Genomic DNA, 60,948 nt, shown 5'->3' on the forward strand with positions numbered 1-60,948 from the left:
CATAGTCCATGAAATAAGGCCTCATTTAATGAAACAGTTGAGATGCTTATCATAGTTTAATCAGAGTATTAACAGTTGGACAGAACAGGAACTGACTTGCATGAGACCCTGAGTACATCTTTCCATCATTCACAGCTTCACTTTCAGTGTGACTAAACCAACTAATTTCTGGCCTAGGTAACCTTTCCATTACTCAGTCTACCCTTTTTTCACTCTTCTTTTCACTTCACCTAAGCTTCTTTTATTGACCATCCCACTCTTCAAAAATTCTTCCAATATGCTACTCAAGTCTGAATCCTCTGAAAGCCACTGGGAAAATCCCTGTGGATTTAAGCAAGTTCAGAATTTTGCCTTATATATGTCTCTACACTTCTGTGTCTCTTTTGCACACTGTGTGGAATTCAGTGAAGCTATGACTGTTCAAAGCAAAAGCAAATTTGAGGCTTAGGGATGTTACCAGGTTAGGTCCTGTTCTACCACTCATGTTCTGGTTAAATAATGGAGAACACAAAAGTTATTCTGAGTGAGCAATGGAAAGACATGAAATGTTAAGTGTAACATACTCTCATGTCAGTTGTGAGCCTTAGTCCTACTTGTCTATAAGCTACTTTCAGAAACTAATTCCTGTCAGATGCAGATGTATTATGGCAATGCCCCAATTCCTCATTTGATGAACTTGGCATCCTTCTGTGCTAACTCTTCATGAACCACCAAGTACACCCCCATCCCATCAAGTTCTCACAGGATGCTATTCCAGTATTCGGCATTCCAGAACATAGGATAAACCCTTTCTGAACCCTAACCCAGGCTGTGACTCCAAGGATGAAGCAGTTACGGCTGAAATGTACTATGTAGGATCAGAAATACCAGGGATTACTATGATCAGAGAACATGATGGGAGAGGATAATCTAGCCAGCAATTCCAATGCCTTTATCTCAGGCAATAAAAGTGTGACAGAAGCAAAAGGGAGAAGACATTAATCATAATAAGGCTTCTGTAGCTTGTTGGCTGTTCACAAGCAAGACAAAAAGAGAAGGGGAAGGAGAAAGAGGGGCTTATCTGTTTACCAAAAGATCCAAACAGTGAAAGAAGAGAAGGAGAAAATAAGCCCCTACATTCCTTACCTCATTTAAGCCAGAAGGAATGACGTAGATGTAAAGTATGAGGTCTTGATTATCTATTTTTAGATAATTTGTTGGGCAAGGAAGAAACCTAAATAGGGTTTGAAATGCCTGCCATTTGTGCTGAGGCACAGTCCTGTAATATATAGACTTGATTACAATGTCTGCATGCCAAGACAAACAAAATAGTGTCCCTGGGAAGAAATACTATATTCCCAACCAGGAATGCTTGTGAAAAGCCGCTTGTAACCCTGGCAATGAAAGACTTCGAATGTCAGGCCATGTAAAGGGAAAAGAACTGCCTGTACTTTACTAAGCAAATCCTCTCTGTTTCATTTATTCCTCACACGCCTTTGTTTTCTTTTTCTTTTTGTTTGGTATCTCAGCAGTCACAGGGTGGCAATCAAACCTAGAAGTAAATAGGAACTGTAAAACCTTGCAAAAGGTAGTACTACAGGAACAAACCAACAAAGGGAAAAACTGTCCAAGTTTATGCCATGCCTGTTACCATCGTGAATTTGCAATAGAAGTTCCGTGATTTTTCTCACCTCTGTGGCTGTATGGAGGGAGGTGGCAGAAGTCTAGCAGGGTCAGGCCTAAATCAGTAGCAGCACTAGTGAGATGTAGCAACACGACTGGCTCCTCCCCAAAGCTTGGAGGGCCACTGTCATTTTCAGATTCCCTCCCTTTGCTGTTGTGTTCCTCCCACTGTCTGTAGTGCTACTTATAAGCCTCCAATTTTGGGTACCTCCAATAGAGTAACTGCCTCAATACCTCAGGGTATTTGAGAACCTCACATGACAGCATTGCTTTCCCATAGACTTGGTAGGATAGCAAGGTGTTGCTAATTCTGTTTGAGAGATGGAGGTGCTGAGACTTAGGGATGTTACAGGACTTGTTTCAGAGGAAGAGGAACCATCACAAAGCATTACAGCTAACAGCATGCAGGTTTTTGCATGATTTCAGAACTTCTGTGGTTTTATGCTAACAGCTGCTCCTGAGTAATGTAGCTGTAAATCTGTTTCATCAAGAAACTGGTAGCCTAATCTGCCTCTGTCCAGTAGTTCCTAGTATACAATGTGGGAGCAGAACTGCTAGACGAACAGTCTTTTTTATATTTTTGATAGTTTCAATTCAGTTTGACTGTAGGTAATACAAGAGAGTCTGGAGACTAACCTGAGGGCTCTACTCATGCTTTTAAGACCTTGCTAGAGGTTGCAGTGACATTAGACTATTAGCCTTGAGATACCTTGACCCAACATTAGCCATTCCAAACAGTGCCATACTATCAAAAGAGCTGATCAGAGGAGGACCTACCAGGTCAGAGAGCAGGAGAACTCCATAATAGTAAGACTTTATGGAAACATTTTCTGCAAAGGAAAAATGACAGTACAATTCAGGAGAGTTCTGCAGCTTTTCTAAGCCAGTAACTACTGTTTTGCAGAACACAGCCTAGACTTCGGGAAGTCTCATAAAGTGTTACTGTGAACTCATTAAATGTTAGACCACAATTCTTAAGACTGTACAAACTCACCTTTGGAATCCTGTGATTTCAAGCATAGCAGCAAGTGGGGTTAGAAAAAATTATACTTGCACTGATATCTTATCACTGAACATTGAACTCGTACGTGTGGTGGCTCAGGAGAAGTTTATAGTATTGAGCTGCCTTTGCTCCATTACAAACACCAGAGTCATTGCAGCAAGGCCAGGTGTGTCTAGTGACCCAAGTAAAAGTTTGAATGAGGTAATTCTCCTCAGTTGCACACACCTCCTGCTAGAAGCACCACTACTAGAATGATTGTGCCTACTGGCTGCCTTGGTCAACTTTAGAAACTGTAGAAGACAAGAAGCCTGTTGGTCTTCTCACAAAGAGCAAGAATGTAGTCCTCGGTCCACAGTCACAGTAATCATCAGCCAACCACAAGGTCCTGCTCTGCCACAAAAGTACAGCAGATGAGGATGTTCTCTTGGTATCTGGAAATAGCAAACAGCCTTGTGTCTCTGCGCATACAAAAGTAGAAAACCATGACTGCAGCATGGTTCCATGATGAGGGCTTCCTTCTCATCATATTGCTGTTATCAAAGATGTTAAGGGCATGGGAATGACTTCTGCATGCAACAGAGGTCACTCCGGGGCCTAGGTAAAGTCATTTTTGTGTTGCTATTTTATTTGAACTAGCTTATCACAGACATTTAAGTACTTAAATCCCATTCATACCAGCAGGAATTAGGAACCTGCCCATCTTCAAGATCTGGAGTTTTTCATTTTTAAAGCAACATAAGCATTTAAAAAGAACATGAACAGGTATATGCCTTAGCTGCAATGATTGTGGAGAACCCTTATCTTCTACTCTGTTTCTGGCTGCACTTTAGATAGAGACAAGTATCTGAACTTCAAGACATTAAAGTCCACGTACTTCTGTAGGAGCCCACATTCATTGACATTTGGAATTGTAAATGTGCAAGTCAGTTTCCAAGCATTTTCCAAGATGCTTTTTTTACATAGTATGTGCTCCCTGAGCATCCATAACAGCAGTGGACATTTACCTCTTACAACAGTGCGTCGACCCTTGAAAGATGCTTTATGATAGGTCTCCTGTAGTATTGATCAGACAGCCCTCCAGGATTGTACTAAAGAAGAATGTTTATGGCATGTATTCAGCAGTATTAAGTCAGGCTACTGCTGAGTAAAGCTGCATTTAGAGGTATTCCTTGCTGCCTGTAAATAGCTGCAGCTCTCAGTGTCAGTGAAGCTGGGTCATTTTATAGCATCTAAGAGTACAGCCATGGAATATTGCTGCCTGTTTATCACAGGCTGCTCTTGGCAGGTGTTCTTTTTCTTTTGCCTTTTGGTCTAGACATTACAGTAGTGGAAACTGTCTTAATTTTAAAGAGCTCATTTTTCCACAGCAGATTTGGACGTAGTTTGCGTTTGACAAGAAACAGGACTGCTAAAGCTATAGTTTGCAGTCCTAGAAACACAAGCACATAGCATGACAAAAGTTGTATATTTTTCTCTCTATAGGGATGAGGCCCATTCTCGCCTTTCTGGTTTTGTGTTTGTTTTAAAAGCACTTCATTCACAGTCGGAGTGGATTAGCGTGCCCGGAAAAGGAAGAGTAGTAAGAATAGTTTTACTCTACAGGAATGCAGTCAGTGCATCAGCAGCTCTTAAGCAGGCCCCATTCACAGCAAGGTTGAAATTATTAGCAGTAGGAATACTCTGAACCATTTGGTGATGACAAATCTTAGAAAATGCTGGAGGATCTTAAGAGTTAGTCTCAGTTTCTGCAGTGAATGTTCTGCGTAGTTGAGGTCAGCTGGAAGAAAATACAGGCCATGAAAATTCAAGTATTCTCTGTCAAAGGAATTTCTTGGTCCAAAGACTTAGGTACAAAACTACTGGAAGTACATGCTGTTTGACATACAGCTTGCAGTCGGTAGTGTCATGAATGGCCTTGTCCTATGGACTTTACAGGCAGTTAAAATGCTTGGGGTAATAAACCAAGTTTTACTGTTATAGAAGAACCTAGTTTACAAGCAGTTAGGGTTGGTTTTTTTTTCTCTCTCTCTGCTTATACTGCTTTATCTTGTTTGCAGTCCAGGAATTGCACAAACCAATCTTTCACGTGATCAAGAATACAGTTAATGTTGTATTTCATTTTGAGAGTAAGCATAGTAACTTGAACTGTTTGAAATGCACCCACACACTGTCCCTCTCCCTTCTCCAGGGGTATGCTTCCCTCGAAAATGTTAGCTTATCAAAATCAAGATGTCCTGGGAGGCTTGTTGACTTTTGGCCACTGCATTGCGGTATGGAGAAGAACCTCACCATGCCTGGCAAGCCCTCATCTGCCAGCCAGGCCTGGCTCCCCTGGAAGTGTGTCTGATTCTGCCTGTCCCCTCACCAGCCTGCTGAGGGCTAGCCCAGGACTGGAAACATGAGTTCCCGAGCTTGAGGGGCTTTTCAGTATCTGGATTCTCAGGGCATCCCAAGTTGCAGCTGCTGTGTGATATCCCAGATGGTGACACTAAAGTGACAGAGAAGGGTGGCTTTCCCTTCTATGGAGAGCTTTGGAGAGACGGAGGAAGAAGAGCATGTCTCAATTCAGCTAAGTTCTAGATTAAGAAAAAGAAAAGGAAAGGGGGAGGGGAAGAAAAAAATCATATTTCCCAAAGTTAAAAACATCACACAAAGAAGCTGGTGACGGTACTGATGTCCTAAGTCTGCATAGTCACTGTTTCTTGACAGTCGAGCTGGGATTGTTTCCCCAGAGCTGCACAGAGAAGGGTTAAGTTTAGGAAGGGTTTTTTTATTTTAAGGAAACTTTGTCTGGGAGAAGGCTTCTCGCAGATGCCAGAAAATGGAAAACTGAGAACTCGAAACACACGTTTCAGGATTCTTTCTTTCCATCTTTTTTCTTTTTTTCCCTTCTGCTCTGCTCCTTCAATTCTTAAGCATTTAACATCCGATCTCCTTTCATTAAGTTTTTAATTGCTTGCCTGAGGGAAGGAGGTTGGGTTTTCCATCTGCTTTTTGATTTTGATGTACTGTGGTTTAATCATAGTGAGATCATATTTACTCTAAGGCTATTGTTTGCATGCTTTGTTTTTCCCTTCCCCCCTCACTCCCCCGCTGATGTCACAGGAGGCACCCAGCTCTCAGACAGATTTGAAAAGGCCTTTTAGAGTCATGGAACTAGATTACACCCTTCCTTGGGTGGAGGGAAAGGAAACTGGTTATGAGGGTAAAACGTATACAGACAACTTTGTGAGTTAGGTGTGGTGGAATTTCCCTAAATATTAATAGGTCTTGAAGGTAAGTTGGGGGATGTGATCTGCATTCTCAGAGCGAGTGAAGAAAATGGTATTGCAGCACTCCTGAAAAACACTAGGAACTCAGAGGGCTGGGGAATAAGATCAGGCACATCATCAGTGGATCGCTGCTCTGCTTCACTGTAAGAGAGACTGTCACAAACTGTAACCGGTCTTCTGTGATAGCTCCAAAACAGGGTGGGTGGTCTGACTACAAGCAGTAGAGTGTATTCATCTCAGGGGTGTTCCCCAGGGCTGAGCAAAACAGCATTACCTCAGATATGCTCTTTGCTAGCGTGGCTATGACCTGTTGTGTCTCACTGCACAGGCTGCAAACAGAAGGTTGCTATGTAGTAAAAGGGAGTTGCCACTTCTGTTGAGCTCCCACTACACGCTCACTGAGCACCTCAGAGGTTTTGTGTTATTCAAATGGTGTTTGTGATACGATACATTCATCCTTCATTGCCTCAGAAACAGAACAGAAGGGGTAAATCAGCTCCTTATTTAACATCTCACCTCAAATTATACTTCTACGATTACCTTCGTAATGCCCAGGAAAGCAGAGCAGCACCATGACACTTCACATCCCCTCTAAAATCAAGTAACACCAGCCAAGCAAAAATCTGAAACTCAGTCAAGAGGTGAAAGAATGCCATCCAAACAAGCAAACAATGCCTGCCTTGCTATCCTTAGAGCAAATGTAGAGCTATCATTTTTTTGCACTTAATAGATACAGAACCAGAAAACTTTCTTTTCAACTCAATTTGTCCAGTTTGACATGTCAGGCACAGCAATAAGCTGTTGCACTCAGTGCAGAAGAATGAAGTATTTTATTCACATGGGCCAAAGCTTCAGTTAGGATCTCTTGCTCTGACCTTCATTTTCACAGTTTTCCTTTTCTATTTCCACCCCCTCTGCCCTCCTAATTCCTTCTTTTGGATTCATGCATTTGGATTCCCTTCCAAGTTTCAGTTCACTGCTGTGCCTCAGTTTTGCAAAGTACTTTGCCAACTGCCTACAAAGAAAAAAAACCAACAAACCAAACAGATATGCAAATATCTGCTATTTGCTTAAAATGGAACAGCTATGCTGGAACAAAAGAAGTTCTCAGACCAGAAAGCCTTCAGTCTTTCACATGTTTATGTTATATTCTAATGCCAGTCTCATGTGAACTGATGGACGACCTCAGCATCTTGATCAGGAGTGTGAAGTGCCTGGGCCTTTGCTGCCTGCCTGCCACTCCTGCTGGGTAGAGTATTGTGTCTGCAAAAAACTGGCAGTGAATATTTACAGAGCATGACATGCCTACTTTTGGCTTATCCCCTCTCTGAGGCCAGACTGAGGGGCTGGGGCAGCTCAGTGGAACACTGAAATAAGACACTTGCCTTCCTGCCCTGCAGACCTAAGGTTTTCCTCATCACAGCCTCCAGACAGCTTGGCGTGCTTTAGCATGACTGACAGCCTCTGTTCCAGGACCAGCGTGCAAGGATACTTCAGATGGATGGAGACCTGTTCTCCTCAGGGCTCTGATCAGGCTGTTACGTCATAGCTCTCTCATTAGCTTTTAAGTGAGCCTTCCAAATCCATGCATGGAAGACTGCCTTAATTTCAGTCCAGTAGGGCTTGTAATTATTTGGGCTAGCAACACTTGACCAGAAAAGTATCTGCACTAAAACAAAATTTGGAGTTTCTTGGTGGAAGAAAGCAAGAGAGTGCCTGAGAAGTGGAACTGTGGACTTTGCCTTTAAGAGTGAACTGAAATGTTATTATGCTGAGCATTTCCAACCAAGCTTTCTCATTAGCTGTGAGCCAAAGACGCTCAGTTCCCAGAGCCAGCAGTCAGACCTACCGTCTCAACTAGATACTAAAGGCCTTTCAGAGTCGTCCTGCTGAGGTTGTGGTAACTGCAACACCCTGGTAGTGCAGCACTCTTTCTTATGTGCTGTGGTAGCACTTCCTGCCTCAACTACATAGCTATCAGCTTCAGATAAAAAGTGACAGTGAGAAACAGAAAATGAGATGGGAGCTAAATCACCTGTTAAACCGTCCAGCGACTCTTGTACTGAAGCCCTTGTATCAAAAGGCCAAACAGAGCACAATCTTCCCTCTCTCTTACCAGTACTGCTTGTAGTCAAACTGCTTCTTTCACAAAAAAACTCTCTCTTTACTGGGTTTTCAGATTGGTTCTTCAGTCGCATGGGCAAACCATTACTATTAGGCCTACTGTAACCATAAAAGGGTATGTAAATGCTTAAGCTTACTTTGGAATGGCAGTGATTAATTTTTAAAGAAACCTAAAAGACAGGGGAATCTGTATTAAAAATCTGTGATGGATAAACCAAAATGAAGCTACTGGTTTGTGCGCAGACACTCCTTTGGGGTGTCTCTCCCCACCTTTCCTTCCTTTGTGCCTCTCTTCCTTCCTTGTCCTAAGCTAAACATAGAAGAGAAGCTGTTTGGCATTTTAAGAAACAGTTTGTCCAGTAACAGAAAAGAGGTGTCCCACCCTTTTTCAGTTAAGAGCAGAAGTGATTTCCCTGGTTCTATTTGCACATAAACTCTACACATAGGAAGCAATATTTAAAAACAAGACAAAGCTGAGCAAAACAACACGCCCCACCAGCCAACCACAGAGTAGGGATCAGTGTTCCCAAGCCTGTGCGCTCTGGAACGTCCTGATATTGCACCTCTGAGGGAAGCAAATGAAATTCTTCTAGTTTACGGTTGGTTGAACCTATTCCTCAAGTGTTCATTCACTGCAGAGCTGGCTGAGGAGTCATCGGCAGCCCTGCACCAGGAGCTTGGCACTGCAACACTCAGCCCTTAAAGAGTCCATTGTATTAAATCTCATAGTGTGTCATTTATTATTCCTGTGGTTGCTTCCATGGCTGTGGGCACCTCACACACTCTTGTTACCAACGTCACTGAATGCGTTTAACAGAAAAAGTAGGTGTTTCCACCAGTCTGTTTAACTCCTGCCTCTACCTTCTTGTGCCACTCAGCCTCATCAACAAACCATCTTTTCATTCTCCAGACCACAAATTACAGAATTCTGTCAGTTCCCTTCACTTCAGGAAAGGCCAACCAAAACAGATCAAATTCTTCAAAGTATTTTCATGTGTCTTTATTCAGCTGCAGGCATGCTAACAGTCAATTGCAGTAGGCTAAAGAGAGTAGACACCTTTGACTATAGTAGACCTCATTTATACATCTGAATTTGGCCCGTAATTCCTTCAACATCCAATAAGAAAAATAGTTTACAAAGTTCTGGAGGTTGGTTGGTTAGTTTGTTGTGGGCTTTTTTCCTCTAAAGGTTCTGGGGATTGAATAGCTGACAGCTTTCAGGGCAGCATCTTTTGCTCTCAGTCATGTTTTATTCGCACATGCATCCTGGATGGAAAAGAGAATAAAATCTAAGGCATGCAGAGAATATGAATTGCACCTTTCTGGGATTTATCCAATGGACTTGAAACTGGCATTAAAGGAAAATTCAGACAGAAGTTTCAAATCCTAGGTTCACTTTACCTAGAGAGAGCTTGAAAGCTTGACTTTTGTCTCAACCAATGTAGAAAGTTGAGACCACAGGCACTGTAATCTGAATTTAATCTAGAGAGTATCCATTTCAGTTTTAGTTCTTTTAGACAGAGCTTCTGACACAAGGCATCAGCAAAGTCTGCTCAGCCTTTTCCTGCAGCATGTTCCAGTTGGAATCCCCAGGCAGCAGTCATCAGGGCCAGGCTTCTTTTCACTTTTACCTGCTGATGACTGGGATAGCACCTTATTTAACATAAGACTGAAAAACTTCCTTTTTTCAGTGATTTTACAGTAGGTACTTTCTACTGCACTCAAGTCCGAGGTTAAGAGGAATTTAAGCTTCTTGAGAACAAATCATTTGTTTGGGCTTTTTATGATTTGCCTGCACACAGTATTAACACAGCGGGGACTTGACCCTGGCTTCAACTTCCAAACATCCAAGTATTGCTAGCAAGGCTTAAGGATACAAAAGCTGAACCTAATCTTTCCAGTCAACCGTTAGGTGTAGAGAAGCACTCATTAATTGAAGTATGGCTGCTGTAACAGAGCAGGCTTAAGGAGGATGGAGCTTTATATAGACTACAGGTACCTTCAGACTTTGAGAGCACCACTGCACCTGTCGTGTTAATATCATGTTAACTTAACTGGACCAAAGGAGAGCATAGAATCATAGAATGGTTACAGTTGAAAAGGACCTAAAGATCGCCAACAGAAATTTCCATCCTTAATGTTATTAAAAGGGGGTGGTAGTGCCAGTATGTTCATTTTATGAAGCACAGCTGATCTATATGACATACCAAAATTTTCTCCTTATCTAGGATCAGATCACTTCTCCCCTACCATTGCAGAACTTGTAGTCCTGAATCTGTTGCCCTTCTTTTTTCTCCTTGTGTTAGAAATATAAAGGGACTTCTGTGCAAGTTGCCAGTTGTAAAAACAAGCTCCTAGACAAGTTTTTCATCGACCACTTCTGTGTTGCAAATTTGTTTAGGAATTGGCCAAGGTTTTCTTAGCACTTAGTTGTAAAAAAAAAAGTCATTGCTGTGCCTTTGCCTTCTCATATCAGATGCCTGTTTCAGACAGATAAGTAACAGATCCATGTCTCCAAGAGCAAGTCCAGTTAATTTCAGGTAACCCTCCCCAGTCTCTGAGCCAATGAGACCAATGAGAAGCAATGTAGAGAGGTGTAGGCTATGATGCGCATAGCATCCTAAACTTGTTCAACTTTGGCCAGTCAATCCAAATAAAGCCCCAAAGTGTTGAGGGCTGTCTTTGATCAGGGCTTATTTCTGCCTGTGGAAAAGTAGAGACTGCTATCTTGATCAGCACAGCAGATTAAAGGTACCTCTGTGGTTTTCAAAAGGTTTCCTGATGACCTTCCGTGGTGACAATTTCCTTTTTCTCAAGACTGACTGCTGACTTGTGAAAGCAACTGTGACACTGTTTCTGAAGCTCACACTAAGAAATCCTGTGGAGGAAGAATGAAATCAGGGAAATGCTCAAAACAGGTCTGCTTAGCAGGAACAGTGCCTATGCTGCTGGCAGCAAGCAACAGGCCTGGTATTTCTGGTCCTAGTGCTGTTGGCTTATTTGGAAGGATATTTTGCCTGCTTCACTGTTCAATCAGTGACTGATGCTGATGGCATTGCTCTGAACTATTTAAAAGGCCTTGGGGAAATTGCTGTGAAACAAGTGGCAACCAATTAGTGTAATTCGCGTACTGGTGCCTGAGCTAACACTGACAATGAGAATCTGAAGCTGTTTGCAGCAAAGAAGTTCTTGAAGCACATCCAGAAACTATTAACATGCTGCATGCCAGGTGGTGAGAAGGTCACTGGGACACAGATACTGAGCAACTGGGAAAAAAAAAATCACATGGGAACTTTTGTCTGCTCTAATTTTACCACCAGTCCAGCTTTGTTCTGAGAATTGCTTTGCTGTAGAAGCTAATCAACCTTTTCAAATGCCTTCAGTTACTGAACTAGAGAAGAATAAGCATTTATCATTCATTTAGCCTTGCTTGTTTTGTGTGCACACACACCCGGCCACATAATCTTCTTCCTTTAAACAACATCCTCTGAGTAAGCCTCCTTTAAATAGTCAGTTGCACAGGCCGAGCTAATAACATTAGTCAGTTTCTCCTGCGGAAAACACACTAGAAAGAAATGTAGAAAGATAAGGGGTTATCTAGAATATTCAGACTGAACAGGAGCTTTTCTGTGCTCCTTGGACCCAGGTCAACACGTCAAGAGCATAGATACAGTGTTCAAGAAGAGACCACTGTTTTTGACCATGCTAAAGAACAGTTTTACAGTTCCACCAAGGCATGAACAAAATTGCTCCCTGCTTTATCTCTGTTTGCATTTCTTGGTGTTGTTCACTGATGAGCTCAATAGACAAGCATCAGAGAGAATCGGTGGGCCCCAGTGCTGCTGTTTACATGGGAGTTTAAAATGGCAGACCTGCTTTTCCAAGCCACAGCTTAATTTATACTGACCTCACTAATGATGCTGATGAAAGGCAAAGCCAGTGTTTCTCATACATTTGAAAGCTGATCTGCCATTCAGAGAAGAGAAAACTGATCTCATGCACCCCATTTCAACACTATATGTCCTGGGAAAAGCATATTCATCTACCTTTTATGTGACATCTGAGCTTACCCTTTCTACATCCACCAGTCATCCCTTCATACAACCCCCTGGCTGTGTTCTGCAGTTAAGACAAGTTGAACCAAGCAAGGTCAAATGGAAGTCTGCTGTCTCGATGAAGCACAGAGATGATGAGAAAATTATCAGTGTGGCGAAAGATATAGCAAGTGAGGGATTAAAAAAGGTTTTTATATGTCCAAGAAGGAGGATAACTATAACAGATAGAAACACTAAACTGTACTTGACACTAGTCCATTAAAAGAGGGAAAATAAAACTTCAAGACAGCTGCATATCCTATCATATGGTGGATTAGCACCCTTTCAGTTTGTGTACTGCATCCAAATACTTCAGCTAGAATGCTCCAGATCCAGGACTCCCTATATTTTTTCCAGTGCATACAATTAGTTTATAACCATCTCTCCTGACTGCCTTCACCAAAAAGCAGGCAGGTATGGAACAGTTGTTGCCAGCACATTTGGAAACATCACTAGAGCCAAGAAATTAAATGTTCATGACCTTTGTGAGGGGTCCAAGAATGTCAGTACAGACAGTCTGCCTACTTTCCACTGAATAGCTGAGCTTGGCCGATTATTCAGAACTAGATGTGCCATATAGGCCTGCAAAGAAAGAGGGAAGGAAGAGGGTTCAGTCCATGGAGAGAGATGACACATAACAGACAAGCTTATATCAACTCATAATTGGCTTAAAATGTCTTAGCAAAGGTACTACTGTTAGCAGAGCCATTTTTTTCCTTACCAGATGGTCTACACAGTCCTGACTTTAAGGAGCTGCAGGTTAGCAGCTAGGAAAAGCCAGCCCACTCTCTATATACTAATGGGATCTGTGCCTCTAATGGAAAGTCTTTTGGGAGTCTGCAAATGTAAAAATATTTGGAGACAACTGCTCTGGATTATGCCTACCAAGAGTGCGGTTCAAGCTTTATTTTAAATATCAGGTAGCTAGCTTTAGCAGTACACAAAGCACATTTATAGGGAAACCAATATCAAGAGGTGAAGGTACAAGCCTTCATTCACATGAAGAGCACCTCAATGTAAAAAGCAGAACTCTCCTGACTTCATGTCTGTTGGTTAATAGACCATATAAAGAGCTTCTATCTGATCTAGTATTACTGGAAAAGTTCTCACTAGCAGTGTTTCTAATTCATAAGCCTCTCATTTCTCCAACTGGGGGCACAGGAATCCTGTGTTGCGTTATTTTTCCATGTTATTTTGATTTACTGCACAGTCTTTTTCAAATTCAGTTCTTATTTCTCTCCACCTAGAACGTGCGTGAAGTTTTAGGAAAATTCTAGCTTGTTTGTTCACTTGTTTTTCTTGCCCTTCTTTCTCCACAGAATCTTATGGCAAGAGCCCTGTACGATAATGTCCCTGAATGTGCGGAAGAGTTGGCCTTCCGCAAGGGAGACATTTTGACGGTGATAGAACAGAACACTGAAGGTCTCGAAGGATGGTGGCTCTGCTCCTTACATGGCCGGCAAGGCATCGTTCCAGGCAACCGTGTGAAACTCCTGATAGGTCCAGTGGTACAGGACAGTCCTCCTGGTCAGGATATGTCCAATTCAGGACATATGACGCATCAATCCTTTAATCAGCAAAAGATCTACCAAGTGCCAAGCTCGCATGCCTCAGCACGGGACCCTGTCTATCAAGTGCCACCTTCTCATCAGGGGATTTACCAAATACCCACTGGTCATGGTCTAGCAGGACAAGATGTTTACCAGGTGCCACCCTCCATGCAGAGATGTATTGACGGTCCAGCTCTGACTAACAAGGTGTGTGCATTTGCTTTTGTTTCATAGCTCCAAAGCAGCTCACTTGTGCTGACCACCAATCAAAGTGATTAATGTCTAGTGGTAGCCTGTGGACTTAAGATACAGGAAGGATAAATATGTTAAGTTACTGCAGTAACTTTACTGCTGTGGGAGGAAGACAAAGGTCCAGTTGCTTGCTTAATTCACAACTGAGATGCATAGTAGAGCATTTTGGAGCTCTTCTACCACAGCTGCTAAAGGTGAAGAGAAGCATGTGGTCTTGTGCCCTTGGGCTCCCCAGGGAGGCTGAAGCACATATGGCCTATGGCACTCTTGCATTATATGCTCAAAAGAGGGCTGCTACAGTAAGATTTACTCACCCACAGATTAATGAACAATTACATCATCTGCCCAAGTAATTATTTTTTTTCTTTTTAATTAAAAATGATGTACTGCCTTGCTGGAGAAGTCACAGTGGGTCTGAACTACAGAAAGAAAACAGTGATTGATGAGACAAGGGCCATACTTGGAGGGCGAGGGAGCAAGAGAATGATGATAATGAGGGATGTTTTAATACCACACCTAAAGCTTATAAAGGTGTGCTTGATGTTTATCTACAGCTGAGTTTCTTGACTGAAAGTGAAAACTGCAACAGCTCCATCATGCAGCCATTACTGAGGCAGCTGAGAGCTCCCAAGGCTCTAGTGAAAGCACTGCATTACATGGGTCCTCCCGTATTCCTGCTGTCCCTCTCAGGCTCTCTCCGCCTCCTGTCACTCCCTCATTTTAGCTTCATGGGGTTCCTGCCAGGTACTCTGGTGACTGAAAAGGGTTAAGGAAGGTACCTGAGGGAGTAAGGAGCTTCTCCTGGGCTTCCATATCCCTTTTATTGGCAAGTCAAAAAGAAGTTCCTACACTCCCTCCATTCCCAGCTCAACAGTTCCAGCTATTAGCATCCTCCTTAACTTTAGAGCTAGAAGCATAGTATTTATATCAAAGTTACATGAGCAGATGATGTCTCTCTCAAGACGTTCCTGACTGGTTTAAACTAACTTCTCCTAATTTAGATTAACAAGACAGTCTTTTTTTTTTTTTTTCCCTGCCTCACCCTCAACTCTGCCTTTTTCATATTAGGCTTTTGGAAGACATCTTCTCATGCTTTTATTTCATTGGTATAATTTCATTTTCCTTGATAAGAATAAATGGATTTTTTCCTTCTGAGCAAGAGAAAAAGATCTGTGAAATCATTCCAAGTCCAGAGGTTTGTTTGTTCGGCTTTAGTTCTATGGTTATGTTTGTAGGGTGTGCAGGAAGATATAATGAGAGAGCTGCTCTTGTTGCACAAGTAGAGATAGGAACTTTGTTGGAGCAATTATGTGGGTTATCCTGAGAAATCTCACATCTTTTCTTTCCTTTTCTCCTTTCCCTATACAGTAGATGTAGTGAAATCTTTTTCAGGAGCAGTATAGTTTACCTACCCACAGTAGAATTTAGATAACCTCCAAGGTAGTGAGTGAACACCTGGTAAACAGTCTATTGATGGAACAGCACAGAAGGGATCACATTTTAGTGTATGTCTGTATGAAACGTTACAGCGCTTTGCATAGATGCCTCAGCTAGCCAGCTTGGCCTGCAGGAGATGTACCATACTCCAGAGCTGCACTGAAGTCTTTTGGGAAGCCCAAGATATTACCTTAGAATAAGTGCTATGTACTTTAACTTTAGGGGTTGACCTGCCTAAATGATCATTAGCAGAGGTCACTTAGCATAATGCAAATGTGTGTGTATATTGTGCACAGAAAGAATTATCTCACTGCATGCGAAATCTCTTCTCCCTCCTTCCACCCCCTCCAGCTCCTCTGACACTAGTAGGACATTCTGCATAAAGCTGATTGCTACAGGGACTGCATTAAAATCCTATACACAGAGTAACTGAAATCTTTTGTTCTAATTTAAGTGCAAACATCTCGCTGAGATACAAAAATCAGAGGCACTAAAGCATCTGTGTGCTCCAGGGTTTTGCCTGGAATTTTTTCACCAAGCTTGAATATGCATTTTTCTGAATTCAAGTCGCTTTCTTTAGGAAGTTAAGACCATTTACTTGGCTGACTTGTAACTTGTTTCGTTTGATTCCTAGCAACCTATGAAAGGTCAGCTTATGCGGCATAAAAACAAATGGCTACAATGCCAACTGTAGACAAAACTAAATACACACATTTATAAAGCATTTTACTCTCAAAAAATAGCTACCAACCTGCTTAGCATTGGCCAATTCTTGTAATTTAGGATAGGCTCACTTTAATCCTGACTTTAAATTTATTTAGCTGAAAAGCCTCAGATCTCAGTATGCACTGTGTTTTAGTAGCAGGCTTGCTTGATGGCAAACCTCATAGCAGTGTCCTGCTTTGATCAGACAGACATGTGTCAAGTACTTTGGAATTACTCAGTTCTACACTAAAAGGAGCCCACTGGGACTGAAACCATGGTAGACAAGAGAACTGTAGGGTTATTAGTAAGGGTGGAGTCAGAGGTAAAACATACTCCATTCTTTATCATCCTAACTTTGCAAAACTGATTCTTACTGCTACAGCTGCAACAATCTGCTAAGGCCTTTGTTAAAGAAAAGCCTAATTGAGAGAAAGCACTTCAGCACTTTTATCCTTTGAGTAAGCAGTCTGTCCTCCAGATCCTCCTCCTCTTGGGATAAGTAAAAACAACTCCTGGTATTAAGGAAAGATGGAAATCTTGAAGATTTGTTGTTGAGGATCTTTGCTTTGACTTCCAAAATGATGACTCGCTTTTCTCAAACTTGTGGCACCTGCCTTGTGAGCCACTCTGCCGTCTTATATCAGCAGAAACAGCTGGTTAGCGAGCTGTGCATTTTGGCAGTTTTAAGGATGTTGAAGAATTTTGCTATGAGGTCTCCCTATATGTAAGCCTTCTTCCTTCCCGTAGCAGTAGCTAGAGAAGACCGTGTACTCTAGACACCATTGTAAGCAGGGCCAGCAGCAACTTCTATCCCATCCATTTCTGCCCACATTTGCCCGTTTCCTTTGTGCAAATGTGTGGTTTGGCTGCTATACAAGTTTTACAGGCAGAGCTTAGGAACTGCTGTCAGGCAGGAATTGTATAGCCTCAAGCAACAGTAAATCAACAGCAGGCATGTCATAAAACTGTGCTGAGGTAACACATCTCACGAGCCAGAAAGGCAGAGCAAGTCAAAAAGGAGTCCTCAGGTAGGTAATTATAATGATGAATCGATTCTGGCCAAGCTGGTCGTTGACAACAGAGCTGTATCGGCTCCTTCTATCAAATAAAAATACTGCCTTCTAAAACTAACCCTACAAATGACAGAGATAATGAGGGATGGTTTAAAATTAGCCTTGGTTAGCCCCAAGCTAACCAAGCTATAGCTGCACTGCAAGTTTCATCACAAAACGGTTACACCCGCAAGTGTGAAGAGTATCTGAGGAGCATAAAGATACAAAAGCTGTATCTTAGACTTTTGTCCTGCTTTCTGTGCTCTGCCTTCAAACTTACCTGCTTCTGCTGCAGCCAGCAAAGCGAAGGAACCTTCAGACAAATCTGGGATTCAAGAAACGTGGGTTTTATCCTTGCCTCAGGCTTCTGCACAGTCTTGGGTGCTGTTTTTGCACCTCAGCAATCTCATCTGCAAAGTATATGGGGTAATTATGGGGGAACTCATTCTGTACAAACTACTTTGAGAACATCCTTTGGGAAAGGTGCTGGCAAAGCACAAAGTCTCTTTTGCATCTGTGTCCTGGGTTCAGCAGCAGCAGTCAGTTTTTCTCCTTCTTAGTAGCTGGTGCAGCGCTGTGTTTTTGACTTTCGGCCTGGGGATAATACTGATAAAGCCGATGTTTTCAGTTGCTGGTCAGAATGTTTGCCCTGACCAAGGACTTTGTGAGTCTAATGCTCTGCCAGGGAGGAGGGGAAGCCGAGAGGAAGCAGAGACAGGACACCTGACCCAAACTAGCCAAAGAGGTATTCCATACCACAGCACGTCATGCCCAGGGATGTAGAACTGAGAGCTCCCGGAAGGGCTAGATCACTGCAGGGTGGGGGCGAGGTACCAGTCAGTGAGGTGTTGTATTCTCTTCCCTTGTTATTTCCTTTATCATTATTATTATTGGTGGTAGCAGTAGTGATTTGTGTTATACCTTAGTTACTAAACTGTTCTTATCTCAACCTGTGGGAGTTACATTCTTTCAGTTCTCCTTCCCATCTCTCCGGGGTTGGGGGGAGGAAGGGAGGGAGTGAGTAAACAAGCTGCCTGGTTGGGTTTAAACCACAACAGTCTGTGATTAATTGTTAGTTCACACATGAGCTTTAAACTAGGGAAAGCTGTATGTGAAAAAACGTAACCCTGCAATTTAAACACCCTTTTCCTGGTTCAGTGTTTCCCCTAACTTTTCTGTTGTACTGTCCCTACTGTCCTGCACATAGCATTGGCCAAAAAATTCAAGGGAAATATTTCCTCATTGGAAAACGGTTTTGACAAATTCTGTAAGCTTTCTGTAGGAACCAGTAGCTTTCGGAACTTTTGATCAAGGGAAATCAGCACAAAACAGAGTAAGAGACTGATGCTCCACAGCTGTTTCACCAGCGAAGAGGCTGCACTGCACAGGTTACCAGCTCTGAACTACAGCTCCCACAAGGCATGGACTAACTTGGGCAAACAGAGATTAATGCCAACTTGGAACACATCAGCTTTTTTGTTTGTTGGTCTGTTTGAATTGAGACTCTACAGCTCAGGAAACACTAAGATTTAGCCACCTTTTAATAGTGGAGAAAGCAGAACAGGGAAGGAACTCATTCACACGTGAACATCCCTGGCCTATTTTTATGCGCTTGACAGGTGAAGGACTTCACACCCCACAGTACTGCTATCTCCACTTTTTTCAAGAGTTCATTGCCTTTAGCAGGAGGTTTGGGTAAACCATGGCTAAGGAAACAGACCTTGTTCCGTCGTCTTTATTTATGTCAGAGTCATGTTAACTGGATCCACGAGAAAATGGAAACACCACCCCACAAGCAGCACCACCCTGACAGTTCTGGCACAGACCTCAGTAGCAGAAGCCAGTTAGCCGCGTTATGACGTTTTTCCTTCCAATTAAACAAGTGCTGGTTTAGCTGGGAGGAAACAAGTGGCTGCATATAATGTTTGTTCCAGAAAAAGCCTGCATTTATGTTATCTTTTTTCTTGCCTATTTTCACATTTATGAACTAAGAAGAGACACACATTAAGCATAGTAAACAGTTGTATGGCAGATATATTTTGTCATCAGAAAGATTGGGAGCATATCTAGTATTTCGTAGTTTGTTGGCAAAAATGTATTTACATTCCAAGGTGGAAGAATGTCCTTGCCTACCCTCAAGTCTGAAATACCACAGCTTCCTGTGATATTGTTTACTTAAATGGCCCAAACAGTCGTATTATAGTCCCTCTTTTCTTCTGCTCTCACATTACAAATTCCACTTTGGGGATTTGGATCCCTCGTAACAAAATATTGCTTCAGTGTTAAAAGTGCTGAACACACAGCAAATTTGCCAAGTGCAGCAGGAATGCTAACACATACCTCAACACTCAGGGCTTGGTTTCACAAAGTGTGCTCCAAAGGATGACATTCTCGCAAATTAAATGCAAACTGAAGGATAAAACCAGCACACAGAGTTTTTCTTAGACTCGAGAGTTTCACTTGTAGCTCTCCATGTGACATTAATAGAAGAAAAACCATTTTACTGCTAAAAGGCCCATGCAGTTAGTCTATCCTCAGTGGTCTCCATGAAAACCACTGAGTGAAGTAACTCTTATCCACAAGTCAGAGTAAGCAGTTAGTCACTGATGTGATTTGTAGAGAAGTATTTTAAGAAAAGGGCTGAATTTTATTAGGCTGAGCAAACATATGAGCTCAACATTACTCCCTGTTTCTCTCCAAGCGCAGGGCTCTCTTTAATCAGTTCTATTTGCAGACCAGAAGCATGCATTTTTCCCTGTAGTATCAAAAAAAAAGACCAATGCTGCAGTCTCATCCAACAGCTGAGGTCCCCAAGGACCCAGGGACACAAATCTGTTTGCAAAGGCACAAGTGCAGGATCAAACCTTAGCTCAAAAACAAAAATAGAAGAGTTAAGAAGAAAAATGCAAGGTTAATGGACTCTTTCTTGATGGTTAGAAACTGAACTAGGCCTTTGGTTACATCTGAAAGCATACTAACAAAACCCGAAGCTTGTCTAATCTACATTTCCCTGTAAGTACTAACATGGCAGCGGAGCATCATCTCTAGACATATCAAGGATGAGGGGGTGATTAAGAGTAGCCAACATGGTTTTACCAAGGGGAAGTCATGTTTGACCAACCTTATAGCCTTCTATGAGGAAATAACTAGGTGGATGGATGATGGTAGAGCGGTAGATGCGGTTTTTCTTGATTTCAGTAAGGCATTTGATACTGTCTCCCACAGCATCCTCATAGATAAGCTAAGGAAGTGTGGGCTTGATGATCAGGTAGTGAGGTGGATCAAGAACTGGTTGAAAGGAAGAAGGCAGAGAGTTGTGGTCAATGGGGCAGAATCTAGCTGGAGGTCTGTGACTAGTGGAGTCCCTCAGGGGTCGGTGCTGGGACCAGTGCTGTTTAATATATTCATCAACGACCTGGATGAGGGAACTGAATGTACCCTCAGCAAGTTCGCTGATGACGCTAAACTGGGAGGAGTGGCTGACACACCAGAAGGCTGTGTTGCCATTCAGCGAGACCTGGACAGGCTGGAGAGTTGGGCGGGGAGAAACTTGATGAAATTCAACAAGGGCAAGTGTAGGGTCTTGCATCTGGGGAGGAACAACCCCATGTACCAGTACTGGTTGGGGGTTGACCTGCTGGAAAGTAGTGAAGGGGAAAGGGACCTGGGAGTCCTGGTGGATGGGAGGATGACCATGAGCCAGCAATGTGCCCTTGTGGCCAAGAGGGCCAATGGCATCCTGGGGTGCATTAGAAAGGGTGTGGTCAGTAGGTCAAGAGAGGTCCTCCTCCCCCTCTACTCTGCCTTGGTGAGGCCGCATCTGGAATATTGTGTCCAGTTCTGGGCCCCTCAGTTCAAGGACAGGGAATTGCTTGAAAGAGTTCAGCGCAGGGCAACTAAGATGATTAAGGGAGTGGAACATCTCCCTTATGAGGAGAGGCTGAGGGAGCTGGGTCTCTTTAGCTTGGAGAAGAGGAGACTGAGGGGTGACCTCATCAATGTTTACAAATATGTAAAGGGTGAGTGTCAGGATGATGGAGCTAGGCTTTTCTCAGTGATGTCCAGTGATAGGACAAGGGGTAATGGGTGTAAACTGGAGCATAAGAGGTTCCATGTGAACATCAGGAAAAACTTCTTTACTGTGAGAGTGACAGAGCACTGGAACAGGTTGCCCAGGGGGGTTGTGGAATCTCCTACATTGGAGATATTCAAGGCCCGGCTGGATAAGTTCCTGTGTGATGTACTCTAGGTTACCCTGCTCTTGCAGGGGGGTTGGACTAGATGATCTTTTGAGGTCCCTTCCAACCCTCGGGATTCTGTGATTCTGTGAAAACTGATTATTCAGAAAGTCGTCCTGCACTTGGCTCAGAGCAATTCCAACCCGAAATACAGGCTGAGCAGAAAATGGATTGAGAGCAGATTGAGGGGAAGGATGTGGGGGTGCTGGTTGATGAGAAGCTCCACACAAGCTGGCAGTGTGCTCTTGCATCCCAAAAACCAATCATATGCTGGGCTGCATTAAAGGTATGGCCAGCAGGTTGAGGGAGGTGACTCTGCACCTTTGCTCTCATGAGATCCTGTGAGTGAGTGGGATCTCACCAGAGGTGGATCAGTACTGTGTCCAGCTCTAGGGCCCCCAGCACAAGAGGGATGTGGACCTGTTGGAGCAAGTCTAGAGGAGGGACACCAAGATGATCAGTGGGCTGGAGCACCTCTCCTATGAAGACAGGCTGAGAGAGTGGAGGTTGTTCAGCCTGGAGAACAGAAGGCTCTGAAGACTCTAATAGCAGCCTTCTAGTACCTAAAGGGGGCCAACAAGAAATCTGGAGAGGGACTTTTTACAAGGGCATGTAGTAATACAGAATCATAGAATCAACCCAGTTGGAAAAAACCTTTAAGATCATTAAGTCCAACCCTTCCCCCAAGACTGCCAAGGCCACTACTAACCCATGCCACTGAGAGCCTCATCTACATGGTGTGTGAACACTTCCGAATATGTGGTAATGGCTTTAAACTGAAAGAGGATAGATCTAGATTAGGTATTAGGAGGAAGTGCTTCATTATGAGGGTGATGAAGCACTGGAACAGGTTGCCCAGAGAAGCTGTGGCTGCCCCATCCCTGGGAGTGTTCAAGGCCAGGCTGGACAGGGCTTTGAACAACCTGATCTAGAGGAAGGTGTCCCTCCATGCCCATGGCAGGGGGGTTGGAACCAGGTGATCTTTAAGGTCCCTTCTAACCCAAACCATTCTGTGATTCTGTGAATTTCATCATAAGGAGGAAGTGTGGTTTCTAGAGATAGGAAATAGATGAAGGTGGGTTGCTGACAGTAAGAAAACAGTTTTATTACAGTGTTTTATATAATACAGGTTTTGCAGGTGTTCAATGATTTTGTAGATGTTTTGTTTTGGAAGATGATTAATTATCAGAACATCATCATTCCATATGCCTGGCATGACATGTTTCAATTTTGCTTTCTTAAACAGCAGTTGTAATACTGCTTTTTTCATTCGCTATTTCAATCATCTAAATTCAGCTTTCTCCCAAAACAGATTGTTAGAATGGAGTCAAAGTAGTTAGGTTCTTAGGAGATAGAAACTTTACATAAGACAGTCCATCCCTAATCCTTAAAGGACACTACCACATTCCTCTTGGGTTTTATCACTTTTTTTATATGCTCAATGAGTCCCGACTGAGGTCTGGTATAATTATTATATAGGTGCAGAGGACTATTAAGGATGGAGTTTATATCTGTTTAAAAGATGTCTATAACTTCCATAAACTTGCCAAAGCAAGCTGTGTTAATCTAAACACCAGCTACTAGGAGGACTCTTGTGGAATTGAAACTTTCTTGCAATGCTTCGTCTCAACCATATTCTTGCCCACTGGGAAATGCCAGTTCACCAAAACTGAAACTTTTGGCAGGGAAGGATCTGTTCCGAGAAATGTATTAAAGGAAGAAAGCAAATATTTGAAGGGAAACAAGAAGTCATGGAAATACCCTACTTCAACAATTCCCAAATTAAGCTTCCCCTTTCCCCACCTCTTACTTTCCATCTAGAAATTCAATATAGGAGGGAAGAAATAACAGAACTAAGATGAAGCTCCTCAAAAGAATTAGTTGTTTGGACTGAACCAAACTGGTTTATTGTTTGTGAGCCTTTAGGATTTCATGTCATTCACAGCAGTAAGACCACTCTCTGCCCTACTTGTCCCAGCATCTCATCATCTCATTCTTTTTCATTTCCTCTGCTCCTTCAAAACTGTCCTAAATTTAGGCTTCTGCCTTCACGATGAGGCAGTCATAGTATTACCAGCAAAGAAAACAAGTGCATGTTTACCAAAGGGTTCTTCATGTGGCAACCTTCTTAAGTGGGAAGGCTAGACAGATGGGGATAGTTAAAGCAGGTTGCTGCTTCAAGTATTTATCACAGGCACGATACCAAGATGTTGAAGTGCTGAGTTTTGCCATGTAGTTCTCATTAAATCAAAACTCCAGCCGAAATTTAACCACATGTTTCCAGAAAATGCTTTAGCAGATAAACATATTTCTCCACTAGAACTTATCACACAATAATTTGGGGTTTTTCTTTCTCTAACATCCATCTAACAGACATTTATTTCACAGTGCATGCCTGTTCTGTCACCAGTACTGTAACACATCAGCTTTTTGGCCCTGTTGGCCAACGCATGCAGAAATGGTGATGTCACTGCCTGTCTAAAGCTAAGTAATTGTCATGGCAATGGCAGTGGTAGAATTTTCGCAAGAGTATTGGACAAGTATCATCTTTCACACTTCTCTTAAAAATCCCAATAATTTAATAGCAATGGCTATGTTTCCCTCCTCTCAAAAATGGGACATCCTCAGATGTGTTGGTTTGGCACTTTTTAATTACATGTTGTAAGCAAGAATGACTCTACCAGAGGCCAGGAAATACCCCTTCCCAGTCAGCCTTGCAATTCAAGGCCAGCCAGCACCAAGCCTGTTCCACTGAGGCAAGCAGAAATGTTGCTAATAACACAACTGGCAGAAAGCCCTCGAGCTGATGTGAGAGAGCAGGATCAGGTCACAAAAACATCATAAAAGAAAGGGAAAAACCAAAACAAACAGTAAAATTTTGTCAGTGACAAGACTGTTAAGCTTTTATGTGCCCTTTACTGCTCATTCAGTAAGTTCTGTGAAGTATCTGCATTTAGTTTGTGATCATGAACACCAGCAACAAGCAGAAATTCAAAATTATAGTCTAAAGCTACAGCTGATGCACGTCAGCACCACTCCAGTACACTTAATACAGCCCTGTCATTTTATGCCCATCAGGGTTTAGGTCATTTATGTAACTACATAGATTAAAACAAGTTGTTTAGAAAGACAGCAAAACTGTCCTTTAGATTTAGGAAAAATAAAAATCTGAAAAATAGTGTAATGAACCTGCTTTTGTGTCTGGTTAATGGAAAAGGTCACACCAGAAGTTAAAAGTCAGGATTAGGCTGGTTGCAAAGCAGTTGGCTATACCCTTGTCACCAGCAGTTGAGGGTTGGAATCAAAGGCAGCTCGTGATTTCACCTTTTTTGTTTTAAATCTGATTCAGGACCTCTGCTCTACATTGTCAAGGCTCACAGCCCAAAACTTGCATAAATCCGGTTGAAATAGTATGACCTCAAAAGAAGGAAAGCGTAACACCCATTTTAATTACTTGTTGTTATTTGCACTGTAATACCACTGGGATGTTTTTTAAGACTGGGCATATATTGGTGAGGCACTTCATAGCCACATTTAAAAGGTTCTGTTTAAATCCCTGAGCCTGCAAAGTTAAGCATTTTTAACACACCATGAATTGGTGACATCTGGACACGCTTTAAACCTCAGAGCTCATACAGTCACAGCAGAAAAGCAGATCTTCATAGGTACAGGTCTTGGACAACAAGTGGACATAAAACGTAGGAGAAAATAAGCAGGTATTTTGAAGATGGAAGCAGTATCAAGAAATAAATCAGTCCTGTATCAGGGTAGTATTTCTCACATGTACTTATCTTCACACATCTGAGTTTTACTTCTCAGAAAATTCACAGGGGAGCACCCAATCAAAGACAAGTGGCAGTGTCACTGTGTGCATTGATACCACATTTCTTTCCGCTACATAGTAGAGCTGATAACTTACGCAGCCCAGGAAAGGAAATACATTTCTGTTGATTTCCTCTTGCCTTGCAGAAACATTTGGGTTCATAGTATTAGAAACAACTCATAGCTGCAGCTACAAGCCTAGTGCATTAGAAGAAATGCCTCTACAGGCTTCCTCCCCTCTCTTTCAACTTGTGAGTCTTGATCAAAAGCTCTCAAGTGGTTCAGTTTTGGCAGAAAATACTAGAACATTTTATACTGTCACAATGCTCATACATTATTTCAAATGTTATGATTTCATAATCCTAAAACTGATAGCAGCTTACAAAACCAAACATTTATAAAAATGAGTATCCTCAGCACAAGTGAGAATGAAACCCCAACTGTTACTCCCTGACAGCTAGGAAACACATTGTATGTCATTGTATATAGCAAGTAAGTGAAGGCTACTGCTTCATAGAAACATTTTTGCTCATTTTTTTACAATAGACCATACTAAGTGATACAAAAGGTATTACTGCCAGGAAATTCATTATCAGTCACTGGAAATCTTGATGCAGCTTGCAAAAGACAGGAGAGGAAACACTAGGTGCTTACTGTAAAAAAGGATAGAGTTTTAGCCAGTGGGCCAGGTTCAAATACCATGATTAGCTTAGAGACTGTTCTCTAACACAACTTTCTTGCAGTTCATCTTAGCCACAGAACCTTGCCCCCCCAAAAAAGCATGTGAGGAGACACACTTCCTAAGTATATGCACCGACCAAGAGATGGTTTACTGCCTGATCCAGCATCATTCAATGGCTGCTGCTACAGCCTTCCAAAGGACTAGGAGTTCAAAAGAGTAGGGATTAGGGGGTTTCCCCCTAATTCTCTCTTTTTTATAATTTTTCCATATTCTCTCTGGCTATTTTATTTTCCTTACAAGCCTAGGAGTTTACTCACTTTTTGTCCTTGTTGAACAATGTAAACTACAGTGTTGTAAATGTGCCATAAGCATGAGAACAGTATTGTTGCTGCCTTAGGAGTGTTCTGTGTTGCAGCCTAATGTTCATTTTAATCCTAGAAAAAGTAGAAAAGGCTTTTTTTAATATGTTTAAGGAAGAGGAATTTAATGACCCACAGGACTGGATATTTTGCAAAGTACGTGCATATTCAGCACTTTTTCTTGGTTAGCAACATGCCATTGGCATGGAAAAGACCCAGGTAATTGCTTTTGGAAAAGCATCGTCTTCAACATGAACAGAACAAATTTGATTCTAAACCGTCTTTGTTTTGCAGTACTGAAGTTTGAAGTACCCTCATTACACGTTTCACCAGAGCCAAACCTGGTGCCTGTTAGCTGCTCTGCACGGATTAAGTGGTTAACAATGTTTTGAGAATGTTGGGCTAGATAGTTTGTGGGAAGACCATCTGTTTCCTTCAGTGCATAAACACGGAAAATTGCTGGTTTGAAATGCAGGATTATTTAAGCTCAGATGACCACAGGCATTCTTAAAAGAGAAGAGGTAAAAGGAAAAAGACTCCTCATGAGTTCTGCAGTTCAGACATTTGTTAGGAAATAAATTCCTAAGTGCCAGATGGGGCTGCTATCCCTGTTCCAGAAGTGGGATAGGGGAACTTTTCTTTTGTAGCCACCTACTTTTTGAAGTCCATCTTCAAAACTAAACTGCCATCAAACATTCGAACCCATACAAAAATGGCTCAATGATGCTGTCAGAAGGCTGAGTATCCAACTCAGAAGCAGCAAGCTCATTTAATGTATTTATGATTGAATATCCAAAATCAAAAGTTACTTCTGAAAATACCAGGCTTGGTAACTCTTTTACTTCACCTATACAGCTACCTTTCTCTTCCTCATACAGAAGAGCAGTGCGACCACATGTCCTGGCTTCCCATATGTGGTCCTGTCTTGGGGACATGAGAGTCAGAACATGCTTCACATTTTCACTTTGCCAGTAGCATGGGTATTCTTTTAATTGCTGCTACAAAACCTTCACTCTTGTGCCAAGCCTTCACCTTGGCTGCTTCTGTTCTGAACTGACTAGGAACAAGCAGTCCAGAGGCATGTTTAACCTAATGAACAGTGCTGGAAGGGAAGAGGGGGCAAGATAAGCAGAGGAAACCTTCTTGTATGCAGTGCAGGCCAGATTAGCATTTGTAGAGGATTTTATGATGAAATTGCTCAGAACATGTTGTTACTGGGTAATAATCCTCCACACAGGAAAATATACTTGAGTCACTGGGAGAAAAAAGCTTTCTTTCATGTTATCAACAAACCTTGGATGTTGCTGAGTTCCTTAAAGTTTTATTTTCTGTCTTTCATATAGCTTTTTCAGAAGCCTAAAAAGGAGCAAGCATAAAAGCCTCTGTTGCAGTCTTATTTGGAAAATAAATGTTACCTTAAGTAGAGTGTACTGCTAGGTGCAGCCCTGCAGACTGGTCAGGTGTTCTGTCCATAGTCACCCATATAGGCAGGCTGTACTCATGGTGAATACCCAGAATCAGGCACTTTGCATTTTAATCTCTCAATTCCTTTGACAACAGCTGGAAACACCCAAATAAAGGAGTTATCCTGCTTGACCACTACTTCGGATTTGCAACTCACAAAAGAGTGAAAGATATAAGATAAAAAAAGTCCTGCAATGGTGACTGAAACCAGCTTCTTTGATCTGGCCAGTCTAGCTTTAGTGTGGTTATTTAGGATTGCATCACAGCACAGTAAATAAAACCAACAGCCTTGTAGCACTGTAAACCTTTCATACAGCAACTGTTATGTCAGCCTTTTTTGAAAAGTGGGAAAGATCTCTAAGGATGAGCTACAAGAATAACTGCAGCTGCATGGTACTGCTCTATGCAGAATGAGGGAGGATCCCTCTGTAAATACTGGGCATGAGCAGAGCTTCTCTTCCATGTATGTTCCAGGTTCCATGGTGTACGTATATCATCTGCTTTGCCACCAGGGCTTCTTTCTACAAAAGCAAAATATCATGTTTACCTATAACAACAAGAGCAAGTGGTTTTACTTGTGGGTGCGCAGAGACATGCTTTAGTGGTGGACTTGGCAGTGTTTGGTTTGTGGTTGGACTTGATGATCTTAAAGGTTTTTTCCAACTTTCTGTGATTCTGTGCTTTGTTACCTGTGCTGCTCACATCAGCTCCCTTTTTTATATTAGGGACTGTGACTTCTTTTGAGCTTGCTCATGGAAGTGACTTCTTTGAGCAAGGAGAGAGGTGGTGTCTTGTATCTTGTATGAATTTAGGCATGAGATGGGTAGGACAGTTATTGCTGAGTTTGTGTAAAGGCACTTCTCTAAAGTGCTGTGCGAACCTTGGAGAACTGAGTTGCCGTAAGGCTTCTGCAGGTGTCGTACATTGCTTCCATGGGCAGGACTGTAAGAAGCATCCCACATGTGAGGCCTGGAGGAGATCCAGTCAAATTTTAGTCCTGCTCTGGATTTACAATAGAGTTCTGCTTCTGGGGTAGACCACAGCAGAACACGGGTTTATAAAAATTTCAATCTGAGAGACCTGTCTGTTTGGAGCCTGGCACAGCCTGACTCCTGCCTTGTCCAACTGGGTAATGATCGGCAGGTAAAGCAGAGCCAAACTGCAACAGTCACCAGTCCTCCTTGCTTCCAGGGCTGGCGTGGGACCTCTGGCTGCCTGCCATGAACAATCTGTTGTTTTTTTCCTTTGGGATGGTCAAGCAGTTTCCCAGCATATTAGCAAGTAGCCTAATGCCAGTGTTCACAATAGCAGAACAGTTAGCAGAGATGGGCTACCCAGGGAACAGCTCTCTGTGTTTACTGTGCGTGGTTGGTTATCCCAGAGGATCATTTTTAAACACCCAGTGACTCGTTATTGAAGCAACGCCATGGTTGTAATTTTGGGGCCCCTTGGAGGAACCTCTGCCTAAATATTGCTTAAAACCAAATCCTTCTGTTCCTGACTTGAAGGGGGGGGTTGCAAAAAATATACAGCAAACTGTGCTGGTCTGATCACTAGCCTTTGCTGGCAGAAAAGCATGAGGAAGCAATGTTGATATAAGTTACAAGTTTCTCAGGCAAACAAAATAATCCCAGAATTATGTGAGTGGCCAGAGAGGGGTAATGTCTGGAGTGATTCATTATGGGCAGCTTCCAGTAATTTAAGAACTTTCTCACAAGTTCTGTCTGTAGATACCTTTTACATTGCAGAAGATGACTCTGTGGGAGAGGAATGGCCTGTCATAAATTAATACATTTTTAGATTCTTTTTTAAAATGTGACACGTATGTAAACCCTATTAATCCCACATCCAATCCAGCCAGAGTTCTCTCATGGGCAGCAAACTGACCCAGTGCTCTGGAGGCCATACTGTTTCCAGTTCCTGTCTTCTGATGCTAATTCAAGGAAAAACAGCAACAAAACCCGGTCTTCCTGAACCTTCCTCTCCTAAAGCACACGTAGTCAACACAGTGGCTGACATTACCAGGCGCACTGCCTTGGGCTGCTCACATTGAATGAGTATATGTACTGTATACTAGAATGGCAGTCATCTCGGGGAGGGTGTCTGTGGAAATCAAGTGTTTGTTTCACAGTACAGAGACAGAGATTACAGAGCAATATTTGGGCAGCAAGTAAAAAGAAGAGGAAAAGCCTGTGCTGTTAACATAGCAGAGAGGAGGTAGCAGGTTAGCATCAAGGACTTTTGCTGCAGACCTCAATCAAGCAAAACTCAGTGTAAAATCTGACCAGGATGCTAAGATTCCTTACAGGAAAAACTGTTACACGATCTTTACTGAGCATTTGGGCAGAAACTCTGTTGTACATCTTGCGTACATTTCTAAAGACAGGTAGCTCCAGTACAGAATACTCCTCAGCTGAGTACAAAGACACATCACGTACGGGCCTATATCATTTGCCATTTCATGCCTTCAGGTTACAGTATTTATGTTTTTTCTTAGAGCTAAGTAGCACAGCAGAGGTTAAGATGTCAGCATTTCCACTATAAACTCAGCTCTTTCTTGGGGTTAGGTAACATTTCTTTTATACCACACTATACTGAAACTCTGCCATGCAGATGCTGTCCAGCACATAAGGTATTTATTTTTCACCAAATTTTGTTTGAAGTCATTACGGTAGTTAATGGTTTAGAAAATGACCAAAAAAAAAGTAAATTCTAACCTTTTTTTTTTCCCCAGAAGCTCTTCTCGCATTATATACTTCAAGAATGGCTTAGCCACCAATATAGACAAACCAAACAGAGACAGCAAAATTGAATGTCCTGCTTTGGAAGGTTTAAGCATAGCCTTTCTATGCAAAGAATTTCCAAGCCACAGCTCACACTCAGTTATTCAGGATGTTATGCTGCTGTCCTATGGAGCACAGGAACATAGATGTCCTGCTGGAGTAGGTGGGAAATACCTCCACAAGCAAAGGGATAGACTCCCAGAGCCTGAGCATAGTATTTTACACCTCTATTAGTAAGTGGGGGCACTCAACACCTCAATAGGATCAGCATATACATAGCCCTTATCTCAGTGAGTGGGTGATGCAACTGTCACTTCATGTAGTCTGTGCTAATGGGCAGTTGGTGTGAAGAAGGGACCAAGCTCTCTTAGACCTGCTGGAGAATCTGCGCATGACAAATAGAAGATACTGTAGCACTAGCAAGCAGCTGTGTCAGAACTGGTCTGGAAGGAGAAGACGGTGCATTTTATAGCTTCTAACAATCATTTTCCAGTGTTCAACTGTCAGAAGTATATGTGGGCTTGTGTCACTAACATTGCCACATAAAACATAAATGTTAATAGTACTGGATTGTTTATACCCTGTGTACTTACAGAGAGAACATGGCAAGAGCCTCAAAGACTTATGTTTCCTCTTTTTCTTTTATCTCACAGGTAATAACTCCAGTCAGGTCAGGACAAGGTTATGTTTATGAATTCCCTTCCAAATACCAGAAGGATACCTACGATATCCCCCCAATTCGCCCTCTTCAAGGGGTAAGTGCCAATAAAACTGCCAACAGCACTGACAGGGTACAAAAGGTGATGAATGTTTATCAGAAGTTTATGAGCAAAGCAAGTTCTCTCATTTGAGAAAGAAAATATGTTTTAATTAAATACTGTGGCTTATTCACAGAGCGCAGAAGTATTTCAAAGTTGTATTTGATGTTGACTAAGATTTGGCAGCACACCAAACATGAAAATCCCATTTGTTCTCTGTGTTTTGATCAAAGAGTGTATCTAAACAGAATAAACTTGCTGCCTAGGGACACTTTTTTTTCCCCTTACTTTGTTGTTAGTTGACAGTAATTCACTCAGTAAGGGTAAAATCATCGCCTAAATGAACAGCTGCTATGCAGGGAGTTTTTTTTCGCCACGTATCTACTGCACCATGTCATTGAACTTGAAATACATCTTTGTTCAGGGGAACACCTTTAGCATTCAGTCCTCAAGATTACTCCTCTCGGGAACAACACTGAAACCCTTTAGTACATAAAACAAACTGACACCAAATGCTGGGAAGTCTGGGTTAAGAGACATTCAGACAGTGGCCTTAGACTTCATGCAGAACCCATTGTAGTGTAGGACATGCCACCAGGTGGGACACTTGAAACATCTGACAGCTGCACTCTCTGCTAGCAGCAGCTGACACTGCACCCAGTAAAGCAGATGGGTGATGCTGATAGGGACAGTCTTAGCTTGAGAGAGTGTGGTGTGTACTAGTACAAGCGCATTCCTCAGCCCCTCTAAATCTCTATCAGAAAGAGCGTGATCAGTTCTGGTCACATGAGTATAGTGCGTCCCTGTTCACCCCAACAGGTATCTGTAATAGACTGGCCTTGACATAACTCTCAGGATGGAAGTCAGCTGTGGTGACTTCACCTCTCCAACCTGGCGTCCACACACCAGAGGTGACCTAGCTAAGTGCATTTCTTCCCAGCTGTCTGAAATACCAGGCAAATCCAAGCAGCTTTCCCACATGAAACAAAGTTGAAGGCTGTTTAAGAGGAAACACAGAAACCAAGAAAACTCATCTGAGATTAGAGCTTTCCTGAAGTGACTTCTTTCTGTAACAAATTTATTCTTTCTTTAGATATATGACATTCCCCCCACATCAGTTAAGGGGCCTGCACTTCCAGTTCCCATGGGAGAAGCAAAAGCTTTAGGAGTCTATGACATACCACCTGCCAAAGTGGTAAGTATTATACTGTTTTCACAAGATCCTGTACTTTCATGTCTGATCGAAGACAGATTTAAAGAAGAGTTTCCTGAAGGAAAAGGAGATTCAAAGATTTCCATAGGTTTTTAAACTGTTAAAACTGGTAAAGTGAAGCACTGCATCCACATTATTGATGTTACAGAGCGTGAACTGATAATTAGGCCTACATTATCTTTGTGGCAGCATGCTGCCTTTTTCGATTTTGCTGCTCATGAGAATTTGCAGCAAGGTAAATGTTAAAACGTGAGATACTAAAATGGGTGCTCAAACTCAGGATAAGTAACTGAATTTTATGAAGGTCAATAGCAGATCTTGCATCCCACCATTTCATAGGCCATATGGAAGATGTAAAATACTATTCTAGCCAAAGGTTTCATGGTTTGCTTTCTGTGAATCAGGTCTATGCAACACATCCATCTGCATGCCGAGATGATACAGGCCTGAGGGAAAATGTGCAGGATTTTTCATCTGCAGTGGCCCACAGTGCAAGACCAGAAGGAGTATATGATATTCCTCCTCCCATCACCAAAGCAACTGGAAAAGAACTTAATAAATTTCCTCCTGAGAGCCTTTTATTGTCAGACGGAGTGCCACAGAAACATGGTGTTTATGACACCCCTATGAACCATCAAAACCATTTTCTTGGGCAGCAGATTGCACCTCAAAAAGATGTTTATGATACCCCAAGGGGAGTTGCATTCCCAGGACAACAGGCAGGACTCAACGAAAGTCTCATCCCAGAAGGAAGAGAAGGTGTATATGATGTGCCACCACCAGTCCTCCAAGACACTAAAGGCTTACAGGATGTGACTGATGGGATAAATAGGTTGTCTTTCTCAAGCACAGGAAGCACAAGGAGTAACATGTCCACATCTTCAACAACATCAAAAGACTCTTCTTTCTCAGCATCGACTGCACAGGACAAAAGATTAATCCTTGATCCAGACACTGCTATAGAGAGGCTTTATCGTCTCCAGCAGATGGTGGAGACAGCTGTCAATAACCTTATGGCTTTCGTTACAGCAGACTGGCGATCTTATGGATATATGGAGAAACACATCAATGAAATTCACACTGCTGTGGATAAGGTAGAGCAGTCGCTGTTGGAGTACCTCCAGTTTGCAAAAGGATCAGCAGCCAATGCTTCCTGCCTGTCTGAGTTCAGCCTCCTTAATAAAATGAGGAGGGAGGTGCAAAGGCTGGAGGACTCTCATCAGATCCTTACCCAAACCAGTCACGACTTGAACAGCTACAACTGGTCTTTAAATGTTCTAGCTGTCAATAGAATGCAGAACAAGTGTGATGACTTGGATCGGTTTGTAATGGTGGCGAGGACAGTCCCAGACGATGCCAAGCAACTGACCACTACCATCAGCGTCAACGCAGAGATGCTCTTCAAACAGGCACTGAGCAGCTCACGTTTCAAAAACGTACCAGAGAGCATCACAAGCATTCCTGACTATGTCTATGATAATCCTCATATGCAGCGTCACGGAGAAAAAGCACAGAACCACTGCACTTCCCTTCCTCCACTCCTGAGTAAAGGTCAGCACCCTCACAATACTACCAGTGAGAGCTCAGAAAAGAGCTGGATGGATGACTATGACTATGTTCACCTGCAGGTAGGTAAACCCAATGTCATGTTCTGCACAAGGCCAACTCAGAGTTGTCTGTGCTTTCCTATGTTTACAGGAAAGTAGCAATCAGATTGTCATGCTAATGAATATTGAAAAGTAGTTTCAGCAGGGCAAACACTTCCTCTCAGATAAAACTGTTGTATACATGATAGTGATAGCCTTTTGCTCTGCCACACAATCCTTTTCTTTGAACTCTTAGTGGTGCACTACCAGTGAAAAAGCCAATACAAAGAAGCCTGGTATTTGACCTATGAGTTGTCATTTAGCTCAGGAGCGGTTTTGATTTAAGAGTGTTTTATGTTATGCAAAACAGGGGAAAGAAGAGTTTGAAAGGCAACAGAAGGAGCTGCTGGAAAAGGAAAATATCATGAAGCAGAGCAAAATGGAGCTCGAGCACCATCAGGTACGTTTGCTTGGGCGCAATAACAACTTTAAAATGTGGTGTTCCTTGCACTTAAGGAGTAATGGTCAAGTAAAGCAGGAGAGGCCCTTCCCTTAGCGGTGAGCATCATGGCTGTGAGGTGCGCATGAGTGCCAGCACATGCAGTTGGAAAGTACCAGGTGCTAGATTGTGAAGATGGCAGGTATTAAGTCTTGGCTAAACAGCAGCTCCTGGTTAGTTTCTTTCAAAGTGGGATTTGCGCCTATCAGGCTCTACCATTAATGGATCATCGACAGAAAGGACAAGGACACGCACTGTCATGCTCCAAATGGGAAATGGTGAGCATCAAGATTTTAGCACCTTCCTGGCCCTGGGCATCTGTGTCAACAACTCCTTATGCCAGAGAAATCTTAAGTATTAACCCCAGAGTAGCCATGCTGAAGATCAGCATCTCTGCCCATGTCATTTCCTTTTTGCCACTTCGTAATTGAGTGGAAGCACAGACACAGCTCTCTGTTTAAAATATTTCTTGTGGCAGGAATAAGCCTTCCCCTTGAAAACAATTTACAACCATCTCAATTTAAGAGACTAATGATTTTTTATACAATGCACCATTGTGGTGGGCCCAGCGCATACATATAATAAAAAAAAAATTCTATGTCTTAAAAGTTTACCACAGAGGAGAAACAGACCTCTGCAATGTCTCACAGTGGGTCAGTCACAAAGCCAGCTGGAGAACATTGGCTTTCCTGACCTGCAATCCGGTGCCTAAATCACTGCACCACACTGAATACACATGCTGAATATGCCTGCACATCTGTTCAGTGAACATCAATAGCATCAACTTAAATACTGTGCTTAACATAATTTTAAATGCCAAAAAGTAGGTCATGTGAGATTGAGAGCTATCACATTGCCCTCGTATTAATTCTTCAATATGTTTTTGCCATGTCGTATGGCAGAAAATTGTACAAGCAACGCAGAGGTGAGAGTTAAATGTTTGTCATCTCAAAATCCCACAGAGATGGCAGCTTTTTAAAGATTGTGTAGGAGTTGTTGCCACTTGGATCCATCTCTCTCACTTGTGATTTCAGAACATTCCAAGTGAGCAGCAGCCTGTAAATGCATGAGGTTTTGTGCTTTGGGTTTTTTTATGCAAATAAAGTATTTTAGATGTTTTTTCTCATCTGAACTCTGTGTGTTTGGATTTAATGGTAACCAAAGTGCTTGATTACCCCTCACTCTCCAAAATAAAACATCTTAGAAAACATAGTACTACTTTTTATTTATCACAGGTCAGGCTAGGATACCCAAGAGTACCCCGAGGCAGAAGGTGAAACTGTAATAGATAACACAACATCTTATGTGAATATTCTCTGAAGAGAGCTTTTTAATTTGCCTTTCAGATCAATCAGTTTCAACGTCTGGAGCAAGAGATCACAAAGCCAGTAGAGAATGACATCTCAAAATGGAAGCCACCTCAAGCTCTCCAAACTGCAAACAGTGCTGCCACCTCCCGTGACAGCCAGCTGCTTTTGTTCTATTCTGACCAATGTGAGACTCACTTCAACTCCCTCCTAAATGCCATCGACGCCTTTTTCAGTTGCGTCAACGCTTCTCAGCCCCCCCGGATCTTCGTGGCTCACAGCAAATTTGTCATTTTGAGCGCTCACAAACTTGTGTTCATTGGGGACATGCTCACGAGGCAAGTGACGACTCAGGACATACGCAACAAAGTGATGAACTCCAGCAACCAGCTGTGTGAACTGCTGAGGAGTGTGGTTCTGGCTACCAAGACGGCTGCCTTGCATTACCCCAACACAGCAGCCCTGCAGAAGATGGTGGACCAAGTGACAGAGCTGTCTCGTTACGCACAGTTGTTCAAACTCTCACTGGTCCAAATGGCATCCTTATGAAACCCAGTAGAGCCCAGCCTGTGAGTGGCAAAACAGAAGAGCAAACTGGAGCTATTTTTGTGTAAATGTTATCATTTATTTTTTTAGATTTTTTTAATGGAATATTTTAAATACATTCTTACGTGTTAGAGAATCTAATGAAATCAGGGATCTGGGAGTATATCTGGTTCTGTATTATGTTTCTAATACACATTTAGATTCGTATCACTGCATATATGTATATGTTGCTGTGTTCCCTAAAACATCAGTTAAGCACCTTAAAGATTATGCGTCGGGTAAGCAGCATGCATCTTTTGTATATACTGCCTGTTTCCTCAGTATATTTGTTAACTGGATGCTGCACTCCTCTTGTTTCATTCCATCTTGATTTTGGCACATGGACTTGGTTGTGAAACCTACTTGTACCAATCCACGAAGCAAGTGTAATGGTTCTCATAGAACTCCATTCCCTTCTTAGAAGTTACTTTCTATAGGTTAATTCCATGAAATTTAACTCTCCTCTTGCTGTCACTTTGTTACGTACAGCATTCAATCATTCTGACTGGCATATATGCACAACTGCAACAAGCAACACTCCAAGCAAAGCATACAGCATTTTGAAGAAAAGCTTTTTTAGGCCATGTAAGAAACAGAACCTTCTAAGGAGGAAGGCAGAAACATATATATTTAGTATCTTACAGCATTCAACTTCCACTGTTTCTAATAACTGCAACATGGGATTTCAAAAAGTGGATGGATTCCCAGCAAGGTAAATGCATACATGTTTACCTTGTATGTCCTTGCATTGGCAATTAGATATAACAGACTCAAAAGCCTTACTGTTTATGGACTCGAGAGTTATCCTAAAAGCATCCCAGAATCCATTGGACTCATCTCATCTTTGAGGCTGCAGATGAGCAATGTCTCAAAATACTAGTCCCTTCCAGAGGGATTAACATACAAATTGTAATTCCTATGGAAAGAAAACAGCCTGATTTGAAATAACAGATAAGCATCTCTATAGCATATACACAATGTAATGAAGAAATAGCGCTTATTTTTGTAGGACACATTCTTGGGAATTAGTTGCATCTCTTGGAATTCAGACTTCCATTCAGCTATTGGGTGCTTTTTTCACCCCAAATTCTGTTGCATAGGTGCTGATCCTTCTGCACTACACTGTTCCTAAAAGTCACCTCTGTTTTAATGGGGCCATTCCATCAGTAAGTACACACAATCCCACCCAGTAATTTTTAATTTAAACCCTTAAAAATTGTTAGCAGATTGGTAGACTGGTTTAGAAATGTCATGTATGCTGGCTGCTCCAAAACACACGTAGGCTTATTTGTCTCAGTTGCCTTTTGTGAACCCCCTAAGAATAAATCACAGAATGCCATTTACCCATGGCCCTCAGACTAGAAACAAAGCTTCAAAGTGAGCAATAGCTCAGGTAAATTCCAGGTGATTCTGGCATTTTTAAAGCAGAAACACTACTCTCCTTGGATAATTCAAGGTGGTCCCACATTGATGCATTCTGAGCATTCACATCAGCAAATGGATCACTGGTGACACCTCAAGAACAGGCACTTTGGCCTAACTTCTCACTTCCTAGTTTGTATCCAAACATGTGCCTTACTGAGACAGGATCTGTTGTCTTAGGTAACAAATCCATTTCAGCAGCATATGAAATCTTACAGCCTTAATGTATTGTTTCAGAGTGAAGACTGTTCTTAGCAATCTTAATGTCACACTTCTAGAGTCTGCCCAACATTCCTGGAAAGGCAGCAGGAGCCAGCACAACCTCAGCTGGCCCGGAATTGGCTCCAGTGCCTGGCTCTGGTGTAACATCCCGAAAGTGCAGTTATGCTAATGGCAACAGATAGCCAGTTGCCGAAAAGCAATCCACCTGAACCTGTTTTGTACTAGTATTGTTTGGGATTCTTTTGGATTTCCTTATCCATTGTTTGTTTTTTCACTGTGTATTATTAGAAAGTGAAAAAGTGTTTCAAAGCTTAGTGGTTATGTTGATAGTTTGTGCTTTCAAAAGGAGAACCTTTATTGCAAGCCTGTATTACAGTTTGTTATCTTGTAGAGAGTCATTTTAAAATGATTAAATGACTAGCTTTTTTATATAAAAAAGGCAACACTTGGTCTTATTTTTTCTTGTTTTCAGAGTTCTCTAAGCATATTAAAAGGAAGTATTAGCAAGCAGCAATATTATCAAAGCCATTCTAAAATGAGGTGTTCACTTCCTGTCTTCCCAGTGATTAGTGCTTATTGGGTGAAATGAGAACTTGAGGATATGAGAGGAGGGCACAGACAGTTTCTCTGCCTGTCTGGAAGAAGCAGTTGAAGCCTTTATCCAACTCAGTTACACAAGGAATTAAGTCTGAAATACAATCATCAGTGTCTACACTTCTGCCCCATTGCTAGCGCCTGTTCCTGCTGCATCCCAGGCCTCCTCACCATAGCACCAGCACTGGTTCTTGAGGTGCACGGGGCAGTTCCTCTCAACACAATCCCTCAAGAAGGTGGGGTGGCAGGACACGGATGTGACTGTCCACACAGTATGGCCTGCTCCCCAACTCCCGCGTTTACTGGAGAAGCCATGATCCACAAGGGAACCAGTAGAACAACTTTACTTAGTATAGCTATCCTCCCCTCCTTCCCAATGCTAAGAGCACCCCTCTTCTACTACATGTCAAGTTGAGCATTATCTGGGAGTGGGTTCCGTCCAAAACAACCAAGCGTTCAAGGATCTCAGAGCGTTTCCCATCAGTTACTGTCCCATTTCACTGTTGCCAAGGCACTGCCCTACCTCCTGTTGAACACCCTGGTCTTGCAAAGAGCAGAGAAAGAGCCTGGGACTGGCTCCATGCTTAGGCCAGTTCTCAGCTGCAGTAAAAGACAGTCCTGCTGGGGAGTTAAGTACAGAGCAAGCTTTGAGAGTGATGTGCCCGGTTTGGCTCCTGTGTCCCAAGGAGGCAGCTGGTGATGCAGGGCTGCTTCCCGAAAGTGCTTTGTTTATTCCTCTGCTAAATTTAAAAAGGTCAGCTAACAACAAAGCAGGGGCTGGACACCCAAAACGGTTCAGAAAAGAAACCAGAGCCTCTTCGCTCCCCTCCCTGAGCCACAGTGTCCCTATGCAGTTGCCAAGAAGCTGCTGCTGTTTGGCAACCAAGTCAATGGCCAGTGTGAAATGACTGTCTGATGTCCTTTGTGGAAGTCTGCCTCACTAGTGGCAAACGTGAACACACTTGGCTCCTTACTCCAGACAGGCAGAAGCCCGACCTCAGAGGAGACACCTTCCCATGGCATTGCCTCTGGGGAGCTGCTGGCTTCAGAGCAGGGTGCTCTTCATCCCATCACCTTCCAGGTCAGTGGCTAGGACCACTTTGAGGATGGCCTCCCAGAGCAAAGGATCAGCAAGGAAAGTTTCACAGAATCACAGAACAGTTTGGGTTGGAAGGGAACTTAAAGATCACCCAGCTCCAACTCACTGACATGGGCAGGGACACCTCCCACTAGAGCAGGTAGCTCAAAGCCCTGTCCAACCTGGCCTTGAGCACTGCCAGGGATGGGGCAGCCACAGCTGCTCTGGGCAACCTGTTCAGAGCTTCACTACCTTCACAGTAAAATTTCAGGTCAAACCATCAGGGAATAGCTGGGCATGCACACTGATGGCTGTTGCAGAGCCCTCCTCTTCAGCCTGGCATGGCAGCAGAAAACCAGGAGTTGGCAGTTCCATGACAAGAAGTGAGGAGACAAAAGCTCCTTGGGCCTCCCAATAAACCCATGTCTCCACCGCGACATGGTCTTGGCTCACAGTTACTGTAAGTTTCTGAGCAGAAGTGAAATGCTCAGAGAGGCAACGCTGAGAGGAATGTGACTTTCCCACCTCTCCTGGGGTTTAACTTGCAATAGTAACCTCCTCACAGGAGTTTGTTCTTCAGTTCTCTTTTCAGCAGACAGCATCACGCTAGGTTTAACAGGGAAGAGACCTGCCGTTTGCTTTATTCTTTCTGCACCTCCCTGAGTATTTACCCCCAGCCTTGCAGCCCCACAAGCAAAGTCCATCAAGTCAGAGTTCCTTACAGGAATCTGCCTTGTTGCTACTGATCTCTGCATGAGTTCCCATGCAAAGCCCCATGCCTGGGAAACCTGCACTCACAGAGCTGCATCTGCAATGGATGCAGTGTACACACCGCCTGCCTGCCTGGGGTTTATTTTCCTCTGCTGAACACCAAGAGATGGCACCTTTTCTGTCCAAGCAGCAACTCGACAGATCAGGCTGACTGCAGCACAAACAGAACGGGGAAGCCCAAAGCATCGGCTCTACAGGAGATATATAAAGCTCAGCTCTTCTGCAGTGCACTCCCTCAGCGATGCAGCACAAGCAGCAGCAGCCACCTCTGCACGCAGCGGGCTCCCAGAAGGTTACACATACCACACACCCAAATAAAAACCACGATTCCCTGGCTCCATGCATGCTCACAACCATGGGGCATCAGCTTCACCAGCCAAGGGAGGGGTGCAAGAACCTGGCTGCTGCTGATGGATGGCTTGTCTCCTGAGATCGGGGGGGCTTGTTTCTCCTTCCCTATAATTTCCCTTAATCACAGAAGCAATGATCAGAGCTCTTTCCTTGATGTAAAGCTGCAGGAAACCAAATCCAAGAGGCACTTCATAGCTTCCTACTTCGCTAGCTTTATCTTGCTGAACACTGCAGCCAGGGCTACCCAAACCATTGCCAACCAGGAAGGCGCAATAACAATGTCCCAGAAGCATCTGCTATTTATATAAAGGCAGACTTAAGCCTAGTTAAATGAAGGTTACAGTGAAGGACAAGCAGAAAAGGCTGAAACAGGAGAGCAGAGAGGAAAGGAAAGAGCAGATAAAAGCCTTCTCAGGCTTTAGATGGTCTTGCAGAAAGGAATCAAAGTATATTTTCAAACTTTTTGTGCAGCTAGAAGGCTCCAGGGCATTTCCCTGTGCAGTGATTGAAGTTCGCCTTTATTCCCAGCTAAGCTCAAAGACAAAAAGCCACAAGGGTGAGTGGCCATGAACATGAATGGACTTTTACTGTTTTCACCCTGTGCTTTGTTTTTATGAAGGATGGTAGGAGCAGCCCACCCAAAAGCCTTTTATCTCAGGAGGCGATTTGAGCTGGAAACAGGTACCATTTAATTAGCATGCACTCCACAATGGGGGAAGTTGACTTACTTGGCCTTTCTTCATGCCACATTTCAAAGTAAATTATTTTTTGATAAATGAGAACAAGCAGGTGTGCTCTGCAGTGATTGAGCTGCTGTTATTTTCAGGCCCCACTGCCCAAGACACAGCTTTCAGTTGTCCACCCGCAGATTTACTTAAGGAATGAGCACAGCCCTGCTGGCAACCAACATCATTTTTGTAGGCAGTGCTACAATGAACAATTCCCAGAGCAGGGCTGCACCTCATCAGGAGGAGGTGGATGCAGGACCCACTATTTCCATCCTGCAGCAGCAGGAGGTGTGGAGCTGCCTCTGCACACTGAGAAGTTAAGGTGGAAATCTGCACATCCCACAAACGTGGGCATTACACAGAACCACAGCTCCATCTGAGGAGTAAAGCTGCTGAAGACACCGAGATACACAAAGGAAAATGCTCCTTTCTTCTCCAGGGGGAGGGTGATGCCCAGAAGCACCCTATGTTGGATTAGCCCATCTCTGCTCCCAGTGTGAGACACCCCAGATGCAATTCCTCGTGCCTACCCAACAAGACATGCATACAAGATATCTTCAGGGTCCCTTTCAAACTGAATAGAGACCAAGTCATATGATCAAGTCTACTTTAGGATGCAATAAACCCTCTCTAGGCTCCAATGATTAGGTCTCCTTAGGTCTTCACGAGCAATCAAGACAAGTAGCTCAGCTGCAAATAACCATATCATAGGCTCCTAAATTTTGAGGATGATTAATCCTATCCCCAGACCCTAACACTTGCTTCCTGAAACTTGGTGTGGCCACATGCTTGGTTCAGGTCACAGTCAGAACATTAAAGCACCTTAGAAACTCATGGACTCCTCCTGGTCCATCAAGCCTGAAGATGGTATTGGTACCATCAAAGCACTGGTCCCAAGGGTTCAGCAAGTCAAAGCGGTGCTGGAGCCTGAGCCTGCGAATGTCACAGCCCACATCCAAGCTGAATCCTCCCAGTCCAGCCACCTCCCAGTCTACAGGATCAGACCTGAATCTGAAGTCCCATTGACCAAAACGTGCTCTATGCCAGGGAAAACCCTCCATTCTCCCAGCAGTTTTATCAACTCTGGGCTCACAGCAGCACAGAGTCCAGTTAGTTATGGAGGGCTTACTTAGGAGCTCCCAGCCTGAAGGTATTTCTGGGTTGGGTTGCTCTTCCTTGTACAAGGGCAGAGAAACACAGGAGTCAGGACAGCAAAATCAGGCAGATGTTCTTTGGGTCACAAATACGGTTGTTCAGGAGATGTTTAGCTCCCTCCCAATAAGCAATCCAGCCTTGCTGGAAAAACATGATACACAGTTTCAAACACTCATTTACAGGGACAGCATGTGCCAGATGCAGAGCTAAACAAGTAATTGCACATCCGGAGCAGTTAACTAGACAGAGAAGCAACAAGATACTCCCAAGCTGTTCCTGTACCACAAACCAACTGCACTGCTGTCGGAGAAAACAAAACACCCCTGCTTTCAGAACAGCACAATAATACCAGGCCATTACCATGCAAGCCAGACTCCTGCAGTTGACCAGTGTCCCAGCAGATTAACCTGCCCCAGACTGTGCTATCATAGGGGTAAACTGCACAATTCACGTACTTCACATGGAGTCATTACATCTCATCAGGTACTTGTCAGAGAGACAGAGCTATAGATACCTTTTTCTACTTGGAGTCCTACAGTAGACCAATAGCACAGGAGCGTGCAGCATCTCTTTCACAGCAAACCCAACAAAGCCTTTGGAGCAACTGATCCAATCAACTGAACAAGGAATAACTTTGGCAGAAAATGACAATCTCTTCTTCCAGGCAAGGCAACAGATAACAAAACCTCCATACCCTGTGAACATTGCTCAGTTTCACATCCTTAAAAACAAATCCAATCCAGTAGTGAAGTGAAATACAGTGTTTTCTACCTGAAAGCATCCATGGATTCCCAGGAGGAAAGTGTATGACAAGCCAGAAGAACAATTCAACAAGCTCCCATTCCACAGGACTGCTTCTTTTCCACAAGCTTTATGCACAGAAAAGCAACAGCTGTGGCCCCATCACCAGCTGAGATGCATCTATTTTTAAAGCCCACTCCATGCACACAGCCGTGAGTCCTCCAGGTCTGATAAGCCTCTAGCCCTGGCATTTTAACACAAATTAAAAGGGAGGGAAAAAAGGCTTCCTAAGCACTATCTTTTGCACAAGTAGGAACTAATTAGCTTTTCACATCTTCTTTGCAAAGGGTGAAACCAGCTACAGGGAGGGTGGGTGCTGACTGCAGCACAAAGCCCAAGAAGCTCTGATTTCTTGCTGGCCCTGCTCAGTGTGCAGAGCATCCCAAACCATAAGCAGGCAGGCAAGCAAGAAAGCAAAGCTGTGATCCCGTTCCATGTGCTGCACTGGACACTGATTTATTGCTGGTCATTCATAGCAGTAAACATGGCAGCCATTAGTAAAACAAAGGATTTCTTTTTCATTCTGGACTTTGGAGATATTTTAGTTAAGGGGATGGGTGTGTGCATGATTCAATTTGGTTTGATCTCTGAGCATCTCTAGCTATCAGCCTGCCAATGTTTAAGAAGGTAAGAGCTGCTCCATTGGATCAGGCCATGGTGCACATAGCCTCATACTCTTAACAGGGGCAGATGTGTACATTCAGGGTAAACTCACACACCCGACTCTCCCTATTGCTCACAATCATTTGACCTGTTAGCAAATACTGCCTTGCCTATGCCTCTCATTACTCCGTGAACTTGGGGTTTGCCCATGAATATCTCCATCAGAAAAAAAAAACCCACCTAAAAAACGAAAATCACAACACCAATCTATTTCTTAAGCTGTTCTTCACGATGTTACTGTGTGTTTGTAACCCTGCGGCAAGGAGGTCGCGAAGGAGGTCATCGGCACTGGCCCTGATGGATGCTCCACGTTTCTCCTGCAAAGCGGACTTCTACCCGCAAAGCTTGAAGGCCCATGCCATCTAGTGGTGACAAGCCAGCCCCAATGATGCCTTCATACCCAACTTTGATACTGAAACCTTCCAGGGTTTCAAACTAGATCTGCACTGTGAGAAATTCACCTGTTTAAGCAGCCAGTCTGGGAAAAAGTGCTTTCCCCATCCATGCTATCACTCCAGAATTCAGGAGAAACATGAAGACATCCTGGAAGCAGGGACAAGAAAAAGTGAAATCAAGTCTGCCCTCAGTATGAGAATCATTCAGAAAGTGTAAAAATGAAGGCTGCAGTAAGTGTCACTGCTAATACTTAAATGTCACAATAATTAACCCCTTGTGATTCTGGAAAATAAAGAGGGCGAAACAGAAAGTCAGTAGAAGACCTGCAACTCAGAGCCACAAAGTGAAATTCCCAGCCCCTTGGCATGCCCCTCCACTGGTCTGGAGGAAGGATGAGCGTTTTCCCACATGGAAGCAGTACCTGTGCTGGGTGTTTGCAAACACGCCTCCACCCCACCGGCAGCAGAGGTCGATCAGATCAGCCCTGTTCCTGGAAAGACAAAGGTGAGGTTGTGCCAGGGTCAGAAGTCACCACAGATGCGGTGCTGCCCAGCCACAACAGCAAGATGGTTTCAGGGGGTTTCAGCATTGGAAAACACAATTGATGCTGCAGACCTGGTGTGCCTGAGCTACGAGCCACCCATTTGTGCCTTGCAGCACTAAGTTCAGACCTCTCTCAACTGCTCAGATCCCTAGGTGGTATCTCCTGTGTCCTCTAGAACATTCTCAAAGCAGTGTCTCACAGAACTTGAGGGTAGCAACTCTTTACATTATCAAAAGCCAAAACCGTTCATGTTGGAAATGAACAGTGTGCAAGAGATGTATTTTGACACATTCTGCAGTGGCAAGGATGTTGCCTGACATGTTTAAACAGGACAAAGCTAACAGATGATCAGCTGGCACCGAAGGGCTGATTTGAAACACAGGAACTTCAATTAACTCAAAATGAGCAGGAAGTTCTCAGAACAACAGAAGGCTCCTGATTAGGTCTTTAAATAAGCAGCAGGGCACTGTGCTAGAAAGTTCAAGACTGACTGAAACAAAAACTCCTAACGTAGCCCCAGTAGTTCAAGCCAGGACTGGTGTTATTTGTGAACACACACATATTTGCTGAGAGGAAGCCTTCAACTCCCCACACAAGATGTTAAAATACTCTAGCACAGAGGAGAGGAAACTGATGTGACTTACAGCAAGCTACCCTCTACAGTGGTTCTGAGGACACAGGTTACATGTACCACCTTATTTGCAAGCTCTGCAGCCATCTGCATAGAAGGCTGAAGTTTCAGTGGGGTGTGGATAGAGGCCAGCTGCAGGAATTGTGCAGCACACAGCCCCAGGCACCAGGGATTCACAGGCAAATAACCTTTCAGGCCACAGCTTCCTCATACAGAATACCTTCTTCTTACCCTTTCAAGTTCAAGGACACTGCCAGCATCCAGGATGAATCCCTGTGGCAGCACACACAAACCGTGCTAGCAGAGGGAGGTGCACCACAAACACAATGGGTGACAAACCTTCAAGGATAAGGCAGAACACACACCTGTAATAACAACTGCTCTAGAGAGTCACCCACCCACCCTTTGTAATGAAGTAACCTGTAGGTATTACACCAGCTAGAATGTTGACAAGTCTCTTGTAGTGTTACATGCTCACACAAGAAGTGTTACTCTACAGGCTTACTCCAAGAAGTCTTACCCACTTAAAAAGAGTCAGAAAACCAGTCAAAATATTCGTATCAAGTCTGGTTACTTTATTTTTCATCTGTGCAGTCAGTTAAAAGAACAGTTAACAATGAAGACAGACAACCACAGAAGCTTTAGGTAGTGTCGTAACACTGAAGAAGCAAATGATCACGTTGAACACATTCTTTGTGCCAATCATTTCCAGATGAAACAGAAGCACATACACAGGTCTAGTTCAGTGTAAAACCTGATATTAAGCAGCAAGTTGCTCACAAGTGCAGCACTGTCACATACAACATAGGTAATTACTGCTTATTCAAAGTTACAAAGCCCCTGCAACAAAGGTGATATGACTGTATTTAAAATAAGAACCCAGAATACATTCAAGAGAATGGCTGCAACAATAAGGCAATAAACAGTTTTTAAACTAGATCCTACTAAACAAAACAGACCAACTGTGTAACCTGTTGCCTTCATCAGGTTTCAGACTTGAATGGGTCAATCGAAACTTGAGTGCTTCCCACCAGTAACATTTCAGAAGTACACTGGTAAAAAATTGATTCAAAGACATGAGTATACCGGACTGCCAGCAATCAGAACCCAGGTCTTATCACAAGTACGCTTTCACACACAGCTTCGCATTTACAGGTTTGCATATGAAGCACCCTGTACAGAGATCTGACTACAGACTCCTGCAGAAAAAAAATATGCATTGACAGAAGACATCAGCATTGCAAAATTCTTCCAAACCACATAATATAAACCTTTCACCTGATACTAATAGGATCAATAATGTTATACACGAGGCAGACAGTGTCATTGGCAGTTATGTCACAGCGAGATTAAAAAACCAGCATTAGCTGTTTAACAAAAAAAGGAATAAAAGAGACTGAAAATAACTTTGTGGAGTGAAATGTACATCTACATACAGCAAGGAAGGGAGAAGGGAGTTGTTTGGCTAGAGCAGATGAGCTACCCAGAGGTTCCACATCCATCTTATTGCATATTTGATCAACGTCAGCACTCAAACCTGCATGGATTTTTCCTTCATTGTCATGCTCCAGAGCCTAGATTCTTAAGCCTTTAGAGCTACCCTGACTCGGTACGTATATTGCTGTAACTTCACATTTCTTCACAGCTACTAGAAGCAGAGACTGAGTTAACCTTTATTTACACCTCAGCTGGGGATACTACATGCACAAACCAGTCTTTTGCCATCTTCTGTGCACTAAACTCTAGGTAAAAGTGAAGTGCAGTGGAGTGTCAATACCCTACACGTCAGTACAAAAAAAAAAAAAATATCTTTATTTGTGAGCCTATACTAGCAAAGCCCAAGACAAAGATGCTAAAGATGTTTCTTAAGAAAATGTACCAGCAATTGGTTAGCACTGCTACACTGAAAGTCTCATCATGTGACAAGACATACAGATGCATGAATATGGTGACATTAAGTTGTGCAAGGCAAGTGACTGGAAGGAGCTGGAAATAGAATCCGATTGCTTTTGCTCATTTTTACTAATTAAATTTTACTAATCGATTTTACTAATTAAAAATACAAGCAGCATCATTAGGCATTCCCTTGCCAGCAGACAGGATAGAGGAAGAAGCCTATCAATACTTCTCTATGTGTTTCAAGGATATGTGCATAGCACTGCCTAATCATGCTTGAAAATGTAACCCTGTAACAAAAAGCATGCTTGTACGCACATGCTAGTAAACAAAGCAGACTTTCAGGCTCCAGAGGAAGGTCAGGGTTGATCTTATATATTTTAATACCGAAACATCCAAATCATTTTATAAAGTGAATGCTCTCATTAGCTTTTGAACAGTATTCACAAAACATAAAGGCACTAAAAGAGTGCTCTTTTCCCAGATGTAGGCCTACTTGATGAAAAGCTAAATGTTGCTGCTTTTAGCCATATAACTAAACTAAACCACCAGTTTGTAAGTAATATGTTTAAACTTCTTAACAGCTGGAAGTACAAGACCAATTTTGTAGTCCTGTTTAAGTTTTGATACAGAGAGCAATAATGCAAACACTACCACATACCCAAGCTTTAAGAGAAAACTGGATCTGTTCATGACAAGACCTATTGGTAGTTCTCTCTCTCTCACACACACATCAGAGGTGGTACACGCATGTTCCTCCTCTTCCCGAAGATCTCACACACCTGTCTTCAGAGCTGCTAGATAAACAGAAGTGAAACTGTTCGTTCTGAAGTGCAATGTCAAAATAGCCATATAACTCATTCTCAAAGAAACAAGAGCAACTGCTTACTACCAGTAAAAAAAAAAATCAGTTAAGTCCCCCAGCAAACCTGAGGTACCAAATTCATTCCTGTAACACTATCAAAGTGCTACAGTGATGTCTACCAAACTGGTCAGAATGCCTTAACTGGTTCCAGGAAAGAAGTTATGTCAGGTACCATGTACCTGATGTAAAGGTGTACAAAATGAACTAGAGAAGTGCTTAGTATTCAAAGCCCAAAGACGATACTTCAGAGTACTATGTAGTGAGTACATAACCTAGGCACCTTCCCTTCTTCAACATAAGCTGGACTTAGAGTAAAAGGTTCAGGAAAAACAGACCTAGCAAGACTGTTTAACCTGCTACCCTTCTTATGCCAAAACCAAGAAAACAGGTCTTACCACCTGATTCCTTTCCTTTTAAAAGGGAGATAATAAAAACCTCCAAACCATGTGCATCTAATATTGATTTTTCATATTTCATTTATACTTTTTATATAAGAACATAACTAAAATCTCACTTTAGAATACTTTCTAAAGCAGGATATCCTTTCAACCGTTTTTCAAATTCACATGCATTCTCAAGGTTGAAGAAAAAAAATATATATTCATATACAGCTACGGAAATAAAACTCAATTTCACTATATGTAGTTACAGTGCTGTAAAGAAAAAAATAATTTAGAAACCATTTCAAGTCTGAAATCCTTACTATGCTCAGACTAATGCAAAGGCTAAGCCTGTGGTCCAGGACCTGTTTTTAACCTGTGTGCAGAGACAGGAACTACAGCAGTTCAGCATTTTTTGATGGAGGTTTCTCTCCACCCCTCCTTTCTTTCAGTATTCTATGACTTGCTGCTGAAGCCCTCCCTGAACCTCTGCCAAAGTAGCTTACATTGGTAGTTCAAAAGTAAAGGTCCACAGGTGTTAACACTACCTCTTAAGTCAGTTTTTCAGTAAGATCAAATCACTGAACAACACAGTGCAGAGGTGCTTAACCATTCATAATTAGCCAGAAGTTCAACAGAGTACTTTAGGTTGTGTCTTCTGTAGGTGCCCTTCGCTGCCGAGCAGACTTCTGTCTGCTTCTCAGAGGTGAAGGTGGAGTCTCCTGGTCAGCTTCAGTTTCTGAAGGCTCGTTGTCTCCCTGCTGGGACCCCGTATCACCTATTAATTCTCTCAGGAATTTGAATTTAGACAAAAACAATTGCCAGACCACGTACCAGCCTGCAGGAGAAAGAAAAAAGGTAACGCTCAGTTACTCCTTAGAAATTGATAGTCAGCTTTCAGTCAAACTAGACCAGGAAAGTGAGAAAAAAACTTTTATCAGCCCCCATCTTCTAATTGCCAAGTGTCAACCCCAACACATCTCCACAAAACCCCTCCATTCCTTTCTGCAGTCCTATAAATACCAATTCAATTTGATAAAGTTTGTCCTCATCCAGCAGCAAACATTTAAGCTCTGGACAAACTGTACTGCCAAAGCAAGCAGTAGGTGGGTGATCATGACTGCACAGATAAAGAACTGTCAAGAGAAAAGCAACTTCTGTGGTTACACCTGAAACAAGGACTCAGGATTCATTACACAGACAGTGTAAAAAGGTAGCACTAGAGTTTCTACCCTCAGCAAACACATTGCTCCAAAACTCACATTTTTAAAGCTGCATTACATAAGCACTATTAAGCACGCTTTGGGAGATCTTGAAATTAATACCATGTTTTATAATAAATCCTATTTTGAAATGCACAAGGTCTTCCTTATGTTCATTAGAAGATCACACACCCCCAATTCAGGGTGTTCCCTCACCGTGTCCAAATCCCATTAAATAAACATTCTCTGGCAAATTTATGTTCTGCTCCACCACTTGAATACTCTGGGTCCCAAGTAAAGGTTTGGGATAGTCATATTGCTAAAATCTCTCTTGAAAAATAGTTAAGATCCAGCTCCTCTTCTCTCATAAAACAGGTACCCAAGGAACTTTAAAAAGCAGATACAAATAATATCTAAATGTAAACCAAAATCTTCCTTTTAAAAGGTCTCTCCCTTATCTAAGCATTTACATCAAGAGAGACTGGAGTTTTACCCAGCTGAGAATTAGTGTTATCCCTTTCCCTCTAACCAACCAGTCAAGTTTCATCATTTATAGAACAGGAATGTAACTTCTCTGTAAAATACAGAGTTAAGTAGAATAAAATTTAAACAGCTACTTGAAAACAGATGCTATCTAAGCATCATTTGCAATCCTAGAACCCACCTGTCTTGCACAGAGTTCAGAAGGTCTTTCTATCTCCTTAACCCTATTACTGGGTGCCCTTCGTTGTCAAGCAGATTTCTGTCTACACATGCAAATAGTAAGAGTCCTGTTTCACAGAGCTGGGGAAACCCACCCTCCCAATTACACATCTGTCAGCAGAAAAAGATTTGAGTGTGGACAACACAGATGTACGAGGGAAGGGGATGAAAGACTAATAAGTGGCATTTCTGTAACCACAGCACCACTATTTGTCTTCCTCTTCTGTAATCAGAGTCATGCCAACTCAAGCAGGCCACTGCTTAGGAAGAAACAAGATCCCACCCTTCCGCTCCCTCCTGGAATGGTTTTCACATCCTGCAGACTTTTTAGTTCTGCAACTTAACTGCTGTGGAGGAAATTTGGAGGAAAGCTTTTATATGACAATCTTTAATGCTTACCAAGTATTCCCTTTTCCATTAACACCTAAACCTTTACAAGATCTATGATCAAATTGAATCTGATGTTCCATAAATGCATTAAAACCCCCTGCACCTAGAAAAAGCCTCAGTGGCAAATGCTTGGGTTTGGCATCTTTTTTCTTTCAGATCTAGATGTAAAAATTGAAGTTGCAACTTTGAAAGTTGCTTCCATTGGGAGGTATTTCAGATCTCTTTGATCTTCAATGCTTTCTGCATTTTGAGGACCATAAACCAATTCATTCTTCTCATGGATCTAAGCATCCTTAAAAGTAATCAAATTTCCAAAAGCCATGCTAGTTCACATGGGAAAGAAAATGCATAAAATAGTTCAAGTGAACATAGGACTCCTGCAAGAAAGTGACACCTACGCAGCGTATTACAAGGCATTTAAAAATATCTCCAACTCCCCAACTTGTTGACAGAGACAAAATTTGAGACACTAGACTCAGAAGTGCATAAAAAGCATGTGATACATTCTACTAAATCCACTTAAGCATACGGGGGGGGATGACTGTCAGCCATGAGTTATTTTGTTGGGGTCATGTTTTTATTTGATTGTTTAAAATCCTAATTAAAACCACCTGCAAAGTCAATTACTATGAAACAGACACATCACTTGTAGAGAACACCACAGAGCAGGGAGAACGAGCCAAAAATATTCAGGGCCTTCCCAAAAGAGTTATAGAGCACTTCACAGAAGCATGACTTGAATATATTTTGCACAAATAAATACCCCATTAAGGGAGGTATTTTAGCTTAGGCTAGAGCAGACCACATGCTTCCTCTATCAGTGCAAAAAGGCCACTCAATACACAGAATTACTAATGCAAGGGGAGAAATACTAAAGAATGTCACAGTTCATTCGCAGACACTCTTTAGAAAAGCAGCATTATTTTTTCCATGCTTGGTTTGAGTTGTGTACCCAAAATACCCAGTGCCACAAACAGACTTAAAAGCATTCTAGCTCAAGACTACAAACAAGACAGTATAAATAATCAGCCAACATGACTGGTTACAGCTGGCAAACCACCACACCAATGATAACAGCCAGGTGAAATGAACCACGATGCAGTGCATTGAAAAGAAAATTACAATAAGCTTAGCCAAACGATAATAGTGGGAGGGCAACCAGGCTTGAAAATTAGTTTCAAAACCTCACAAGATTTCCCAGCCTGTTGCGGAGACATTTGGGTATAAAGTAATCAAAGTAGAAAAATTTCTTTTTTTCACTTGCTCTAGTTACAGTGCCAGCTTGGATGGAAAGTTAAGAAAAAATCCCCAAAACAAATACATTTGTCTGAATCAAGCTAATACTACCTCTTCAGCTGAGACTCCCTGTCGCCTCACTGTTACTAAGCAAGTAAGAATTTCCTTGGAAATAACCAGACTATGCAAGAACACGTTATTCTGGGTAAGAGAAACTCTCTCCAGCAACAATATCAACTAAATACACCACTAAACAAAACCACACATAAAGCCTGGAGGCAGATTCACAGTACGTAGTTTCTTCTGAATCAGAAGACTGCATTTTCCATTAATTTCTCAGCCTCTTAAGAACATTGCAAAATGGTAACACCCAACATCATGCCATACTGAAGAACTGTAACTTACATAATTGTGTACTTCAAATAAAATAATTATTGTTAAGTAATTTAAAAGACACAACAAAAAAACACCCAAAAAAGGGAAAATGGGCATTCCCACACATTCTTTTCTGTATACAGCTCAGTTTAGCCTTGCAGCTCTTTTGCTGTAGAGCTCTTCCTGAACAGGTAACTGACCCCGCTGGTTTGCATCTCAAAAGCTTTCACTTTGTTCAGGTAAGCTGCTCTCCAAGAAGTCCTACTGGTTTAACTTCACCACACACAAAATATTTGATTTGAATCAGTCTTCTAGCGTCTGCTGTATTTTCTTTAGCCATTTGATTTACCTTTTCAAATCATCTTTTCCTTGATTGAACCAGTGGAAGTTGAACAGCATACCCACAATACAGCTTCAGCAAACAAGCAGTGATAACATGCAGCCTATAACATATAACATTCCTACATTAATTGGTGAAAGACACTGTTACTCAAAGAGGCAAGCCAGACTCCACAGTACATCACAGCAATTTAAGGAAAGGGCTCCAGCTCTAGGTGTAACAGACACTTGAATTCAGAGTCGTGAAATCCTGTCTACGACAGACAGTATTTTGCATTTAGAAAAAATAGCAGCTCCCAGCCTTGCAGAATTTAGCACTCACTAAAAGCTGAGAGCCATTCTGTCACTTAAAATACCACTGCCAGGTGTCATCCAAAGACATTTAAGCCACATTTGACATTATTCCATCAGTATGTCAACCCCTCTTATAAAATCATGTTGCAATGTGTTTGTGAAGATGGGACCATGAGTCAAAGCCTCTTTCACTGACTCATACATAGATGTATGTACCATCTATGCAGTATCAGGATGTTAAACACATTTTATGATTTGACTATGCTACATAAAAGCTACCTTTTCTGTTACTTTCCAGCAGCTCCTAGTTCTTTGTAAAGGGGAAAGAAGCAAAGTGATCTAACTACCTTAATCCACCTCAGACGGTGAGGGGTACAAGTCTCAGGTCCATGTATTCCATTCACCTTACTGTCTTGTATGCAAAAGCTAATGGATGGTTTTCTTTATTGGAACACATTTTAAATTTGAATCAGGAAAAGAAAACAAAACAAAAAACCCAGGGCTAATATGAAATGCTGGGGTAAAGCAACCTGATTTTTCTTCTGTGAAATACAAATTAAACCAAGAAAGCAGAGAAGGTGATACAGTAATGGCACAAGACAGAGTCTGAAAATCTGGCTTCTATTTCTGACCCTGCTATGGACTTTCTGTGCAGTTTTACAAGATCATTCTACCTCTGTGTCCCTGCTGATTTGAAAATAGGATGTTATTACTCCAGCACAAGGACTAATTTGGAACTAGGTTATCACCAAGGTGAATGTTGCCTTTATTCAAATGAAGTGTCCATCACAGAAAATCTTAAGCAGCTATAGCTTTAAAAAAGGAGCACAGAGCTCCAGATGCTAACCAGAGATTTGAGAGAACAGGGCTCTACTCTGAGGGTGTCCAATGTCTTCTGTGACCACAGACAAGTCACTTTGATGCTGTGCCATTTTTAAGATGTAGGTAATACACTGCCCTAGTGGAAAGCTTTGCTATGGAGATGATCAGACTGAAAGAAGCATCCACTACTCTGACACTGAAGTAACAGAAGACATCAGCAACATGGTGCCTGGTTCTGCACAGCTCCTTAAACCTGGTCCCATTTAATGCAAGACTCTACTAAGTGTTGCTTGCTGACTGATTGCAAGGAAACTCAGCTCTCATCTTCCATCTGTAATAATTTCAAAACTCAACTTCAAATTAAAGGGTACTGTCTTTTTATTGCTGGTCTAATCAAGCATGACTTTCCTCATCTTTTGAAGTAGTTTACAAGGTTCACTCATTCAAGATAGTTACAAAACTCTTTAAACAAAGCATTAAAGTTATTCAGGTAGAATTCAGGACTCAGATGTTTTTCCATCTGCAACTGAATTCTGACTTGTGAAACAAACCACACATTTGTCTCAGCATTTTATGAGTTACATGCTTTTTGTTTTAAGGCCACATCCCTCAAACTACATCTCATTAGCCTCTCTTGCCAAATGACATGAATGCTTCCATCTGTTCCACTGAAAGCACTTCTGCAATTTCATATGGCTCCACACATTACTACATTGGGAAAACAAAACAAATACACAGAGGTAAGCAGTACTAGAGTTCATCTTGGCTGGTATTTTATCTTGTCCTTGACCATGCATGAGTTCCATCTGCAGAGGAAAATGGAATACACAGAGGTAGCAATGAGACTACCAGGGAGAAGCCAGAGAAAGGAAATCAGAAAAGGGAATTAAAAAAGTGGTATCAAGTTAGCTCAGTCCCACTTTTAACAGAGAAACTGAAAAAAAAAAAAAAATACTGTGTTTACAGTCCCTCAATGGTTTCTATGTCAGATGTGATCAGTTTACAAATAGAGATGTTGCTAGCTGTAAGTCTTCCAAACAAATTCATATTAACATTGAAAGTAGCAGTTAGAAGCAACCAGAAATGTTTGAAAGAAAATCAGGTCATTTATTCAAAGTTCTTTATTATAGGCACAAATGCCCAATCTGGGCATAAACCTTTGCTTTTCACATGGCTGAAGAACTGGTCCAAATAACTTCTGGTAATTTGTGCTTTGAATTTTGTCTCTTCACTTGAAAAAAATGATAAAATGAAGTTTTTTCCCCCATTATTTAAGTTTTGATAGCACTTATCACATAGTATGTGATAAGCAACAGAAATCCACGTGATCATAGGCCACCTCCTGGGTATTTAAGTCTACTGTTCTCTGCAAGCATTCACAGCACAAGTCCTTTTAAAAGCCACGCAAAATTTATGTTTACAGCTTTTGATCTTGTAAGTCTTTTGAAGAAGCTGTTTCGATGCTTCTCATCGGATGGCTGTAAAACATTCTTATCATCAGATCAAGCTTACTCAGGATTATATCCAGCCATTCTTGTGTCAGGTTTGTCCTTTAATTTGTATGTCTCACTGGCTGACATTTATTCATATCCTGTCATACTAGCACTCAATCTCCCTGGGAGGCTAACAGGCTGTAAAGAATAGAAGCCAGTAGGTAAGCAGGTGGATAAGAAACTGTCTATTGCTGGTACAGATAAACAGCTGAATTGGAAGCAGCTTGTACTCATTTTTTTCTAGTAGTGGTCTTGACACTGTTTTCCTTGAATATTTTCTATTAACAATCATGGCACAAGAACTAGACATGTACCAATATTAATAAATGCTGTATGTGGAAAAAATAATTACCGATACTGTAAGTCATTATCAAATCCTATTGAGTCACTTCTAATCCTCACAAAAAAAAAAAAACAAACAATGAACATGCCAGCTTCCTATGATCAGTACTTTTGAAATCTAGGTGATTTTTAGCAATCTTTTTACAAGCTCTGATGCTGTTGAAAGTAAAACACAATGAAGTATTCAAAACAAAGTAACCATGGAATCCAAGCTGAATGTACAGCATGGATCTCTAAATTGCTAAGTATTTATAAACCCTTTAAAAAAACATTTACTAGTTACTTTTTCCCTTTTTAAGCAAGAAAGCATTAGAGAGATGTTTAGGTTAGCAGACAAAGTTAGAGAACCCTAGCATTTCAATTCTACTTGTCACATACAGACAAAAGACAAAAGGCCTGGAGGATATTATCCTCATTTCCAGCTTTGAACAGCATGTAGCAAAATAATTTTAAACTTTCAGCAACAGAGTAAGCAAAGATCTCATATGCACAGACTGGAAGTATAAAAACCCTAAAAAACATAAGCTACCTAGCAAGTAGCAAGAATCACCTTTCATCTTACAAAAGAGGAAAAGTGGCCAGACAAATCCAATGAGCATACAGAAACTTTAATAAATAGCCACTTAGGTAACCATTTGTTCTGTAACAATGGACAGTACAGGACACACAGGAAAGAGCACAAGACCAGGGAAATATACCCTCATACAGCCTTGCAGGCCCAGTTATCTATATTTCAGAAGCTTCCTTACCTGAGTATTCATTCTATAGCTTAAAGATATAGAACCTTCTTCTATGAACTTTAAATGACATAAGCTTCAGAAACCAAAATATTCTTTGTTAATGAGCTTGCAATTTATTTCCTGCTTGTGTAAAAGAAAACTTTGCTTAAGCCTGTTGCTTGATCATTTAACTTCATGTACTCTGATTCCTCTGTAATGATGAAGTTGCACAACCATTTCCAGTTAACCCTTTTAATTTTTCTCAGCTCTATAACCATTACCTTTCCTCCAGTCATCTGTTTCCCAGGCTAGACAAACCTAACCTGTTTACAGTTTCTTCATGCAGAAATCATTTTATGGTGAGAGCTATGTAATCATACAATCATTTAGGCTGGAAAACCTATCTTTTTAAAAAGAAACTAGGCCTATTTTTTTTTTAATAAGGTAATAAATTTTAGCAAGAAAATGCACTGTTTGAGACATAGGTATGTGGTAGATTCCTGTAGCAATATAAGGGCATTTTCTGCTTTAAACCTGTACTGTTTGATTTGCCTATATGCTCGCTACAAAGCACTGAACAAATATTTTGGAGAAGTACTTGCAAATACTGCAGCTAATCCTTTCTTTGGGATATTATGAGCTCGTTTTGAAGCCATTATATTCCCCCATACAAATTATGTGTGCATACATTTCACACTTTTAATGTGCATTAGTCCATTCATGTTAATACCATATTTCACTTTCCATTTTGCCTCTGACATTGCAAAATCTTTTCACAATGTTTTGCTGTTCTGACCACAATTAACAATACATTTTAAACTGCAGATGTCAGCTAACTCCACTTTGCTCCCTTGGTTTTCAATAATCACTTACAATCCACCTGGCATTTGCTTTTTATCTCACAGGCATATCACCATAAGCTATAGCATAGTTTGGTGGTGGTGGGTTTGGAGTGGCTTTTTTTTAAGCTCTAAATTCAGCATATTGATTCCCAACACCTGCATACACTACACCGCTGATTCCCTCCAAGAACCCGAAACATGTAAATTTTGCCTTCCATTTAAATAACCCTTCTCTATACATACATACCTATGCGTATATGTACACACAAGTTTTGGATTCACATAAGGAAAAAAGAATAACACAGCTCCTGAGAGCTGCTCTCTATTCTATTCTAGCAAACATATGTCAAAAGCTGAGGGGTACCAGTAGGAAGTTTACTTCTTCCATTCACTGGCATGTCAGACGTATGTACAAGCTGCACGGAGTGACTGCTCAGTAGCCGTTCACATAAAACAAAAAGCTATCAGCTTCAGATTAGTGACCGAATTAAACTCTGGAGGCATTTCAAGGCTCAAAATTATTTGGGAACAAAGAGAAGGGGGCGCTGCAAACCACATGCGCTCCCGCATACTCCGGGGCACGGTGCCCTTTTCACTTCCTCCAGTCAATCTGAGCAAAGAAGAACCATCAGAGATTTGAGAAGGCGGGGGGTGAAGGTGGGGGACACAAGCACTGCACACCAGAGTCAGGCCAGCCCTCCCGCACACCATCGCCGAGGGGAGCCGGCGGAACTCACCGCACAGCATGAAGAGCAGCACGCAGGCCAGGGTGGCCACAATCACCAGCAAGGTCAGCCCGATGCTCTGCCACATGGCGCCGGCCGCCTCTCCGCTGACACCGCGGGCTCCCCCTCGAAAATGCCTCCCCGCTGCGGCAGCCGCTCTCGCGGGCTGGGCCGACCCTCACCGGCGGCCGTCAGGGCCCGCTCAGCCCTGCGTGAGGGCCGCCAGGGACGGACGGCCCTTCGGCAGGTCACGCCGCAGGGTTGAGGGGAGGGCAGAGAGCCGCCGGCGGCTACGGGGAGGAAACCGCGCCTCGCATCGCTACCCGCTACTCCCGGGGAAGGGAGAGAGCGGCTCCACGGCCCAACCGAGACAGCGAGGACCGCTAAGAGGCCCCCGGACGCGCCGGCGGGGCGGTGACACCCGCCCCGTCTCCTCCCACCGCTTCACGACCCGCCGTGAGCAGCGGCAGCCGGGGAGCGGGGCAGGACTTCCAGCCGTGACGCCAGCCTCGCGCAGCGCATGCCGGAAGCTGCAGTTCACCTCCCTCCGCAGCGGCCGGAGCTAGCAGGCACTCTCGCCAACAAGGACAACAAGTCCCGGCATGCTCCGCGCCGCTGACGGCACGAGCAGCTGTCGCCCACGCCTTCGGGAGGCTGAGGGGCTGTTGACGGTGGCTGCTCGGGGGCGGTTCTCGTGTTCCGTCATGGCTGTAGGGGTGGGGTCGCTGCTTCAGCAGGACCGGCAGCGCTGGCGGGGAGGGCTTGAAGGCGGAGTGGGCTGGTTGGTTGCCGGGTCAGTAACGGCCGAGGGAAGTAGAGGGGAGCAGCCGGTGTGGTAAAACACATGCCGTGGCTGAAGCCGTGCGCAGGAGGGGAAGACTAGGACAGATCGCTTACCCGTGCCGTGATTTAGATCAGCGGTGTAGGTCTAACAACGATGGGGCAGCCTGGTCTGCAGCTCCTCTTTCTGGCTCTTGTCATTGACGGCCTTGCTTCCTCCGGTTTGATTAGAAGGGTACAACAGAGCTACCTGGCCTTAGCCGCGGCAGTGTTTTTACACCTGTGCTACCCCAGGGTGGTTCGCATTCCACACGACCTTGGCTTGGCCCTCTGTTGACATTGAGGGGTGTACATCAAGGCTGGTCTTGCCCACTAAAGAGAAATCTGAGGAAAATCTGTCTTCCAGAAATCATGAGATAATCTTGATTCTGTTATGGACTGCTTTTAGCACTAGAATAAGGTTAAAACTTTACTTTGTCGTGTAAGAGACACTGGTTGATGTTTCTAAAACTACTGGAAAAGGGTTTAAATCCACTACTACAGAAGCCTGATTTCCCATGGAGATGTGACAATTGCAGTGAGATGTCAAAGTTAATACAGGTCTTTTTGTTTCTTTTATGCATTACTTAAAAATCTCTCATTTTAAGAGAAGCTAAAAATTCTTGGGTTTCCTGTTCATTGAGTGTGCCACATGCCTCATCCTTTCAAGATACCTTTAAACCAAAATGACCTTCGCACGCAGTCCCCATTCACATCCTCAAATTTGCTATCACTTCACAAAATCGAACCAGAGTACTCTCTTTCCATCCCTAGCCTTCTCTCACAACATTTGTAGCTGTCTTTAATATTCTGCCTAACTTACTCAGTATGTCTTGTGCCAGTATTCAATTTAAAACATGTTTTCTGTTATTTGTCAATAAGTTTGTACTTTGGTATGTCTCCTGATCTTTAAACGTCACTCTAATTCTAGCCTAAGCAGTTGTTAACACATACTTAGAAAGGGTTTTTTTCTGCACTGCAAACAAGCAGCAAGCCAGTAACAGTTACCACCCTATTAACTTCTGGGAAAATATTTCAGCTCCCTTCTAGCTACACTGTTCTGTTTCTCTGATTTTTTACTTAAAATCTACAGTTAAAGTAAGTTCGCTGGGTATGGGACCACCACTTTCCTGTAAAACAGCTGTAACAACATTTTAGGGCTATTAAAATATTTCATAGATATCATCCTATGGTTCCAAACTGGTTTACTAATAGTAGTTGATTAATTCGCATCACATCTCCAGCATTCATGACTAAAGAAGGAATTATCTTGGAATGAAGTCATTGTGGAGTGATAAATACATATATAACCCACGTATCTAGATCATTATATACATGGATCTATATATACAAGATCAAAAATGCATGCAAGCAGCCAAGTAGCAGGCTATAGGACAAGAGGTAACGGCCTCAAGCTGCACCAGGGAAGGTTTAGATTGGATCGTGGGAAAAATTTCTTCACAGGGAGGGTGATCAGGCATTGGAACAGGCTGCCAGGGCACTGGTAGAATCACAGACCCTGGAAGTGTTCACAAACCGTGTAGATGAGGTCCTCAGTGATACGTTTAGTGGTGGACTTGGCAGTCCTGGGGTAATGATTGGACTTGGTGATCTTAAAGGTCTTTTCCAATCTAGTTGATTCTATGATCCTATGAAGTGTAGCCCTTTCTTCTACTCAGAATATACTTGGTGACCTGCCCCACT

The 60,948-nt window shown here is 42.6% G+C and overlaps 2 protein-coding genes across 2 annotated transcripts; one reads left to right on the top strand and one right to left on the bottom strand.

Annotated features, from left to right (window-relative positions):
- Positions 1–12,234: 12,234 nt before the first annotated feature.
- Positions 12,235–36,411, top strand: NEDD9 (neural precursor cell expressed, developmentally down-regulated 9; the record flags this gene model as incomplete). The annotated part of the gene is made up of 7 exons (XM_080609668.1): positions 12,235–12,303; positions 13,475–13,912; positions 31,153–31,254; positions 32,351–32,452; positions 32,875–34,098; positions 34,427–34,516; positions 35,902–36,411. 7 exons carry the CDS (start codon positions 12,235–12,237, stop codon positions 36,409–36,411), a joined length of 2,535 nt encoding a protein of 844 aa, XP_080465794.1.
- A 9,988-nt stretch (positions 36,412–46,399) lies between these two features.
- On the bottom strand, positions 46,400–58,813 carry SMIM13 (small integral membrane protein 13). The gene is made up of 2 exons (XM_080610673.1): positions 58,438–58,813; positions 46,400–49,782 (listed from the first exon to the last, which is right to left on the bottom strand). Exons 1-2 carry the CDS (start codon positions 58,511–58,513, stop codon positions 49,589–49,591), a joined length of 270 nt encoding a protein of 89 aa, XP_080466799.1. The 5' UTR covers positions 58,514–58,813; the 3' UTR covers positions 46,400–49,588.
- Between the last annotated feature and the right edge of the window lie 2,135 nt (positions 58,814–60,948).

This window comes from Psittacula echo (assembly GCF_963264785.1).
Source record: "Psittacula echo genome assembly, chromosome: 2".
NCBI lineage: Eukaryota > Metazoa > Chordata > Aves > Psittaciformes > Psittacidae > Psittacula > Psittacula echo.

Excerpts from the sequence above, each read along its gene's own strand:
- SMIM13 (XM_080610673.1), bottom strand. The coding sequence starts at position 58,513 with ATGTGGCAGAGCATCGGGCTGACCTTGCTGGTGATTGTGGCCACCCTG. Across the intron at positions 49,783-58,437 it reads GCTGCTCTTCATGCTGTGCG|GCTGGTACGTGGTCTGGCAA; the intron begins GTGAGTTCCGCC and ends TTTCTCCTGCAG.